We start from the raw sequence: 72089 nt of genomic DNA, 5'->3' as shown, positions 1-72089 counted from the left end.
GAGAGAGAGAGAGAGATCAAACACATAGCTACTGGTACATACCCTCAGCCCCAAGGGAGAACTACTCCCTCCTCATCATGGAGAGCACCGGGATGATGAAGATGGCCACCGGAGAAGGATTGCCCCCTCCGGCAGGGTGCCGGAACGGGTCTAGATTGGTTTTCGATGGTTACGGAGGCTTCTGGCGGTGGAACTCCCGATCTATTGTGCTCTCTGATGTTTTTAGGATATATGGAGATATATAGGAAGAAGAAGTATGTCAGGGGAGCCACGAGGGGCCCACGAGGGTGGAGGGCGCGCCCAGGGGGGTGGGCGCTCCCCCCTGCCTCATGGCTTCCTCGTTGCTTCCCTTACGTGGACTCCAAGTCTCTCGGGTTGCTTTCCTTCCAAAAATAAGTTTCGTGAAGTTTCAGGTCAATTGGACTCCGTTTGATTTTCCTTTCCTGCAATACTCTAAAACAAGGAAAAAACAGAAACTGGCACTGGGCTCTGGGTTAATAGGTTAGTCCCAAAAATAATATAAAATTGTATAATAAAGCCCATAAACATCCAAAGTTGATAATATAATAGCATGGAAAAATCAAAAATTATAGATACGTTGGAGACGTATCAAGCATCAAGTGTTGATAGTCAACAAGACCACCAGTTTCAAGAAAAAAGGGTAAAGGGAAGAAAAAGGGGAACTTCAAGAAGAACAGCAAACAAGTTGCTGCTCAGGAGAAGAAACCCAAGTCTGGACCTAAGCCTAAAACTGAATGCTTCTTCTGCAAACAGACTGGTCACTGGAAGCGGAACTGCCCCAAGTATTTGACGGATAAGAAGGATGGCAAGGTGAACAAAGGTATATGTGATATACATGTTATTGATGTGTACCTTACTAATGCTCGCAGTAGCACCTAGGTATTTGATACTGGTTCTATTGCTAATATTTGCAACTCGAAATAGGGGCTACGGATTAAGCGAAGATTGGCAAAGGACGAGGTGATGATGCACGTAGGAAATGGTTCCAAAGTCGATGTGATCGCGGTCGGCACGCTACGTCTACATCTGCCTTCGGGATTAGTATTAGACCTGAATAATTGTTATTTGGTACCAGCGTTGAGCATGAACATTATATCTGGATTTTGTTTGATGCGAGATGGTTATTCATTTAAAACAGATAATAATGGTTGTTCTACTTATATGAGTAATATCTTTTATGGACATGCACCCTTGAGGAGTGGTCTATTTATATTAAACCTCGATAGTAGTCATACACATATTCATAATATTGAAGCCAAAAGATGCAGAGTTGATAATGATAGTGCAACTTATTTATGGCATTGCCGTTTAGGTCATATTGGTGTAAAGCGCATGAAGAAGATGGACTTTTGGAATCACTTGATTATGAATCACTTGGTACTTGCGACCCATGCCTCATGGGCAAGATGACTAAAACGCTGTTCTCCGGAACTATGGAGCAAGCAACAGATTTGTTGGAAATCATACATACTGATGTATGTGGTCCAATGAATGTTGACGCTCGCGGCGGGTATCGTTATTTTCTCACCTTCACAGATGATTTAAGCAGATATGGGTATATCTACTTAATGAAACATAAGTGAAACATTTGGAAAGTTCAAAGAATTTCAGAGTGAAATCATCGTAACAAGAAAATAAAGTTTCTACGATCTGATCGTGGAGGAGAATATTTGAGTTACGAGTTTGGTCTTCATTTGAAACAATGCGGAATAGTTTCGCAACTCACGTCACCCGGAACACCACAGCATAATGGTGTGTCCAAACGTCGTGATCGTACTTTCCTAGATATGGTGCGATCTATGATGTCTCTTACTGATTTACCATTATCATTTTGGGGTTATGCTTTAGAGACGGCTGCATTCACATTAAATAGGGCACCATCTAAATCCGTTGAGACGACACCTTATGAACTATGGTTTGGCAAGAAACCAAAGTTGTCGTTTCTTAAAGTTTGGGGTCGCGATGCTTATGTGAAAAAGCTTCAACCTGGTAAGCTCGGACCCAAATCAGAGAAATATGTCTTCATAGGATACCCAAAGGAGACTGTTGGGTACACCTTTATCACAGATCCAAAGGAAAGACTTTTGTTGCTAAATTTGGATCCTTTCTAGAGAAGGAGTTTCTCTCGAAAGAAGTGAGTGCGAGGAAAGTAGAACCTGATGAGGTAACTGTACCTGCTCCCTTATTGGAAAGTAGTTCATCACAGAAACAGGTTCCTGTGACACCTACACCAATTAGTGAGGAAGTTAATGATGATGATCATGAAACTTCAGATCAAGTTACTACCGAACCTCGTAGGTCAACCAGAGTAATATCCGCACCAGAGTGGTACGGAAATCCTGTTCTGGAGATCATGTTACTAGACCATGACGAACCTACGAACTATGAGGAAGCGATGATGAGCCCAGATTCTGCAAAATGACTTGAGGCCATGAAATCTGAGATGGGATCCATGTATGCGAACAAAGTATGGACTTTGGTTGACTTGCCCAGTGATCGGCAAGCCATCAAAAATAAATAGATCTTCAAGAAGAAGACAAACATTGATGGTAATGTTACTGTCTACAAAGCTCGACTTGTTGCAAAAGGTTTTTGACAAGTTCAAGGAGTTGACTACGATGAGACCTTCTCACCCGTAGCGATGCTTAAGTCCGTTCGAATCATGTTAGCAATTACCGCATTTTATGATTATGAAATTTGGCAAATGGATGTAAAGACTGCATTCCTGAATGGGTTTCTGGAAGAAGAGTTGTATATGATGCAACCTGAAGGTTTTATCGATCCAAAGAGTGCTAACAAAGTGTGCAATCTCCAGCGATCCATTTATGGACTGGTGCAAGCCTCTCGGAGTTGGACTAAACGTTTTGATAGTGTGATCAAAGCATATGGTTTTATACAGACTTTTGGAGAAGCCTATATTTACAAGAAAGTGAGTGGGAGCTCTATAGTATTTTTAATATTACATGTGGATGACATATTGTTGATTGGAAATGATATAGAATTTCTGGATAGCATAAAAGGATACTTGAATAAGAGTTTTTCAATGGAAGACCTCGGTGAAGCTGCTTACATATTGGGCATCAAGATCTATAGAGATATATCAAGGCGCTTAATTGGACTTTCACAAAGCACATACCTTGACAACGTTTTGAAGAAGTTCAAAATGGATCAGGCAAAGAAAGGGTTATTGCCTGTGTTACAAGGTGTGAAGTTCAGTAAGACTCAATGCCCGACCACTACAGAAGATAGAGAGAAAATGAAAGATGTTCCCTATGCTTCAGCCATAGGCTCTATCATGTATGCAATGCTGTGTACTAGACCTGATGTGTGCCTTCCTATTAGTTTAGCAGGGAGGTACCAAAGTAATCCAGGAGTGGATCACTGGACAGCGGTCAAGAACATCCTCAAATACCTGAAAAGGACTAAGGATATGTTTCTCATTTATGGAGGTGACAAAGAGCTCTTCGTAAATGGTTACGTTGATGCAACCTTTGACACTGATCTGGACGATTCTACATCGCAAACCAGATACGTATTTATATTGATAGGTGGAGCTGTCAGTTGGAGCAGTTCTAAACAAAGCATCGTGGCGGGATCTACGTGTGAAGCAGAGTACATTGCTGCTTCGGAAGCAGCGAATGAAGGAGTCTGGATGAAGGAGTTCATATCCGATCTAGGTGTCATACCTAGTGCATCGGGTCCAATGAAAATCTTTTGTGACAATACTGGTGCAATTGCCTCAGCAAAGGAATCCAGATTTCACAAGAGAACCAAGCACATCAAGACACGCTTCAACTCCATCTGGGATCAAGTCCAGGTGGGAGACATAGATATTTGCAAGATACATACGGATCTGAATGCTGCAGACCCGTTGACTAAGCCTCTTCCATGAGCAAAACATGATCAGCACCAAGGCTCTGTTGGTGTTAGAATCATTACTGTGTAATCTAGATTATTGACTCTAGTGCAAGTGGGAGACTGAAGGAAATATGCCCTAGAGGCAATAATAAAGTTATTATTTATTTCCTTATATCATGATAAATGTTTATTATTCATGCTAGAATTGTATTAACCGGAAACATGATACATGAGACAAACAGAGTGTCACTAGTATGCCTTTACTTGACTAGCTCGTTGATCAAAGATGGTTATGTTTCCTAGCCATAGACATGAGTTGTCATTTGATTAACGGGATCACATCATTAGGAGAATGATTGACTTGACCCATTATGTTAGCTTAGCACTTGATCGTTTAGTACGTTGCTATTGCTTTCTTCATGACTTATACATGTTCCTTTGACTATGAGATTATGCAACTTCCGTTTACTAGAGGAACACTTTGTGTGCTACCAAACGTCACAACGTAACTGGGTGATTATAAAGGTGCTCTACAGGTGTCTCCGAAGGTACTTGTTGAGTTGGCATATTTCGAGATTAGGATTTGCCACTCCGATTGTCGGAGAGGTATCTCTGGGCCCACTCGGTAATACACATCACTATAAGCCTTGCAAGCATTGTAACTAATGAGTTAGTTGCGGGATGATGTATTACGGAACGAGTAAAGAGACTTGCCAGTAACGAGATTGAACTAGGTATTGAGATACCGATGATCGAATCTCGGGCAAGTAACATACCTATGACAAAGGGAACAACGTATGTTGTTATGCGGTTTGATCGATAAAGATCTTCGTAGAATATGTGGGAGCCAATATGAACATCCAGGTTCCTCTATTGGTTATTGATCGGAGACATGTCTCAGTCATATCTACATAGTTCTCGAACCCGTAGGGTCCGCACGCTTAAAGTTCGGTGACGATCGGTATTATGATTTTTTGTGTTTTGATCTACCGAAGGTAGTTCGGAATCCCAGATGTGATCACGGACATGACGAGGAGTCTCTAAATGATCGAGACGTAAAGATTGATATATTGGACGGCTATATTCGTGTTTCGGATGGTTTCGAAGAAAACCGGAGTGCCGGAGGGGTTACCGGAACCCCCCGGGGAAGTATTGGGCCTTAGTGGGCCTGAGGGGAGAGAGAGGGCAGCAGCCCAGGAGGTGTCGCGCCCCCTCCCATGAGGAGTCCGAATTGGACTAGGGGAGGGGGCGCGGCCCCTCTTTCCCTCTCCCTCTCCCTCTCTTTCCTTCCCCCTTCCCTTTTCCTAGTTGGACTAGGAAAGGATGAATCCTCTTCCTAGTAGGAAGAGGATTCCTCCTCTCCTTGGGGCGCACCAAGGCTGGCCGGCCTCCCCCCTTGCTCCTTTATATACGGGGGCGGGGGGCACCCAAAGACACACAAGTTGATTGTTCCAAGCCATGTGCGGTGCCCCCCTCCACCATAATCCACCTCGATCATATCATAGCGGTGCTTAGGCGAAGCCCTGCGTCGGTAGCATCATCATCACCGTCATCACGCCGTCGTGCTGACGAAACTCCCCTGTGAAGCTTTGCTGGATCGGAGCTCGCGGGACGTCATCAAGTTGAACGTGTGCATAACTCGGAGGTGACGTGCGTTCGGTACTTGGATCGGTTGGATTGTGAAGACGTACGACTACATCAACCGCGTTGTGCTAACGCTTCCGCATTCGGTCTACGAGGGTACGTGGACACACTCTCCGCTCTCGTTGCTATGCATCACCATGATCTTATGTGTGCGTAGGAATTTTTTTGAAATTATTACGTTTCCCAACATGTGTTGCCCGGATCAGGCTGCTTCGGTCGGACGATAATTGATCGTTAATGCTTATAGGGTGAGGATGTACCGGGGCTAGCTACAACCGTGCCGTGAGTGGCAGGATCTTATTGAAATGAGTCACGTGAGAGGAAGAGACATGTGCCCAGGCTGCCCTGTATACTTTTGGCACGGCAATAGACCTCGAGTGTGCCGTGGTACATGGAACAACGCCTAGATTTTGTCACCATATTACTATCTCTGGCAGCCCTGGCAGCCGAGATGCATGAGGGGCAAGCGTCTACGAGGGGACAGGCCCCGTGAATACAAGGGCGAATCTGGTCAGTGTGGAAAATGGACGGCCTGGATATGGTTCACATAGTGCACGTCCACCGTTAGGCATTTTCGTGGGCTCGGCATTTTCCTCTTTGAAAGCACTATATATATATATGTGAGTACATTGCTGCTCATGTTTTATCTGTGCATTATGCGCCAAGTTATACTATCTTTTAAATCATCATGAACACCATGATACGTGCTGATGAGCATCGCTAGCTGCTGAGTGCTGACAATGATACATCCCTCGTTGAGCAGGGCGCCCGGCTTGCATGAGACCTAAGAGAAGATCAACCTCGTCCGAGCCCCGTTGCGACAGGTGGAATTATGAGTGGAGATGACGCTACATGATGCGTTGTCGGACAACGCCGGGACTCATGTGGAGACCCTGACTCGGGAGAGAAGTCAATATTACAATCTCAAACTACCACCAAAGTCTAATCATCTAATTTGCAACTTTCAACTTTCAAAACTAGACAAGAAACAACCTGGGATTACAATCTCAACCTGAGTTTTCGCCAGCTAGCATTCCAGTCAGTGCCAACTCATCTGCCACATCATCTCTTTGACCGGTTTTTGGTCAAATTTTGGACAAAAAAGAGCTTCCACAAAAATTCTCAAAAATCTACACAACCCTTATATCGAACTTGGGATAGTTTAGTCAGGTTTTGCCAAGTAGAAAAAATTAGAGCAAAAATCTAGAAAATATTGAAAAAAAACTCGTATATTGAAATAATTGAATCTGGGGAAGTCTCAACAGGTTTTGACGAGTAGAAACAATAGAGCAAAAATTCAAATTAAGAGCCATTTTTTTGTCAAATTTTGGCAAAATAAAAATGTTTCGAGAAAAAATCTCAAAAATCAACACATACTTATATTCAACTGGAAAAGTTCCAAGAAGTATTTCCTAGTAGAAAAAACACTCCAAGGCTGTTGGAGCCTGGCTCCTGAGGGAACGATCAATTCAATTGGGAAAGTTTCAACAAATTTCAAAACACTCCGCCAGTTAAAGCCTAGCTATGAGAAAATGGCCAATTCATATGTTCCTCCTAGAGACCTGCAAGTCAGCGCCTTAAGCACCGGCAAGGAGAACCAGCGCCCACCGTCCCGTGTTTCTAGGTCGGCCCAACACAAGGCGCGACGTGGTCGCTCGCCCCATATACGCCTTGGTTTCTTTGTTCACTGAAAATCACAAAAAGTTGGGAAAAGTTCATGGATTTGAAAAAAGTTCACAAAATCAGAAAATTTCAAGAATTTCAAAAAAAGTTCATTATTTTGAAAAAAAGCTCACATTATTTTTGAAAAAGATCATGGACTTCAAGAAACTTTAGCGATTTTGAAAAACAAATCACGAATTTGAAATATTTTTTAAATTTTGAAAAAAGTAGATTTAAAAAAGAATCATGGAGTTTGGAAAAACGAAAAAAATTCACGGATTTTATAAAGATCACAAAAAATGAAAAAACAAGCAAAAAATGAAAAAAAATCACGGATTTTATAAAGATCACAAAAAATGAAAAAACAAGCAAAAACTGAAAACAAATCATGAATATGAAAAAAGTTCTTGATTTTTTTAAAATTTCTTGAAATTGGAAAATATCTCCTATTTGATGAAAAGGTTCATGAATTGGAAAATTATTTATATTTATAACAAATTTAAGAAGGGAAAAAGGAAAACGGTAGAAAAAGGGGGAATAATATGGGCCAGCCGCTACTACACCTAGTGTACAGAGGTGTGCGCCGGTTGGCAAAATAGCATATACAGACACTTATGGCACATAATAGGATCGGGGTTCCTCTTCAGCCAGGCCACGGGCTGCTTTAAAAACCGTGCGGGCCACAAAGGATACAGCCCATGCAACCAAACACACTCATTTTGCATCCCCAAGGTTATGGGCCATATTAACACGCCCAAACACGATATATGAGCAGCCAATTGCTTCCTGATGATCACACGTCGTATGCACACACAAGCCAGCGGATGCACACGGTGCCAATCGAATCTCGCCAGAATATCCGACGAACGGACAAATGGGACAGCACCACATGACCGCCGCCAGATGAGAGTGCATGGCAGATTGGTCGTACATTATAGGCACTAGTCGTCAACTCATGCGTCCGCACGGGCTAGTCTATTTAACCGAATAAGTGACCTTATATTAATATTCCTTGCATTTTATATGTGTTTGAAAAAATTGAAAAATAATTATATATATACAATTTTGAATAGTTGCAACCAATAAAATGCAACAATGCACATTGGTTACTGTATGATAGGAATGATAAAATTTGTGAAAAATGTTAATCAGATGATTTTGATATGTGTAAAGTTTTTCAATTATCATACACTGATACAGAATTGTATAGTTATAAATTAACTATTGGTTGGCAGATATGTACTTAGAATATTAATGAAGGGAAAACATAGTAGTGACACTAATAAGATATTATCATGTATGCCTCCTTTGAGTTGTGTTATAAAAATAACAAAAATGCATTCTGAAGTTCGAGAACAATGTACATGTAGAAGTGTACTGCTATTTGTTATTTTAAAAGAAAGTCATACGAAGGTATCATATTTTATGTAGTACTATTTGCTATTTTAGATCAGTACATTATTCTTTTTTATGTTACCTGCAAATGCAGATATTTTGTAGTCAAATGTTTGTATAGATGTTTACATGTAAGATAAAAAATTAGGATCTTCCTTTGGATGTTTGGGCTATGTGAAGCTTGGGAGCTTACGGTTTACACTCAATATGTTCATGCAGTTTCATTTAGAAATATAATGAAGGTGAAGTACCAAACGTACATGTAGAAAAAAATGATTATTTTACCACAAATATGTTGTCAGCATGTTTCCGCTATGTTAATATCAGCAAGCATCATATTTTGCTTACGCCTAGTTAGTGGCAGCCCGGTGCACGTAGCTCTTGCTTGCGCGGAGTCCGGGGAAGGGCCCGATCACTTTGGGTCTTTTGTGCCCAGCCTTTCCCTACATTTCTAGTTATATTTTAAAAATGGAAAAGTACTAATGAAGCCCATCCTATTTATACGAAAGATAGGTTATAAGAAAGAACACTACATGCTTTTTATAAAGCATGAATAATGTGAATGCTGAATCACATGGCAATTCAAATGAGTATCTTGCCGAGTACTCTTTAATGGAAAAAGAGAACGCAATGTCCATAACGTTCTCTGATATAGCAGCCACACAAAACAGCAATATATCACTTGTTTGGTCCAAATATAAGTGTAGAAAATGCCTTAAGCTCAGGTTTATAAATTAGGAAATTGCTAGTGTATGTGGATTTATATTCTTACTTCCATTTTGATCTTATATATATCTTTCATTAGAAGATAACATGCACAATTTACATGTATATATGTCCAGCCGTGGCCAGCTACAGTATATTTGTCTAAAATATGATATGATACTTGGAATGTTAGATATGTTCCACGTCTAACGATTTCACCTTTATTAACTTTTGTCACCAGATCATCCACTTCAATTAGTATCGTGGAATGAAACTAAGAAATGATATGATGGATAATGATACGTCCAATAAGATTCTATACATAAAAATTGTTCATAGCAATGAATGAATGCTTGTAGTGTGATATGTGAGACCCACTTTTCTCCATAAACTGCTACAGAAATAAAACTGTACATTGTTGATTATCATCTTCATTAGATTAGCATTAGAGTTTAACTAGTGTGTGTAATTTGGCACCTTCCCGTATCTGATTGGGAAAGTACTACTTAGCTTGCCTATTGAGGAGGGAGTGCCTGGATGATCTCATTGCTGAACAAAATGGTGTTGTTGTTGTTAGCTGTTACTGTTTGTCTCCCAAGGTGCATCAATCAGTCAAGGACTGAAAGTATGGCTTGACTCTGGGAACCAGATGTGTGTCTTCATGTACAAACAAATTGAGCTTGTCTTCATGTACAAACAAATTGAGCTTAGCTCCTGCAGGCCGCGCCATCTGACTCTCCATCATGTAAAGACGGAGAAATCAGTAAAGGGAGATGCATGAAGTAAAGATACTAGCTTTTTAGTCAACAATTAATCTACCATGGGATTTAATTTGATCAGATGCATCAGTACAACCATAGTAGTAATTTTGATTATCTGTTTTCCAAAATGACAATACTATTATATGTTACAACCATAAAAAAAATTGTCAAGAAAAAAACTCTGGAAAACTATATACTTGCACTCACGTTGGAGCTTCACTTTTTCTATACCTAATGCACCACCTCGCACATGTTCACACTGTATTTTCACAATTAAGATGTTATATTTTTAGTTCAGAACTGATCTCCCATAGGATTTTGATCATGCACATTACTACAACTCAAGTAGTTACTTCGGTATTTTGTTTTCCAAAAATTACAACAGTGATAATTCTGGGATACCATGCAGCTGAACTCACCTCTGAGCTCCATTTTTTCTACTTCTATTGCGTAACCACCCTCGTGCATATTCACATTGTGTACCCATAAGGCGTCACCAATAATTATCACTCCCTTACTTTTGGATATCTGCAACGTAGAGAGCAGCTTGATTATTTAATGTTCCTAAAGAATTCAATGGTCCATCTTAATTCATAATTAGAATCATGGATATGCATAGACAATGACCGTCTTCCACTCCTTTCAAGCACTGAAATAATGGTACTGCACACTATTAATATAATTCACAGCTAACAACTGGAATCAGATTCCTCAACAAAATAGGAAATCAAGAAAAATTGAAGCTCACATTCACAGATTGGGTAGAGAGCGAGATGAATATGTGTTGCTTCTACATACTGCAACCAAGTCTGTTGCCATGACATGCATCATTGATCGATTTGCACTATCAAGAAAAGTATGTGCACGTTTTAGCATCAGTAACGGCCTATATGTATCACCATGATCAGGGCCGGCCCTGAGGGGGGGCAGAGGGGGCGGCCGCCCTGGGCCCCCCAAATACAGGGGCCCCGTGCCAGGTATTCTGTATGCTACGTAGGTAGCCCATCCTCGCCTAAAAACGTATGTACCCCAGCCACGCAAATGCAGCTAACCAACGCAGGCAATCAGCGGTTTCTTTCTTTCCTTAATCAGCGATTTCTTTCTTTGAATCGTGCGTCTCTGGCTCTTTCCTACGATCTGTAGTTCAGGGCCCCGATCACGAGTTGCCGTCAGGCAGGCGCTGGACGATCTAACTCCATGGCCCTGACTGCGGCAATACGCCGATGAACTCCGCTACCCTGTCCTTGGGCCTTGAACACACACGCACATCATAGAGTGTCCCGCCAGATTCCAGTCAACACGGTGCCATTGCCGAGCCGAGCCGCCGAGCACTCGACAAGATTAGAAAATACGCCATTCATACCGAGGCTTGGTATCATTATGCCGTTGGATCAATTGTTACCTTGGTTGCGATTATGATCGCATTTGTTTTCGCATTGAAATATTTTACATAGTTTCAATGTATGGTTTAATTAATTAGATGCTCTGGAGAGCTATATGTTGTTAGATGAGAACTATGTATGCACTTTGGTTTTAATGTGATGATGAACTTCTATTAATTTGGACACTTAATTATATATAATGCACGCAGATGAACCGGCAATGGATGTACGGTGACAGACACACCCTCGAGTACATTAAGGGCGTGCATGAGTTTCTCGATGCGGCTGAGGCAAACAAGCAGAATGGTTTTATGTGTTGTCCATGCACTGAATGTGGGAATACGAGGTCTTACTCTAACCGGAAAATCCTTCACTCCCACCTGCTTTACAAGGGTTTCATGCCACACTGTAATGTTTGGACGAGGCACGGAGAAATAGGGGTTATGATGGAAGATGGCGAAGAAGAAGACTACGATGACAACTATGTGCCCCCTGAATACGGTGATGCTGCAACGGGGGGAGCTGATGAAGATCAAGAGGAACCAGATGATGTGCCCAATGATGCTGCAACGGGTGAAGCTGCTGAAGATCAAGAGGAACCAGACGATGTGCCCGATGATGATGATCTCCGCCGGGTCATTGTCGATGCAAGGACGCAATGCGAAAGTCAAAAGGAGAAGCTGAAGTTCGATCGCATGTTAGAGGATCACAAAAAAGGGTTATACCCCAATTGCGAAGATGGCAACACAAAGCTCGGTACCGTACTAGAATTGCTGCAGTGGAAGGAAGAGAATGTTGTGGCTGACAAAGGATTTGAGAAGCTACTGAAAATATTGAAGAAGAAGCTTCCAAAGGATAACGAATTGCCCGACAGTACATACGCAGCAAAGAAGGTCGTATGCCCTCTAGGATTGGAGGTGGAGAAGATACATGCATGCCCTAATGACTGCATCCTCTACCGCGGTGCATACAAGGATCTGAACGCATGCCCGGTATGCGATGCATTGCGGTATAAGATCAGACGAGATGACCCTGGTGATGTTGACGGCGAGCCCCCCAGGAAGAGGGTTCCTGCAAAGGTGATGTGGTATGCTCCTATAATACCACGGTTGAAATGTCTGTTCAAAAACGAAGAGCATGCCAAGTTGATGCGATGGCACAGTGAGAACCGAAAGAAAGATGGGAAGTTGAGAGCACCCGCTGACGGGTCGCAGTGGAGAAAAATCGAGAGAAAGTACTGGGATGAGTTTGCAAAGGACCCAAGGAATGTATGGTTTGCTTTAAGCGCGGATAGCATTAATCCTTTCGGGGAGCAGAGCAGCAATCACAGCACCTGGCCCGTGACTCTATGTATGTATAACCTTCCTCCTTGGATGTGCATGAAGCGGAAGTTCATTATGATGTCAGTTCTCATCCAAGGCCCTAAGCAACCCGGCAACGAAATTGATGTGTACCTAAGGCCATTAGTTGAAGAACTTTTACAGCTGTGGAATGAAAATGGTGTACGTACGTGGGATGAGCACATACAGGAGGAATTTAACCTTAAGGCATTGCTGTTCATGACCATCAATGATTCACCCGCTCTCAGTAACCTTTCAGGACAGACAAACAAAGGATACCACGCATGCACGCACTGTTTAGATGACACTGAAAGTATATACCTGGACAAATGCAGGAAGAATGTGTACCTGGGCCATCGTCGATTTCTTCCGACCAACCATCAATGTCGAAAGAAAGGCAAGCATTTCAAAGGCGAGGCAGATCACCGGAAGAAGCCCGCCATGCGCACCGGTGATCACGTGCTTGCTATGGTCAATGATTTACATTACGTAATCTTTGGAAAGGGTCCCGGTGGACTAGCTGTTTCGAATGACGCTGAGGGACACGCACCCATGTGGAAGAAGAAATCTATATTTTGGGACCTACCCTACTAGAAAGACCTAGAGGTCCGCTCCTTAATCGATGTGATGCACGTGACGAAGAACCTTTGCGTGAACCTGCTAGGCTTCTTGGGCGTGTATGGGAAGACAAAAGATACACCTGAGGCACGGGAGGACCTGCAACGTTTGCACGAAAAAGACGGTATGCCTCCGAAGCAGTATAAAGGTCCTGCCAGCTACGCTCTTACGAAAGAAGAGAAAGAAATCTTCTTTGAATGCCTGCTCAGTATGAAGGTCACGACTGGCTTCTCATCGAATATAAAGGGAATAATAAATATGCCAGAGAAAAAGTTTCAGAACCTAAAGTCTCATGACTGCCACGTGATTATGACGCAACTGCTTCCGGTTGCATTGAGGGGGCTTCTACCGGAAAACGTCCGATTAGCCATTGTGAAGCTATGTGCATTCCTCAATGCAATCTCTCAGAAGGTGATCGATCCAGAAATCGTACCAAGGCTAAGGAGTGATGTGGCGCAATGTCTTGTCAGTTTCGAGCTGGTGTTCCCACCATCCTTCTTCAATATCATGACGCGCGTCCTAGTTCATCTAGTCGACGAGATTGTCATCCTGGGGCCCGTATTTCTACACAATATGTTCCCCTTTGAGAGGTTCATGGGAGTCCTAAAGAAATATGTCCGTAACCGCGCTAGGCCAGAAGGAAGCATCTCCATGGGCCATCAAACAGAGGATGTTATCGGGTTTTGTGTTGACTTCATTTCTGGCCTTAAGAAGATAGGTCTCCCTAAATCGCGGTATGAGGGGAGACTGACTAGAAAAGGCACTCTTGGAAGAGACTCAATAATATGCAGGGACGGATATTCTTGGTCTCAAGCACACTACACAGTTCTACAGAACTCTACCTTGGTGACCCCGTATGTCGATGAACACAAGAACAGTCTGCGCTCCAAACACCCGGAGCAGTGCGACGACTGGATTACATGTGAACAATTCAGGACTTTTAGCAGTTGGTTGGAAACACGTCTCAGAGGTGACAACACTGTTTGTGATGAGTTGTACTTGTTGTCCAGGGGACCATCTTTGACTGTATTGACTTACAACGGATACGAGATAAATGGGAATACATTTTACACGATCGCCCAAGATCAAAAGAGCACCAACCAAAATAGCGGTGTCCGCTTTGATGCAGCAACCGAGAGCGGAAAGGACACATATTATGGTTACATAGTGGACATATGGGAACTTGACTACGGACCTGATTTTAAGGTCCCTTTGTTTAAGTGCAAATGGGTCAATCTGTTAGGCGGCGGGGTACAAGTAGACCCACAGTACGGAATGACAACAGTGGATCTGAAAAATCTTGGGTACACTGACGAACCGTTCGTCCTAGCCAATGATGTGGCACAGGTTATCTATGTGAAGGACATGTCTACCAAACCGAGAAAAAGAAAACATAAGTAAGCGAATACATCATACGATGAGCCAAAGCGTCACATAGTTCTTTCAGGAAAAAGGGACATCCTGGGAGTGGACGGCAAGACAGACATGTCTGAAGATTATGAAAATTTTCATGAAATTCCTCCCTTCAATGTCAAGGCTGACCCAAGCATCCTGATAAACAATGAAGATTATCCATGGTTACAGCGCAATAAGCAAATGACACAAGCGAAGAAAAAGTGAAGACTTTCTCCCGCAACTATTATGATGATACCATGCCAACTTTGTAACACACGAACATGCTACCATTGTCCATTTTGTACATGCACATGCTATGTGGGTGAAATTATGATACCATCCCAACTTTTAACTTTTTCAGAGTTTATTTGAAATGCTTTCATGTCTTATGGTTTAAGGTTTTATGTGTTGAGGCAAATGGATCAATATGTCAGGAGGCGGGGTACAGGTAGACCCACAGTACGGTATGACAACAGTGGATCTAAACAATCTTGGGTACACAGACGAACCATTCGTCCTAGCCAATGATGTGGCGCAGTTATTGTCCGAAACTTTGATACTTCGAAAGTGATTGTACATTTTGTACACGAAGTGCATCAAGTTTTTGTCGTAACCCTCTCTACTTTTTGGAACATGCTATGTGGGTGAAATGATGATACCATGCCAACTTTCAACCTTTTCAGAGTTCATTTTAAATGCTTTCCAATTTCAGGGTCATTTAGCTCAAAGAATGAATTAATAGCAAACAGAATGAACTACAAAACTTTTATGAAAATAAAAACAATCAATTAAAATATTATGTTATGATCAACTAAAATAAAACTATAATATTCTTCAATAGCAAAAAGAATATAATTTTTGTGACCTAAAATCAAACTATAAGTATTTAATTGTAAGTATAAATAAAAAATAAATAGCAAAAAAGAAAAAAAAATCTATTTTTATAGTAAAGTTATTCATAAACTAGTGATTCACACAAATTTTAAAAAATACAAATTTAAACTATTCAAAATTTTAAAACTAATGGCACTAACAGAAAGTTTATAATTTTTTTGACCTAAAATCAAAAAGAAATCACTAAAAGACTATAAGTATTTAGTTGTAAGTATAAATAAAAAATAAATAGAAAAAAATTCTATTTTTATAGTAAAGTTATTCATAAACTAGTGATTCACACAAATTTTTAAAAATTCAAATTTAAACTATTCAAAATTTAAAACTAATGGCACTAACAGAAAGTTTATAATTTTTGTGACCTAAAAGCAAAAAGAAATCACTAAAAAACTGTAAGTATTTAGTTTTAAGTAGAAATTAAAAAAAATAAAAAACCAAAAGAAATGTAGAAATAAAAAAGAAAAAACCAAAAAATGCCACCTACTGGGCCTCCACGGCCTGAATACGACTAGAAACCCTACATGGGCCAGGATTCAGGCCCGCAGAAGGCCCAATAGGCCCACAGGCAGTAGCAAGTTTAGGCCCGAAAGCCTGCATAAGAGAGAAGCTCGAATGGGGAGGCACACCGGCGCTTATAAACAACTGCTGGTGCCCTTCAGCTAGCGAGGTGGGACTAAACTTTCGGCCGCGCCAGCGCCAGCACAAGGCCATTGGTCGTGGTTGGAGGCACCAACCGGGACCATAGGGGGGGCATTGCTACCGGTTTGTGGCACCAACCGGGACGATTGCCCCCTATAGTCCCGGTTCGAGCCACCAACCGGGACCAAAGGCCTCTGCTTCCCGCCCTTTCAGCTGCTGAAAAGAGACCTTTGGTCCCGGTTGGTGGCTCCAACCGGGACCATAGGTAGGCATTTGTCCCGGTTCATGCCATGAACCGGGACCATTGCTCTGGGTATATAAGGTAGCACTTGTGAAAATTTCGCCAACCACTCCCATTCATCCCCGACGCCGCCAGGCCGTTCGTCGTCATCGTCGCCGCCCTGAGCCCGTCGTCGCCCGCTCCCCGTCGTCGTCGCCCCGCGCCGCCGTAGGCCTTCTCCCCGTCGTTGCGTGCGCCGTCGCCGGCCTCCTCCTCGTCGCTGCGTGCGCCATCTCCGGCCCCCTCCCCGTCGCCCCGCGCCGCGTCGCCGGCCTCCCCCGCGCCGTCGCCGGCCTCCTTCCCCATCCCCGGCCTCCTCCTCGTCGCGCCCCCAGTGAGCTCCCCCCTTCCCATCAATCCATGTCGCTCTGACCATCGCCGCCGCCGCCGCTGCTCTCTGTGTGTGATAAAAAATTTCATATGTGTATATGTATATGCTCATATGTATTTGGATTTTGCTATGTATGTATGTATATGCTCATATGTATGTATGTATGTATATGCTCTCTGTATATGGATTTGGCTATGTATATGCTCTCTGTATATGCTCATATGTATGTATGTTCATATAGCATTTTTTTCTATATATGAATTATTTTTTTGTTCATGGATATATGCTAAAGAAAACGAGGGGTGATAGATGATGATGAGGGGTCGAGAGGGGGACGAGAGGTTGAGAGGGGTCGAGGGGAGAAAAAAATGTTATCAGGGATGAGGGTCGTCGAGGGGTCGAGAGAGGGATGAGGGGTCGAGAGGGGTCGAAAGAAGAAGAGGAGAGGAAGAAGAGGAGAACAAATAAGAAGAAGAAGAAAAAAAGAAGAAAAATAAGAGGAGAAGAAGAAAGGAATAGTGGAGAAGAAGAGAAAATAGAATATATTCTATTTTCTCTTCTTCTCCACTATTCCTTTCTTCTTCTCCTCTTTTTTTTCTTCTTTTTTTCTTCGATCTTCTCCTCTAGCTATTCCTTTCTTCTTCTCCTCTTTCTTCTTCTTCTTCTTCTTCTTCTTCTTCTTCTTCTTCTTCTTCTTCTTCTTCTTAATTTTTATCGGGAACGAGGGTGTCGAGGATCGCCGAGGGGTCGAGGGTCGGGAACTAGGGTAGAGGGTCGAGGGATTGAGGGTCGAGGGTTCCAGGGTCATCTAGGGGTCGAGGGTTCCAGGGTCGTTGAGGGTTCGAGGGGTCGAGGATCGCCGAGGGGTCGAGAGAGGTTTCCTAGTGTCAAAGTATTGAAGAAATCCATGGCTTCATCATTAGCCGGAAGTAACCAGGGCATGACGAAGTCCTCCAAAGTTATTTTGGAATGGTGTCCCGGATAGGATAATTTGCCTTTTTGTATGAATTTCAGCAAAGGCCTTCCAAATAACGATATTTGGAAGGTTCTTGCTGAACTTTGTACCAAAAAGCGAATTATCCTATCTAGGACTCCGTTTCAAAATAACTTTGGAGAGCTTCTTACCATCATGCACCTGTTACTTTCGCCTAATGATGAAGACATGGTTTTGTTGAATCCTTTGACACTAGGCAACCTCCCGACCCCTCGGCCATCCTCTCGAACATGAGAGAAAGAAGAGGATCGCCGAGGGGTCGAGGGTTCCAGGGTCATCGAGGGTTCTAGGGGTCGAGGATCGCTGGGGGGTCGATAGAGAGATTTCCTAGTGTCAAAGTATTGAAGAAATACATGGCTTCATCATTAGCCGGAAGTAACTAGGGCATGACGAAGTCCTCCAAAGTTATTTTGGAATGGTGTCCTGGATAGGATAATTTGCCTTTTTGTATGAATTTCAGCAAAGGCCTTCCAAATAATGATATTTGGAAGGTTCTTGCTGAACTTTGTACCAAAAAGCGAATTACCTATCTAGGACTCCGTTCCAAAATAACTTTGGAGAGCTTCGTACCATCATGCACCTGTTACTTTCGCCTAATGATGAAGACATGGTTTTGTTGAATCCTTTGACACTAGGCAACCTCCCGACCCCTCGGCCATCCTCTCGAACATGAGAGGAAGAAGAGGATCGCCGAGGGGTTGAGGGTTCTAGGGTCGTCGAGGGTTCGAGGGGCCAAGGATCGCCGAGGGGTCGAGAGAGAGATTTCCTAGTGTCAAAGTAGTGAAGAATTCCATGGCTTCATCATTAGCCGGAAGTAACCAGGGCATGACGAAGTCCTCCAAAGTTATTTTGGAATGGTGTCCCGGATAGGATAATTTGCCTTTTTGTATGAATTTCAGCAAAGGCCTTCCAAATAACGATATTTGGAAGGTTCTTGCTGAACTTTGTACCAAAAAGCGAATTATCCTATCTAGGACTCCGTTCCAAAATAACTTTGGAGAGCTTCGTACCATCATGCACCTTTTACTTTCGCCTAATGATGAAGACATGGTTTTGTTGAATCCTTTGACACTAGGCAACCTCCCGACCCCTCGGCGATCCTCTCGAACATGAGAGGAAGAAGAAGATAAAAAAAGAAGAGGAAGAAGAAAAAAAAGAGGAGAAGAAAGAATAGAGGAGTTCTTCTCCTCTATTCTTTCTTCTCCTCTTTTTTTTCTTCTTCTTCCTCTTTTTTATCAGGAACGAGGGTCGTCGAGGGACATATAGATGTAGTGTCGTCGTTGTCGATATATACCCCCTCCCGATAGCTTCGACACATGGGGGGGGTCGATATTACCCCCTCCTTGAAGCGTTCTTGAGGCCAGCCCAAACCCTTGAAGCGTTGTCGAGGCCACCCCAAACCCTAGAGAAGCAGTGTCGAGGCCGCTAATTAATATATATATATGATTCCTTACTATGATTAGGTAGCTAGTTCTATGTTTGGCACTAATATATCCATCTGTCACGTTTGAATAATAATTGCCATGTTGTAAATATTTGTAGAAACTATGGACACCGCCCGAGACAAAGCAAAAGAAGCGTTGTTGAGGGACATAATCGCAGAAGGAAGTGATGCCGTCTCGTTGTTTCTCAACGACACCGATGGTCTGGAAGGAGAGGGTGAAGAAGCTGGCTACGGTGACCTAATGCCGGTGCAAGAAGAAGAACATGAGGACGGCTCCGGTGACCCAATGCCGGTGCAAGAAGGAGACCGTGATGACGGCTCCGGTGACCGAACCGAGTCCGGCCAGGTGTGTGTGTGTGTGTGTGTGTGTGTATATATATATATATATATATATATATATATAAGTTAAGCCTGTGCTGACTAGCTGATTGATGCATTCATTGTTTTGGTATGTACACATATTAATTAAGTCTTTGTTCTTTTTTCTAGCCCTCCAGATCGAGCACAACTTCGGTAAAGAGACGAGGCCCGAAGAAAAAGTTGAGCTCGGATGAAAAGTTTGAGATCATAGCAATCGCGCCCGACGGCCAATCGATTGAACCCATCCGAACAAAGAACGCATTTGTTGCTCAGTGCAGGGTTCTGGTTAGGGACAAGATCCCGATAAGCATCCAGCAATGGTTTAAGCCGGCTACAGAAGACCCTGAGGTGTTTTATGTCAATGATATGCAGAAAAATGATCTTCGGACTGAGCTGAAGTCAAATTTCACCCTACCGCCAGAGGATAATCCAGAGAACCCAGTTAAAGAGCAATGAATCAAGTCTTTTGCTCTTAAGAGGATGGCAGAACTATTCAGGAGGTGGAAGAAAGAGCTGAATAAGTTTGTCGAAAATAATGAGACACCAGAATTCAAGGGCAGATATGAGAAGATCAGAGATCACTGGCCCGCATTTGTGGCCCACAAGACATCGGAAAAGAGTAAGAAGATGTCAGCGACAAACAAGCAAAATGTTGCGAAGAAGAAGCTTCACCATCGCACGGGGTCAGGTGGCTACCTCGTAGCCCAGCCTAAGTGGGCCAAGACTGAGAATGATCTGGTTGATAAAGGGATCGAACCAGAGACAATTAGCTGGCCAGACCGTTGCCGGACTTGGTTCTTCGGGGCTGGAGGAACCTTGGACCCTGTAACAGGGAAGTGCATTTGGACGAACGATCAAATGGACATACTAGTCAGGAAGCTTAAGCAGTATATCAAAGCAGCGCAGCAAGGGAAGTTCTTTCCAGACAGAGAGAACGATGAGCTCACAATGGCCCTCGGGAATCCTGAGCACCCTGGATGGACACGAGGCACGCCAGGCTCCATTCCGTGGAAGGTTGGGTTTCCGGACGCAGGCGGTTACAAATCCCATGAGAGGAGGAAAAAAGTGCAGCAGACCTAAATGCAGGCGCTGCAAGCAAGGGTAGATGCGATAGAGGAACAAGAAGCAAATCGCGGCAAACATACTGCCGAAGCTTCCCCCGAAGCTACCCCGCCATCTCAGCGCAGAAGCAGCGTGGCTTCCACCGTGGATGCTATCCCGTGGATGCTATCACGAAGTCTCAAAATTGCCACCTTATGACACAATGGATGAATTTGAAGGTCAAGGCGGTTGTTGGCTTTGTTTATCCTACTGAACCCGGCGCAACTTTTCACTGCCGGCCGATTCCAGAAGGATATGCTAGGGTGATGGTGGATGAAATAACAGAGGGATTTGAGGACCTCCAGCTTGACCACCCTACCAGTGAAGGGGAGACTCGGCTGGGGTCTTCTCTGAAGACTCCATGCCTATGGCGGAAGGAGCTCATCAGCCTTCCGAACTAGACGCCTCTGCCTCCTCCTCCTCCTCCGGCGAGTCAGGGCACTCCGCCTCCTCCACCGCCTCCTCCTCCGGCGAGTGACGATCAGGGCCCTCGGCCGGCTCCTTCTCTGGCACGTGGCGGCACTCTGCCTGCGCCGGCGCGCCCGAGCAGCCAGCCTCCTCCTTCTCCGCCTTGTCAGCAAGGGCGGAAGAGACCCGCCGCCGCTCCAGCAGCTGCTCCGGCGCGTCGTAGTCCTTCTCCTCCGCCTCGTAAGCAAGTAAAGAAGACAACCGCTTTGTCTGCTCGGCCAGCGTCTAGCAGTACAACCAGAGGCAGGAGGACATACAGATTCGGTCCTTCTCTAAAGAGTCCACAGAAGTTACCATACGAGAGGACCCCGAAGGAGAACGCGAAGATCGCGCGAATCGAAGTGGATGACTGGTTTCAAGGGTTGAAAGCAAAGAGACATCCACCTCCAGAGGAGAAGGTAGATCCAGTGAAAGTGAAGCGCACTCTGGCTGCCCTGGCAAAACCACCCAAGTCTCCGCCGAAAGGCAACTATGAGCGCATTATTGCAAAGACATGGGCCGAAGCGGAGCGGTCGGGAAGTACAGTCAGTGATCAAAGGCTGAAAGAACAACGAGCAGCTGGGAAATAAATTTCCCAGCTCGACGAACAAGCGAAGCAATCGTGCCCCCCGCTCAAGGTGCCTAGCGACATTGTCGATCCGAGGATGGTGCCCGGTTATGGCAATGTTGACGATTACCTGCCCGACGATGTACATTATGATCCCATGGAGGTGCAAATACACAGATACGAGTACGGGAAGCCTCTCGTCAAAGATGAAAAATCTTTAACAATGATGATGCGAAGATTACATGATTGGTACTTGAAAATCTGCAGAGAGTCTGGGGGGAGGAGTACTTTGTATGCGAGAGTTAAACCGGAGCATGACCTCGTTGGAATTGAACTGTTGCCTATTCCATTTGAGGAGTTCTATCAGTTTTTCAATCAATTGGCCCTCGATAAAACAACGATCACCTGCTACTGTCTGTAAGTACTACTACTTCTGTCATTAAGTCTCTCTATATAGCTCATCTCTTTCATTGTATGTATTTATAATTATCCTCACTATATTATGCAGATTGAAGATTGCCGAATTGAAGAAAAGACAAATCGGTGATATTGGGTTCGTTAACACATATCTCATAGATGCAACTGAGGTTGAACATCGTCCCGAAGATACCGAGGCCAACTTGCTACGATCATTCAAAAAAAATGAAAACAAAGATATAATACTCTTTCCTTACAACTTCAAGTGAGTGTTCCTGTCTTGTGCATATTCGGTTTCCCTTATATATTAGTCCAGGTTATAGTAATGTAATTGATGAGTTATGCATGCGTGTGCAGTTTCCACTATATTCTCCTAGAGATTAGGCTTGAGCAGGGAGTAGTAACCATCTTGGACTCTAAACGAAAAGATCCCCAGGAGTATGCGGACATGACTGAAATCCTCAAGAAGTAAGTTAAATCGATCATTATCCACCATATCAGCAACTTTGTTCATTTCCTGATATCAAGTAATTGTTTTCTTTGTCCGGCAGGGTTTGGAGAAAATTCACCAAAAAAGTTCCGGGACTGCCGAAGGAGCTAGAATTTAGACACCCGAAAGTAAGTACTATAGTAGCATGTTCCGCGCATCTCCTAGTGATTCAAGCGCTAGTTTCATCAATACCATTTAGCATTCTTGCTTATCAGTTTGATTGACCTCTATTTCTTGTAAAGTGGTTGTGGCAGGAACAAGGGAATGATTTCTGTGGATACTACGCCTGCGAGTCCATCCGCCACACGACCTGTGAGCGGGGCGGGTACTCTGACGAACAATATGAAGTACGTAAATAACAACATTCACAATTGTATTTTATTACCATCATTTGTGTTGAGTTTCATTCATTCATATATATATGTATTGACCCCCTTCTTCAAATTAGATGTTTCGGAAGCGGGATGAACTCCTAGCACCAGCTCGCATGCGAGCAATTCAAGAGGAATTGGCGGCATTCTTTCTTGACCACGTGATCGCTGAAGACGGAGAATACTATGTGGAGCATGAGTCCATATGATTATATTTGTAAGAGATAATTATTGTATATATGTAGTCGGTAGTGTCGGATAGATATACGAGAACTTGTTGTTTGACCAATCTCTCGGAGAACGAGAGGTGGTCGATATCACTTCTCTCTGTATGCATATATGTTCATGACGATCTTCTGTTTCCTTCGTTTGCTTACTAGCTAGCTAGCGTGTCTAGTCCTTTCTATACGTATGTATAGTACGTAGCGTCGACCCAGCACGGACATAAGAGAGGACACTTCTCTCTATTAATTATAGCTAGCTAACACAATATATGAAACACCTAAATTAACCCCCCAAAACCCCCAAAACCCCCAACCCCCCCCCCTTCAAAAAAAAAACCCCCAGCCACAGAAATGCTGGCGCGTGGATGCCTATTGGTCCCGGTTGGTGCCACCAACCGGGACCAAAGGGTCTCCTGCCTGGGCTCCACGCACAGGCCACGTGGAGGCCCATCAGTCCCGGTTCTAGATTGAACTGGGACTAAAGGGACAGGGCATTAGTACCGACACTTTAGTCCCGGTTCAGGAACCGGGACTAAAGGCCCTTACGAACCGGGACAACAGGCCCTTTAGTGAGTAGTTCATCACAGAAACAGGTTCCTGTGACACCTACACCAATTAGTGAGGAAGTTAATGATGATGATCATGAAACTTCAGATCAAGTTACTACCGAACCTCGTAGGTCAACCAGAGTAAGATCCGCACCAGAGTGGTACGGAAATCCTGTTCTGGAGGTCATGTTACTAGACCATGACGAACCTACGAATTATGAGGAAGCGATGATGAGCCCAGATTCTGCAAAATGACTTGAGGCCATGAAATCTGAGATGGGATCCATGTATGAGAACAAAGTATGGACTTTGGTTGACTTGCCCAGTGATCGGCAAGCCATCAAAAATAAATAGATCTTCAAGAAGAAGACAAACATTGATGGTAATGTTACTGTCTACAAAGCTCGACTTGTTGCAAAAGGTTTTTGACAAGTTCAAGGAGTTGACTACGATGAGACCTTCTCACCCGTAGTGATGCTTAAGTCCATTCGAATCATGTTAGCAATTGTCGCATTTTATGATTATGAAATTTGGCAAATGGATGTAAAGACTGCATTCCTGAATGGGTTTCTCGAAGAAGAGTTGTATATGATGCAACCTGAAGGTTTTATCGATCCAAAGAGTGCTAACAAAGTGTGCAATCTCCAGTGATCCATTTATGGACTGGTGCAAGCCTCTCGGAGTTGGACTAAACATTTTGATAGTGTGATCAAAGAATATGGTTTTATACAGACTTTTGGAGAAGCCTATATTTACAAGAAAGTGAGTGGGAGCTCTATAGTATTTTTAATATTATATGTGGATGACATATTGTTGATTGGAAATGATATAGAATTTCTGGATAGCATAAAACGATACTTGAATAAGAGTTTTTCAATGAAAGACCTCGGTGAAGCTGCTTACATATTGGGCATCAAGATCTATAGAGATAGATCAAGGCGCTTAATTGGACTTTCACAAAGCACATACCTTGACAACGTTTTGAAGAAGTTCAAAATGGATCAGGCAAAGAAAGGGTTATTGCCTGTGTTACAAGGTGTGAAGTTCAGTAAGACTCAATGCCCGACCACTACAGAAGATAGAGAGAAAATGAAAGATGTTCCCTATGCTTCAGCCATAGGCTCTATCATGTATGCAATGCTGTGTACTAGACCTGATGTGTGCCTTCCTATTAGTTTAGCAGGGAGGTACCAAAGTAATCCAGGAGTGGATCACTGGACAGCGGTCAAGAACATCTTGAAATACCTGAAAGGACTAAGGATATGTTTCTCGTTTATGGAGGTGACAAAGAGCTCTTCGTAAATGGTTACGTTGATGCAACCTTTGGCACTGATCCGGACGATTCTAAATCGCAAACCAGATACGTATTTATATTGATAGGTGGAGCTGTCAGTTGGAGCAGTTCTAAACAAAGCGTCGTGGCGGGATCTACGTGTGAAGCGGAGTACATTGCTGCTTCGAAAGCAGCGAATGAAGGAGTCTGGATGAAGGAGTTCATATCCGATCTAGGTGTCATACCTAGTGCATCGGGTCCAATGAAAATCTTTTATGACAATACTGGTGCAATTGCCTCAGCAAAGGAATCCAGATTTCACAAGACAACCAAGCACATTAAGAGACGCTTCAATTCCATCCGGGATCAAGTCCAGGTGGGAGACATAGATATTTGCAAGATACATACGGATGTGAATGTTGCGGACCCGTTGACTAAGCCTCTTCCATGAGCAAAACATGATCAACACCAAGGCTCTATTGGTGTTAGAATCATTACTGTGTAATCTAGATTATTGACTCTAGTGCAAGTGGGAGACTGAAGGAAATATGCCCTAGAGGCAATAATAAAGTTATTATTTATTTCCTTATATCATGATAAATGTTTATTATTCATGCTAGAATTGTATTAACCGGAAACATGATACATGTGTGAATACATAGACAAACAGAGTGTCACAAGTATGCCTTTACTTGACTTGCTCGTTGATCAAAGATGGTTATGTTTCCTAGCCATAGACATGAGTTGTCATTTGATTAACGGGATCACATCATTAGGAGAATGATTGACTTGACCCATTACGTTAGCTTAGCACTTGATCGTTTAGTACGTTGCTATTGCTTTCTTCATGACTTATACATGTTCCTTTGACTATGAGATTATGCAACTCCCGTTTACCGGAGGAACACTTTGTGTGCTATCAAACGTCACAATGTAACTGGGTGATTATAAAGGTGCTCTACAGGTGTCTCCGAAGGTACTTGTTGAGTTGGCATATTTCAAGATTAGGATTTGCCACTCCGATTGTCAGAGAGGTATCTCTGGGCCCACTCGGTAATACACATCACTATAAGCCTTGCAAGCATTGTAACTAATGAGTTAGTTGCGGGATGATGTATTACGGAACGAGTAAAGAGACTTGCCAGTAACGAGATTGAACTTGGTATTGAGATACCGATGATCGAATCTCGGGCAAGTAACATACCTATGACAAAGGGAACAACGTATGCTGTTATGCGGTTTGACCGATAAAGATCTTCGTAGAATATGTGGGAGCCAATATGAACATCCAGGTTCCTCTATTGGTTATTGATCGGAGACGTGTCTCGGTCATATCTACATAGTTCTCGAACCCGTAGGGTCCGCACGCTTAAAGTTCGGTGACGGTCGGTATTATGATTTTTTGTGTTTTGATCTACCGAAGGTAGTTCGGAGTCCCAGATGTGATCACGGACATGACGAGGAGTCTCTAAATGATCGAGACGTAAAGATTGATATATTGGACGGCTATATTCGTGTTTCGGATGGTTTCGAAGAAACCGGAGTGCCGGAGGGGTCACCGGAACCCCCCGGGGAAGTATTGGGCCTTAGTGGGCCTGAGGGGAGAGAGAGGGCAGCAGCCCGGGAGGTGGCGCGCCCCCTCCCATGAGGAGTCCGAATTGGACTAGGGGAGGGGGCGCGGCCCCTCTTTCCCTCTCCTTCTCCCTCTCTTTCCTTCCCCCTTCCCTCTTCCTAGTTGGACTAGGAAAGGATGAATCCTCTTCCTAGTAGGAAGAGGATTCCTCCACTCCTTGGGGCGCACCAAGGCTGGCCGGCCTCCCCCCTTGCTCCTTTATATACGGGGGCGGGGGCACCCAAAGACACACAAGTTGATTGTTCCAAGCCATGTGCGGTGCCCCCCTCCACCATAATCCACCTCGATCATATCGTAGCGGTGCTTAGGCGAAGCCCTGCGTCAGTAGCATCATCATCACCGTCATCACGCCGTCGTGCTGACGAAACTCCCCTGTGAAGATTTGCTGGATCGGAGCTCGCGGGACGTCATCAAGTTGAACGTGTGCATAACTCGGAGGTGACGTGCGTTCGGTACTTGGATCGGTTGGATCTTGAAGACGTACGACTACATCAACCGCATTGTGCTAACGCTTCCGCATTCGGTCTACGAGGGTACGTGGACACACTCTCCCCTCTCATTGCTATGCATCATCATGATCTTATGTGTGCGTAGGAATTTTTTTAAAATTATTACATTCCCCGACATGTGTTGCCCGGATCAGGCTGCTTCGGTCGGACAACAATTGATCATTAATGTTTATAGCATGAGGATGTACCGGGGCTAGCTACAACCGTGCCGTGAGTGGCGGGATCTTATTGAAATGGGTCACGTGAGGGACACAGCTCCTCTGACGTACGGCGCACTCGCTGACGTGTGGACCCGGACCCACGCGTCAGTGGCCCAACGTCAGGTGACCGTACGTCAGGGGATCCGGCTCCTCACGTGAGAGGAAGAGACATGTGCCCAGGCTGCCCTGTATACTTTTGGCACGGCAATAGACCTCGAGTGTGCCGCGGTACATGGAACAACGCCTAGATTTTGTCACCATATTACTATCTCTGGCAGCTGAGATACATGAGGGGCAAGCGTCTACGAGGGGACAGGTCCCGTGAATACAAGGGCGAATCTGGTCAGTGTGGAAAACGGACGGCCTGGATATGGTTCACATAGTGCACGTCCACCGTTAGGCATTTTCGTGGGCTTCACGGCATTTTCCTCTTTGAAAGCACTATATATATATATATATATATATATATATATATATATATATATATATATATATATATATATATATATATATATATGTGAGTACATTGCTGCTCATGTTTTATTTGTGCATTATGCGCCAAGTTATACTATCTTTTAAATCATCATGAACACCATGATACGTGCTGATGAGCATCGCTAGCTGCTGAGTGCTGACAATGATACATCCCTTGTTGAGCAGGGCGCCCGGCTTGTATGAGACCTAAGAGAAGATCAACCTCGTCCGAGCCCCGTTGCGACAGGTGGAATTATGAGTGGAGATGACGCTACATGATGCGCTGTCGGACAACGCCGGGACTCATGTGGAGACCCTGACTCGGGAGAGAAGTCAATATTACAATCTCAAACTACCACCAAAGTCTAAAACGCAACTCTGAACTACGAAATCATCTAATTTGCAACTTTCAACTTTCAAAACTAGACAAGAAACAACCTGGGATTACAATCTCAACCTGAGTTTTCGCCAGCTAGCATTCCAGTCAGTGCCAACTCATCTGCCACATCATCTCTCTGACCGGGTTTTGGTCAAATTTTGGACAAAAAAGAGCTTCCACAAAAATTCTCAAAAATCTACACAACCCTTATATCCAACTTGGGATAGTTTAGTCAGGTTTTGCCAAGTAGAAAAAATTAGAGCGAAAATCTAGAAAATATTGAAAAAAAAACTCGTATATTGAAATAATTGAATCTGGGGAAGTCTCAACAAGTTTTGACGAGTAGAAACAATAGAGCAAAAATTCAAATTAAGAGCCATTTTTTTGTCAAATTTTGGCAAAATAAAAATGTTTCGAGAAAAAATCTCAAAAATCAACACATACTTATATTCAACTGGAAAAGTTCCAAGAAGTATTTCCTAGTAGAAAAAACACTCCAAGGCTGTTGGAGCCTGGCTCCTGAGGGAACGGTCAATTCAATTGGGAAAGTTTCAACAAATTTCAAAACACTCCGCTAGTTAAAGCCTAGCTATGAGAAAATGGCCAATTCATATGTTCCTCCTAGAGACCTGCAAGTCAGCGCCTTAAGCACCGGCAAGGAGAACCAGCGCCCACCGTCCCGTGTTTCTGGGTCGGCCCAACACAAGGCACGACGTGGTCGCTCGCCCCATATACGCCTTGGTTTCTTTGTTCACTGAAAATCACAAAAAGTTGGGAAAAGTTCATGGATTTGAAAAAGTTCACAAAATCAGAAAATTTCAAGAATTTCAAAAAAAGTTCATTATTTTGAAAAAAAGCTCACATTATTTTTGAAAAAGATCATGGACTTCAAGAAACTTTAGCGATTTTGAAAAACAAATCACGAATTTGAAATATTTTTTAAATTTTGAAAAAAATAGATTTAAAAAAGAATCATGGAGTTTGGAAAAATGAAAAAAATTCACGGATTTTATAAAGATCACAAAAAATGAAAAAACAAGCAAAAACTGAAAACAAATCATGAATTTGAAAAAAGTTCTTGATTTTTTTAAAATTTCTTGAAATTGGAAAATATCTCCTATTTGATGAAAAGGTTCATGAATTGGAAAATTATTTATATTTATAACAAATTTAAGAAGGGAAAAAGGAAAACGGTAGAAAAAGGGGGAATAATATGGGCCGGCCGCTACTACAGCTAGTGTACAGAGGTGTGCGCCGGTTGGCAAAATAGCATATACAGACACTTATGGCACATAATAGGATCGGGGTTCCTCTTCAGCCAGGCCGCGGGCTGCTTTAAAAACCGTGCGGGCCACAAAGGATACAGCCCATGCAACCAAACACACTCATTTTGCATCCCCAAGGTTATGGGCCATATTAACACGCCCAAATACGTTAGATGAGCAGCCAATTGCTTCCTGATGATCACACGTCGTATGCACACACAAGCCAGCGGATGCACACGGTGCCAATCGAATCTCGCCAGAATATCCGACGAACGGACAAATGGGACAGCACCACATGACCGCGGCCAGATGAGAGTGCATGGCAGATTGGTCGTACATTATAGGCACTAGTCGTCAACTCATGCGTCCGCACGGGCTAGTCTATTTAACCGAATAAGTGACCTTATATTAATATTTCTTGCATTTTATATGTGTTTGAAAAAATTGAAAAATAATTATATATATACAATTTTGAATAGTTGCAACCAATAAAATGCAACAATGCACATTGGTTACTGTATGATAGGAATGATAAAATTTGTGAAAAATGTTAATCAGATGATTTTGATATGTGTAAAGTTTTTCAATTATCATACACTGATACAGAATTGTATAGTTATAAATTAACTATTGGTTGGCAGATCTGTACTTAGAATATTAATGAAGGGAAAACATAGTAGTGACACTAATAAGATATTATCATGTATGCCTCCTTTGAGTTGTGTTATAAAAATAACAAAAATGCATTCTGAAGTTCGAGAAAAATGTACATGTAGAAGTGTACTGCTATTTGTTATTTTAAAAGAAAGTCATACGAAGGTATCATATTTTATGTAGTACTATTTGCTATTTTAGATCAGTACATTATTCTTTTTTATGTTACCTGCAAATGCAGATATTTTGTAGTCAAATGTTTGTATAGATGTTTACATGTAAGATAAAAAATTAGGATCTTCCTTTGAATGTTTGGGCTATGTGAAGCTTGGGAGCTTACGGTTTACACTCAATATGTTCATGCAGTTTCATTTAGAAATATAATGAAGGTGAAGTACCAAACGTACATGTAGAAAAAATGATTATTTTACCACAAATATGTTGTCAGCATGTTTCCGCTATGTTAATATCAGCAAGCATCATATTTTGCTTACGCCTAGTTAGTGGCAGCCCGGTGCACGTAGCTCTTGCTTGCGCGGAGTCCGGGGAAGGGCCCGATCACTTTGGGTCTTTTGTGCCCAGCCTTTCCCTACATTTTTAGTTATATTTTAAAAATGGAAAAGTACTAATGAAGCCCATCCTATTTATACGAAAGATAGGTTATAAGAAAGAACACTACATGCTTTTTATAAAGCATGAATAATGTGAATGCTGAATCACATGGCAATTCAAATGAGTATCTTGCCGAGTACTCTTTAATGGAAAAAGAGAACGCAATGTCCATAACGTTCTCTGATATAGCAGCCACACAAAACAGCAATATATCACTTGTTTGGTCCAAATATAAGTGTAGAAAATGCCTTAAGCTCAGGTTTATAAATTAGGAAATTGCTAGTGTATGTGGATTTATATTCTTACTTCCATTCTGATCTTATATATATCTTTCATTAGAAGATAACATGCACAATTTACATGTATATATGTCCAGCCGTGGCCAGCTACAGTATATTTGTCTAAAATATGATATGATACTTGGAATGTTAGATATGTTCCACGTCTAACGATTTCACCTTTATTAACTTTTGTCACCAGATCATCCACTTCAATTAGTATCGTGGAATGAAACTAAGAAATGATATGATGGATAATGATACGTCCAATAAGATTCTATACATAAAAATTGTTCATAGCAATGAATGAATGCTTGTAGTGTGATATGTGAGACCCACTTTTCTCCATAAACTGCTACAGAAATAAAACTGTACATTGTTGGTTATCATCTTCATTAGATTAGCATTAGAGTTTAACTAGTGTGTGTAATTTGGCACCTTCCCGTATCTGATTGGGAAAGTACTACTTAGCTTGCCTATTGAGGAGGGAGTGCCTGGATGATCTCATTGCTGAACAAAATGGTGTTGTTGTTGTTAGCTGTTACTGTTTGTCTCCCAAGGTGCATCAATCAGTCAAGGACTGAAAGTATGGCTTGACTCTGGGAACCAGATGTGTGTCTTCATGTACAAACAAATTGAGCTTGTCTTCATGTACAAACAAATTGAGCTTAGCTCCTGCAGGCCGCGCCATCTGACTCTCCATCATGTAAAGACGGAGAAATCAGTAAAGGGAGATGCATGAAGTAAAGATACTACCTTTTTAGTCAACAATTAATCTACCATGGGATTTAATTTGATCAGATGCATCAGTACAACCATAATAGTAATTTTGATTATCTGTTTTCCAAAATAACAATACTATTATATGTTACAACCATAAAAAAAATTGTCAAGAAAAAAACTCTGGAAAACTATATACTTGCACTAACGTTGGAGCTTCACCTTTTCTATACCTAATGCACCACCTCGCACATGTTCACACTGTATTGTCACAATTAAGATGTTATATTTTTAGTTCAGAACTGATCTCCCATAGGATTTTGATCATGCACATTACTACAACTCAAGTAGTTACTTCGGTGTTTTGTTTTCCAAAAATTACAACAGTGATAATTCTGGGATACCATACAGCTGAACTCACCTCTGAGCTCCATTTTTTTCTACTTCTATTGCGTAACCACCCTCGTGCATATTCACATTGTGTACCCATAAGGCGTCACCAATAATTATCACTCCCTTACTTTTGGATATCTGCAACGTAGAGAGCAGCTTGATTATTTAATGTTCCTAAAGAATTCAATGGTCCATCTTAATTCATAATTAGAATCATGGATATGCATAGACAATGACCGTCTTCCACTCCTTTCAAGCACTGAAATAATGGTACTGCACACTATTAATATAATTCACAGCTAACAACTGGAATCAGATTCCTCAACAAAATAGGAAATCAAGAAAAATTGAAGCTCACATTCACAGATTGGGTAGAGAGCGAGATGAATATGTGTTGCTTCTACATACTGCAACCAAGTCTGTTGCCATGACATGCATCATTAATCGATTTGCACTATCAAGAAAAGTATGTGCACGTTTTAGCATCAGTAACGGCCTATATGTATCACCATGATCAGGGCCGGCCCTGAGGGGGGGCAGAGGGGGCGGCCGCCCTGGGCCCCCCAAATACAGGGGCCCCGCGCCAGGTATTCTGTATGCTACGTAGGTAGCCCATCCTCGCCTAAAAACGTATGTACCCCAGCCACGCAAATGCAGCTAACCAACGCAGGCAATCAGCGGTTTCTTTCTTTCCTTAATCAGCGATTTCTTTCTTTGAATCGTGCGTCTCTGGCTCTTTCCTACGATCTGTAGTTCAGGGCCCCGATCGCGAGTTGCCGTCAGGCAGGCGCTGGACGATCTAATTCCATGGCCCTGACTGCGGCAATATGCCGATGAACTCCGCTACCCTGTCCTTGGGCCTTGAACACACACGCACATCATAGAGTGTCCCGCCAGATTCCAGTCAACACGGTGCCATTGCCGAGCCGAGCCGCCGAGCACTCGACAAGCGTTCGCCTACATGGCGACACCGATCTGTATGATTCAAGGTGTGCCATACAATCAATCCCTATTTCCTATACGTATATTGCTAATTTACGTAATTTACATGATGCATAGCATGCATCGTTCAATCTTCAATGCAATTTTTTTCCTAACAATTTGTGCTATATATTACTGTCGTTTATAATGTATGATATCTAGTACTCCCTTCTTAAATAAATACGAACTGAAATGAGTGAATAAATACATTAAAATGTATGCTACTTCCTAATAAGAAAAGAGTTAGAATATTTTATATTTGTTTATGGAGGGAGTAGATTGAAAAAAAGGAAGAGAAAATGATGAGTTGGGGATACTTGTTGTGGAGGAAAAGAAACCAACTAAGAAAACTTCTAAATTGAAGCGGAAGAAAATTTTGGCATCAACATCGACGATAAAAATGTAAGAGGCCCTAAGAACATAGTTAATTCGTTAATGACAATGACATTTATTGGAAACATCTTGTATACGATACTGATTTGTCATGATGTTTGTATTAAGGGCCCCAAAGTTGTAGACTCGCCCCGGGCCCCTGAAATCTCAGGACCGGCCCTGACCATGATTGAACCAATAAGTGTGATGAATCAAATGTACAGGAGATCCATTTGAATTCAAATCTGTAAGTAAACTTATTGTTCCTTTAATGTTTGTGGATCTAATGAGCTTGATAAATCCACAATAAATAATTGACTCCACGAATTCAGATATGTAGAAGAACTTATTATGCCTTCTTTGTTTTTACCTTTGGCTTGTCGAGGCCGTCCTGTGCCACCGGTGATCAATTGAATCTGCTGCCTCATGCACATCTACCTACCAGATTAAATCAACCACCGGTGATCGGTTGAATGTGCTGCCTCATGCACATCTACGTACCCAGATTAAATCAATCACCATCACATGTACTATGTACGTGCGTCCATGGAAGGAACCAACCAATCTGCTTACCTATTGTATGTGTTTGTTACCCTCGGCCAAAAGCACCTGCAGCAAAGAGTTGCTCCATCTAAGTTTGCCGGAAAATAATTGGCAGTTTGGACCTGCATCACCAAGAGACGGAAGCGATCAAGGAGCAACAGTGGAGGCAACCTGAACCCTAGCTTTGTGGATAAATATTAGGGGCAGAGGACGTTGTTGCACGTAAAAGAGGATCGGGAGGTGTAGATGGGCATAAATATTTTTAGACAAAAGATAGATGGGATCTTGGGCGTGCCTGTTTCTTTTTAGGATCGGCAGGTGAGGATAGATGTATTTTTTTTGGTCGGGAGATGAGGATAGGCGTGGATTTTTTTTATTATTTTTTTGCGACAGAAGATAGATGCTATCTTGTGCGTGACCACTTGTTTTTAGGATTGGGGGGTGGGGATAGACGTGTTTTTTTTATCGGAAGATGAGGATAGACGTGATAGTTTTCTTTTTCCAGACGGAAGATAGATCCTGTGCGTGACCGCTTTTTTTTAGGATCGGGAGGTTGGCATGTATGAGTTTTTTTTTTCAGCCGGAGGATTAGATGGGATCTCGGGTGTTACCGCATGAGGAAAAGTTTTTTTTATTCTATGAATATACGAATAGATTAAGATAAACGTTTTTCTTTCTTCCTTTTTTGTGGGAGTTTTCCTTTCTACTTTTTCAACTGATAAAGTGATCGTGGAGTATAATAAAATATGAGTTTTCTTCTAAGAAAGGATTCAGGGCGTTTCGTGCGGGTTTTTTCCGTCAAGATTTCATGGGTTAATCTACACCGTAATAATTTGGCCCCACCAGATTAACAGCTCCTAATTACTGATTAATGTGGGAATTTTTTGGGAGTCTGTAATTACTGATTAACAGCTCCTAATGGAGTAGTTAGTAGTCTCCGTCGGTCGATTTTCGTCCCACCTCTGCTGGTTTTTTTTCGTCCTAAAAAAATCTACGAAATTTAACCTACGAAATTTAACGAGGGACAACTATGACTAGCGAACAAAAAATCGGACGACGCCCTAGCCTCCCTCGCACGAAAAAAAACCTCCTCTCGATCCACCCCTGGCGCTGCCCCCATCTCTCCCTCCGCCGCCGCCGCTGTCCCTACTTTTCTCCCGCTCAGCCACCTCCACCGCTCCCACCCTTCTCCTCATTGTCGGATCCGCTTGCTCGTCAAGGTGAGGCGGCGAAGCTCCACGTCCGCGAAGCGCACATGCTCGTCAAGGAAGCGGCTCCCGGATTTGAGATCGCGCAGCCGTGACGGAAGGGGCTCGAGGTGGCCGCCGAAGACCAAGCCGTTCACGCAAGCCCTGGACACAATCCTCCCGACGCATGCACTCCTCGCGTCCTCGCGCTGCTGTTCTCTTCTTCTCTCCAATCTCCTCGCCCTGCCCGACGCCGCCGACTCCTCAGCTCCCCGGGCACTGGCCGACGCTCGCGAGTCATTGGTGCCCTGCTGTTGCCGTCACATCCGAGGCGCATAGGGGCCAGAACTTAGTGATCTGCTGCCTCTGTCAGACTCATCGATTGTGCCATGGTCGAGGGCCCCGAATCATGGGACGACGGCGCGGACCGCCGCAAGGGCTTGGCGGCGTAACCCCAGGGCGTGGCGGCGTTGCGGCCAGCGAGCAGCCCCTGAAGTGTGTACCCCCTGACCCGTAGGACGACGGCACCGAGGCAATCGCATAACCCAATGGCAGGGCGTGGCGGCGTTGCGGCCAGTGAGGAGCGGCGGCGTGCCCTGAATCGAGAGGAACATGTATGTTCACTTTCTGTTCACTTTGTGTTTGCTTTCTGCAGTCTCAAAGCAGAGCAATGGGCACTGCAAATTTTATCCGAGAATGTGCAACAAAAGCACGTTGAGAAGTATTAGAGTAGTCCTTATGGTATACGACTTCTAGTCCAAGTCAGTTTTGTACCCCTACCCCAAGTCGGTTTGTACCCTCTTATATACTCTTGTATGCCACACCAAATCAATCAATAAGCAACAGTTTTATTCAGCTTTCATGGTATCAGATACCGGTCCCAGAGTCTAGGGTATGGCTCCGCCTATGCCGCCGCCGCCGCCCGGCTACTTCAAGCGCCGGGCCGCGCTCATCGCCAAGGCTGCCAACGCCGCGGCCGCTTCTCTCTCGGCCCTCACCATAGCTCCACAAAACTACCCTACACCCATCCTCGCCGCACCAATATCTCTTGCTGACACAATCTTCGATGTCAGCCCCTACATCCCCATAGTTCTTGATCTCGCCGCCCACAACTACTACCATTGGAGACATCTCTTCGATCTCCACCTCGGCCGCTGCAACCTGCGCTCGCATGTCGCCGCCAACTGTCTTCCCACCCCGACGATCCGCAATGGTTGAAAGATGATCTCGCGATCGTCAAGTGGTTCTACACCCGCATCATCACCGAAATCTTTAACATGCTCGATCACGACGGCACCACCGCTGCCAACATCTGGCACTTCCTCCGTCAGCTCTTCCAAAGGAACACCGACGCTCTGAAAAACGCTCTCCACACCGAGCTTCGCAATATGGTGCAAGGAGACGCCCCGGTGAACCTGTTCAGCCAGCGCGTTAAGACCATTAGTGATGAGCTCCGCGAACTCGGCGATACAGTCAACGTCTCACAGCTAATCAACATCGTCGTTGTCGGCCTCAGCGAAGACTTTCACAAGCAAGCCTCGTTCATACCGATGATACGGCCTCCTCCTACCTTCGCTGAAGTTCGTTCCCTGCTACAACTCGCGGCGGAAACACAAGCTCGCAAGGACTCTCACCCCAAGGTCTTTCATGTTGCGGCTCGTCCTCCTCTGTCGTCTACACCAGCGTCGCCTTCCATGCCGTCTCCTGCCGCTGGGTCGTCCGCATCGTCATCTGCTCAACCGCCCCCAGGCTGGCGCCCTAGTCCGAACTACCGCGGCAAAAACCCTATCTACAAGCCGTCGTTGACTCGTTCGGTTCCGCCTACGACATCACCAGCACCGAGTCCTGCACCACCCACCAGTGCTCCATCTGCGGTTGCATGGCGGCCTCCTCATGATCCTTGGACGGGGCTCGTACAGGCATGGCCCATGCCCTGGTCCGCTCCGTCCGCCCTCGGTGCTCCGCCGGCATACTCAGGTGTCTGGCAACCCGGCCTTCGGCCGCTTACTGGTGCTCCCGGGGTTCTCAACCCCTGACAGCCGGCCAATGCCTATCACGCTGCCCCGACGTATGCTCCGTATGGTCATTGCACCACCGACAGCGGCGCCTACAACACACCTCAGCCGGCCCTGCTCCCGACGCCACCCTCACCACAGCCGGTCAATGCCTCTCACGCCGTCCCGACGTATGCTCCTTATGCTCACTACTCCACTGACGGCGGCGCCTACTACACTCCCCAGCCGGCCCTACTGCCTTCACCATCATATCCGCCGGCACTACTCCTGACGCCACCCTCACCTGCGACGCCGAGCTGGGATCAAGCCGCTTTTCTCCAGGCCATGAATAACTTTGCCGCACAAGGAAACTCAGGTACGGATTGGATCTTTAATTCAGGGGCCTCTAGTCATATGTCTGCATCTAGTAATTGGTTATCATCTTGCACTAAATCTCATTTCCCTCCCATTACCCTTGGAGATGGATCATCTATTCCTATATATTGTGTTGGTCAGGCTCAACTTCCCTCTTCCACTAAACCTCTTTTACTTCGCGATGTTCTAGTTGCACCCTCCCTCATTAAAAATCTTATTTCTGTTTGCCAATTTACTTGCGACAATCTAGTTTCGGCTAAATTCGCCCCTTTTGGTTTATCTATGAAGGATTACCTGACCAAGGCAGAGATCGCTCGCTTCAATAGCTCCGGTGATCTTTATTCTCTTAATGGAGTTCCTGCCGCCACTCCTCCAACATCCATGATGGCCTCCGTCGATCTCTGGCATCGTCGCTTGGGCCATCCCAACCCTATCGTCTTAGCTTCTATGCTTAGTGAATTTACCATACCATGTAATAGGGACTCTCATAATTCTGTGTTTTGCGAGTCATGTCAATTAGGCAAACATGTGCGTCTTCCCTTTAGTTCCTCTAGCTCTTGTAGCACTTATCCCTTTGAATTAATACATTGTGATTTATGGACCTCTCCCATTGCAAGTGTTTCGGTTTTTAAATACTACCTTGTTATCCTAGATGATTTCACCCACTTTGTTTGGACTTTTCCTCTACGCAACAAATCTGAGGTCCATTCTCTCTTTCTTAATTTTCAACGCTATATGTCTGTTCACTTCTTCCTCCCAATTCGCTTTATCCAATGTGACAATGGTCGCGAGTTTGATAACATTAAAAATCATACTTTCTTCTTACAACATGGCATCTTGCTAAGGTTCTCATGTCCCTACACATCCCCTCAAAATGGTAAAGCCGAACGTTCTCTTCGCACCCTCAATGATATCGTTCGCACTCTCCTCATTCAATCATCTCTGCCTCCCAAGTTTTGGGCTGAAGCCCTACACATGGCCACCTTCCTTCTAAATATTCGCCCTTCTAAAACTAAACCCAACACTACTCCCTATTATTCCCTCTTTCTTTCCCATCCCGACTACTCCGCGGTTCGTGTTTTCGGCTGTCTCTGTTTTCCCAATGCCTATGCCACTTCTGCAAATAAATTGTCACCACGCTCTATCCCATGTGCCTTTCTTGGCTTCTCTGACGAGCACAAAGGCTATCGCTGTCTCGACCTTCACACCAGACATGTTCATGTCTCTCGTCATGTCACGTTTGCTGAGCACATTTTTCCTTTCTCACAACGCACTACTACACCATCAAACACCCCTAGCTCCGCAAACACCCCCTCTCCCTGTCCTTTCCAACTATATACTCCCCTACCTGCTGAACACAACACACCACCACCACCATTAACACCCGCCATAGCCCATACCAACCCTACCCTCACCCCACCCGAGACGTCCCCAACACCTCCGACCCCTGCTCCCTCCCCACCACCCCCGGCCCCTACTCCCACTCCATCACCCAGCCCTGCTCCTTCGTCCGACTCTTCCGATGCGCCGGACTAACCCGTACCCACCATACCCCCTCGTGCTATTCCTACAGCAGCCCCAATTAATGATCATCGCATGCGTACTAGGGCCAAATCAGGATTTCATCAACCCCAAAACCGCCTAAACCTTCATACCTTCGTATCTCTCACTTCCCTCCCAAAGAATTACAAAACTGCTCTACTTGATCCCAACTGGGCCGCTGCCATGCAAGAATAATATAATGCTTTACTTCAAAACAACACCTGGCAACTTGTTCCTCGTCCTCCCAATACAAATATTGTTTCTGGCAAATGGATTTTTCGCCAAAAGTTCCACTCCGATGGGAGCCTCTCATGATATAAAGCCAGGTGGGTTTGTCGTGGCTTTTCTCAGCAACAAGGAATTGATTATGAAGAAACCTTTTCTCCTGTTGTTAAACCTAGCACCATTCGCACCGTTCTTAGTGTTGTTGTCTCCTTTTCCTGGCCTATTCACCAACTTGATGTTAAAAATGCTTTCCTCCATGGTTCCCTTCAAGAAACTGTCTACTGCCAGCAACCTCTGGGTTTTGAAAATCCATCCTTTCCAACTCATGTATGTCTTCTTCAGAAATCTCTCTACGGTCTTAAACAGGCCCCACGAGCTTGGTTACAATGCTTCTCTTCCTTCATCCAAACAATAGGCTTCACTCCATCTCTCTCCGACACCTCTCTTTTTGTGTATCATCAAACTTCTGACACTGCCTATTTACTTCTTTATGTAGATGATATCACTCTTACCGCATCCTCTCAAAAGTTCTTAGATCGTATTGTCTCTCTTCTTAGGTCTGAATTTTCTATGACTGACCTAGGACTCCTTCAGCATTTCTTAGGCATTGCTGTCGTTCGAGATTCCTCCAGCCTTTTTCTTTCCCAACGCTAGTATATTCTTCTTCTTAACCGTGCTGGTATGCTTGACTGTCAATCATCTCGCACTCCTGTCGATACTAGTTTTAAACTTTCGGCTACCAGTGAACCCTTTTCCGATCGTACTCTCTATCGTAGCCTAACAGGTGCTCTCCAATATCTCACCATTACTCGTCCTGAAATCTCTTTTGCTGTTCAACAAGAATGTCTCTATATGCATGATCCCCGGGTTCCTCACTATAATCATGTTAAACGCATTCTTCGGTATCTAAAAGGAACTCTCAATCATCGTCTCCACCTCAATAATTCTTCTCCAAACCCGTTTACCACATACTCTGATGCAGACTGGGCTGGTTGTCCTAACACTCGAAGGTCCACTTCCGTTTTTTGTGTTTTTCTTGGTAACAATTTGATTTCTTGGTCTTCGAAAAGACAGGTTACAGTCTCACGTTCGTTGGCCGAGGCTGAGTATCGTGCTGTGGCACATGCCGTTGCAGATACAATATGGATTCGACAGTTACTCTCCGAGCTACACAGGCCTATTGAGCAGGCCACTATTGTCTATTGTGACAACATATCAGCAGTCTACATGACCGGCAATCCAGTTCAACACCGACGCACAAAGCATATTGAGATTGATATTCATTTTCTTCGTGAAAAGGTTGCTCTTGGTCAGGTTCAGGTGCTTCATGTTCCCTCTACGGCTCAGTTTGCTGACATTTTCACCAAGGCACTGCCTACTAAGCCGTTTCAAGATATATGTTTCAGTCTCACCGTCGTCGAGCCTGCCGTTGATACTGCGGGGGGATGTTAGAGTAGTCCTTATGGTATACGACTTCTAGTCCAAGTCAGTTTTGTACCCCTACCCCAAGTCGGTTTGTACCCTCTTATATACTCTTGTATGCCGCACCAAATCAATCAATAAGCAACAGTTTTATTCAGCTTTCAAGAAGTTCCTGTGAACCCTAATTTATTTCTTGAGAAAGCAAATTTATTTATCCTTGCTCTGTTTTTTGTGTACTATAAGATTGTTCGTTTGTACCCAGCATGTGTACGTGATGTGCCCTGCCGCTGTGTGTGCTTCCTGCTAATGTGTGTGTGTGCTTCCTGCTAATGTACGTTTGACCATGCGTTCCTGGCTTCCCCGGCGATGCCAACATGGCAGGGCAGGACCCAGTGGCCATCTTCGGCGCCTTCATGGACTTCGTCAGCGCCGACCTCTGCTTCATCATCTACGGCCATGACCCCTTTGCCGTCGGCATCATCTGGTACCTTGGAATGCAAATTAAATATGTTCATGGAGTGGGGTGTAATTGTGATTTGTTCAATGGCTGTCATTCGCGTTCAGCAGGGGCTGCAAGTTCTATTGCTATAAGCCTGACTTGTAGCGGCAACAACAGATTCAGATGTGGTAAGCTCATTCATTCATTCATTCTCTCGGGAGAAGAGGACCAAATTGATTCAAATTTTGTGTTCTGATCTTCATGTTGCGAGGTTTGCGATCGCATGTATGGTCGGGACTGCGTGGGTCCGGCGACCAATTGCTTGCATCTCTTGCTGTATGGTGATGATGACCGGCTCCTGTTAAATCCAATACGACTGCACTTCTTCGCTTCAGGTGGCCGTGAAGCTCTGACTCCATCCTCACGACACTCAAACCTATCTTGATGATTGCATCAAATTGCAACTCTATTATCTTTTCATACCATGATATGTGTGCATGTCTCTTCGGTTCTCAAACAAGAAATACTTTTCTTTTAGTTTGCTTTGTAGGTAACATGCAGTGTACAGTTGGTAGCAGATTACGATGCAAGTTTGTTTGTTTTCACTCCAAGCATGACTTTTATGATACATGATGCTACTCTGGGGCTGCTCCTCACTACCAGTCACAGCAAGATGGGGCCCCTGGTGGTCCTCTGAAATTTGATTCCCTCAATCGTCAAGGATCGTTTTGCTTTGAAGTCTGATGTACATTTTTTTAATCTCATGTAGGAAGAAGGTATCCCCCTTATGCGAAGATTTCTAGCTTGCCTATGTGTTGTAATGTTAATAAGTGCATTCGGCCAAACAATTTGTGGACCAAATGAACTTGTTGCGGATATAGAAGAACAAGGCGGCACACAAGGAGCTGCCTGAATTGCAGTGGCAGCGGTGTTGTAATATGTGAGAGTTTTGCATCAACTTGGTCTCTTTTCTATGCATAAGTCTGATGCATTGGCCCTTGATTATCAGGAATCAAGCTTGTGAAGAACAATTTCGTTACTTTAATGACACACACTTGCAGTAAGTCATTCAAAGATATATTCAGTACATGCTAGGTTGCCAAGCTCAGAGCCACCTGTTGTCTCCATAAATTCGCTGAAAGCAAAAACCATTTGCCCATAGTCATGTGAAACCTTCTAGAATTCTTTTTAGTATTTTGTATTGCTTGTGCATTTCTTTTTTTATCACTTCTAATAACCTCATTATTCATTTTTCCTATCGTCATGTCAGTCCTTGCTCTAATTTTTTTGTTAATATGTTGTGCTTCTTGTGCATTTCCATTTTTATCACTTCTAATAATCTCATTGACTGTTTACATCTCATCGTGTTTACCAAGAACACGAGTGATAATTTGTTTTACAAGAATACAATAGTGACAAATTTATTTTATTTTATTTTCTGACATAGTTCTCAATTAGGCTTACAAATATTTTACATTGGGAGTAGTTCTGTCATCAAGGTTATGTGTAATGTATTCCTTAGAATGGTGTGTCAGCCATTTCTATGTAGGTGGCATGTGTGATGGCATGTGTTTCAACCATATCGATTTAGGTGGCATGTGTGCTGGCACAAGAAAAGGAAGGCCCTGAACTGAAAGGAGCAACATATATTAATGAATTGCCTTGAATTGAGAGAGAGAGAGAGAGAGAGAGAGAGAGAGAGAGAGTTCAATTCTGGTCACTTGATTTCCTGCCCCAACTCCTCTAATAATCATTGATGCGTGTTTGTTCGCTCTAATCCACTGAATGAAACCATCTGTCTGGTTTAAACATAATCAACCATCTGTCTGGTTTAAATATTTATGAGTAATTTAATTTGTTTATGCCTATAAACCGATTATAATCTAAACTATGCCAGTACAACAAGTGTGCATTGTAATATGTACTCCCTACGTTCCTAAATATAAGTCTTTTTAGAGATTCCAATGCAGACTACATACTGAGCAAAATGAGTGAATCTATACTCTAAAATATGTCTATATACATCCGTATGTAGTTCTTATCGAGATCTCTTAAAAGACTTATATTTAGGAACAGAGGGAGTACAGTTTAGTAAACTCATTGCTGTACAATGCCCACCTACTTGGAAATTGAACTTTGCCTCCTTTCCAAAATACATTAATATTCATGGAGTTTCCTGGGAGTGACAACTTTACGGTGCTTCTTTGCCAGGCTTACAGTATTTCAGGCCTCTATTCCAGCACACACATTCCAGTTGCCATTGGTGAGCAAATGAGATATGAAGTTACTAGTGATTTTCATTATACGTGGTAAAAATAATGCAAATCATGCTTTATGGAGTGTTGAAATACTGACTATTGATCGGAGAAAATTTATTGGTGACAACTACCCAAGGTGCGTGTAAGCATCTGAAGTTATAGTTTAGATTATCATATTGGCTACTCTTTTAGAAGTAAAAACAATAGCATTATTTCACTTCTACTTTAGATTTTTGGGCATCCTTGTACTATTATCATCTGAGATTTGCATAATTATTTTGAGAATAGGGAGAACTGCAACAATGGTTGCCAACTACCATAGTCAATATATACACCTCTGAAATTGCAGGAATAATAAACATGACCACCATCAGACATGTCTGTTTTAGTTTCTCTAATCTCCAACAAATCTTAAGACCATAAATGGGAGGCAAATTCACCTTCATATGAGTACGCACATGCCCACATTCACCTTTATAAGAACAATCAGCTTCTAAATAAGGCCCCCCATGTGGGGCATCATCAATACATGCCTCCATGAACGATGGATATACTAAATATATTTCACTTTGGTATTTTGGTACGTCTAAAAGTAGTGCCTTTTTCTAGCATATGAAAATTTATAGGACAGGTTTTGATAATCCATGTACAAAAAGGCAACCTTTTTAACAAAATGAGAGATTATGCTTATACTTCAGTATGCATCATGTACATATATAATGTTACAGATAATTCCATTGCGTGTGAATGAATAGAACATTGAGAATAGCGCCAGAAATTCCTTTTGCTGATATCACAAATTTTGTGCCATGGTCCATAAAGAGAACAAGTGCTGGTGTGTGTTCCGATCCAGTAAATTTTCTTCATGTGCCACACAAGTGGAGACGACTCTGCTTTTTTACCATGATCTTGAGAGGTACAGCTTTATCTATGTTCTATATGTTCATAGACATGCTAAACCCAATAAAGATGCAACTAATATAACATCTTATATTGTCTTTCAGTTATGAGCTTTATGACAATAATGACTCTCAAGTTCAGCAAGAGCTCGTACAAAAGATATGGAAAGTGTTTGAGACTATACTAGAAGAGGTAATTACTTCTCTCAGTTCGTAGTGCCTTCTTTTGCTAATACCTCTTGGGTTTTGATTTCTTGTAACATTTATATGCACACAGACTGGAAAATTAAGGGAATAAACCAAGGAAGGTATTTCTATATCTAAGTCCACTGTAATCATTTTGGATTGAAATTCACGTTTGGCAAAAGGTCTTGATATATGCCTTGGTCACAGGTCTAAATGTTATAAGCATGGCTCCCCACATCCAATTTTTCAGGCCATGGAGCTTCTATGGTTGGTTCATATGTGGTTATCGAAGCAGGATAAGTTCTTGAGAAGGACTCTAATTGCTATGGACCACAAGATTTCAGATGTCGCTCCCTATTGCGTATTGCTGTTGACATTGGACTTGCTATCCAGTAAGAGGGACATTGGGATCATTGTTCATCTAGAGAAGTCAGTGCCAAATCTACGTCAGAATATTGGGATGTTAATGATTGGAGGTGATGTTTTTCTCTCCCATACCTAAATTATCTTTAGTATAAGTCCGTATAAAGAAAACTGCAGTGTTCCAACTATTGAACCACAGTTGTTAAATTAATTAATTTTAGCTATGTTATAGTTTGAGCTGAGTGCTTCTTACCATTTTTACTTCTACTAGATTCATTTGTCACCGAGTTTTTAGAGAAGACATCACTTTTCTGTCTGAGAGTCGATTTTTTGTGCGTTAGATGGATTGACAAGTACCAAATATTAATGCCAAGCAGAACTAAAACCTGTCCATGGATTACCTTCAGTCCCGCATTCCAATCAACAACATTGGGCCGAGCGAGCACGCGGGTGGTGCAAGAGGCAATGGGCAGCCGGTGAAGACTGAGTGGTGAGCGGCGGTGGCGAGGTCGAGCGGTTGGCACCAGCGGCGAGTAGGCAATTACCGTGACGGGCGAGCGGACGGGGCGAGTAGGTGTCACGATTGCATCACAATTGGAATAAAGTAAACAATGCATACGTGTGGCCATTGACTGATTTTGTATGTTGTGTGCTTGTGTTAAGAGCCAGCCAAATCAATCAGCCAAGGGCCATTATGTACGTGAGTGTATTAGCAATGGGTATATCCGAAGATTATTTCTCAAGTCGGCATGTGGGTAGAGACTAAAAAGACGATGCCATGGTAGCATGGCAGACCTGGCAAGTGCCACGAACATCATGATATTCTTCTTTTTCTTAATTCCTTGATTTGAAAAATAATTTGCAATGTGTGTGTAGGAACATAGCAGTCGGGCAAACGCCACTTTGGCATTTGATCTATCAAGGGAAATAATTTCTTTACTTTAGAAATTGTGGGTTCGGATTGGTGAATTATGGTTGGCTGATCGAAATAATTTTTCTATTTAAAAAATATAGCAAATAGCATTTCATTAGAGATTGGTCTGTTGAGTTATGGCTGGCTCATCGGAATAATTTTTCTATTTAAAAAATGTAGCAAATAGCATTTTCATTAGAGATGGCTTTGCAGCAAATTACAAATCGCTCAAACCAAGCCATCACCGCCTCATCGCTCTTGCTGGGAGCGACAACAACCGCCGGTCTCTTCTTCGCCTTCTTAGCCGGCATCTCCCCCATACGGATGCCCCGCGTCACGAACCACTCCGCCACCGCCTGGGACTCGACCTCCGGAAAGTTTAGGTCCGTCTTCGGCCGTCCGGCACGCCACACCGCCACGTCGTAGGCACGACCTCATCGGCAGTGGGCTACGTGCCGAGCCACGAACGCTGCTCGGCGTCGGAGAACTCCAGTCCGAAGTTCCCGGAGGGCTTCGCCCTCATGCCGAAGAAACCGGACTTGCCCTTCGGCGTCTTCTTCGGCGCCATCGGGGAGCGGGCGACGGCCGAGCGGGGAGCGGGGCGGCGACATGCGGAGTGGGGCGGAGGCGGACGGAGCGGGGCGACGGTGTGCGGCGCGGGACGGAGGCAGACGGAGCGGGCGGCGGACGGAGCAGCGCCAGAGAGGAGGCGGACGGAGCGGGGTCAGGCGAAGGATGGACCAGAGGCGGAGATGGCCGGAGAGGAGGCGGGCAGGGTCGGGGCAGGCGAAGGCGAACGCGATGGGGCAGCGCGGTGGCAGGCGGTGGCCAAGGCGGGGTGGAATCAGTGGCGGGTCTGGATCTACGATAGAGCGAGGCATTAGAAAGTTAACATGTAACTCTTGTAAATTATTTCAGGAGTCCGTGGCAATGCACGGGCACTCTACTAGTATAGAATAGATAGATAGATAGATAGATATATAGAGGTATAAATAGATAGATAGATAGATAGATATACAAGTGCCTCCAATGTCCGGTGACGGTAACCCACAGGCTAGACGAGAGTGGTCACAACGAGATATCTCTACTTCTAATGGAGCAGTTGGTAGTCTCCGCTGGTCAATTTTCGTCCCACCATTTTTTTCCGGTTTTTTCGTAGGTTAACCTTCGTAGATTTTTTTTTCGCACCACCCCTCCCGCAAAAACTAGTACAACGCCCCCACCTCTCGATCCCGATGCGACCTCTCTCTTTCCCCCATCTCCCGTGCCGCCGTCGCCCTCATCTCCCGCTCCGCTGCCGCCCCTGCTGCTCCGCCGGCCCGACCTCTTTATCGGGCACGGCTGCAGGAGCATCTCCACCTCTCCACTCCCTCACGCAACAGCACTCCAACCCCCCACCCCCACGCTCGGCTACCGCTAGGGTTTCTTACCCTCGCTGCCCCGCCATGATAGCTTGAGAGTGCAGTCGGCGGCGGCGGCGAAGGCGGCTCCTCAGAGCAGGGACGCGTCTCCCGTCGAAATCCAAGTCCGTTCGTGTGAGCTTCTCCTCCCCTCGATCCGATCTTCACCTTCGCTCATGGTGGCCGTCAGCTGCCCTCCCGCTGGCGGCCAGCTTGACCTGCACGGCACTCGGTTGCCCGCATGGCCCACCTCCTCCCCATCGCGGCACTCTGCACGGCACTTGTTGGCCGCCGTTGGGCTTGCTTGCGGCGCACAGATCGGGTCGCGCGCGATGGCTACATCATCGCCGGATCTGTCCTTTCGTCCGACAGCTACCCCAACCCCAGCGCCTTCCTCCACCGCCCGCTTCCCCCACTCCCGCTTGACTCCACGGGCCGGTGGCGACGCTCTGCCCGGAGATCCGCGGATCTGCGTCTGCCAGCCGCATTTGGCCCTCCGTCCACTGTGCTCTGCCGGCCCTGGCTCGCGCCGGGGTGGCCCTTGGCTCGTCACCAGGCTCCTGTGTGGCTTGCTCTCGCACGCCTAGATGCACCATTGTCGGGTTCCCTGTTGCCCCTCTGATATGATAAATGCATCCACCCCTCGCATCCATTGGCTTGGGTACCTGATGGATTTGGTCTGGTCCGCCTACAGAGATGTTGGTTCCGTTGTTTGCACATGTATCCTGATGCCGGTTTCTCACCATGGCTGTCAAGTACCGCCTCGTGAAGGAGTGGAGAAGACAACGTGCTCTGGTTCTCCTCCAGGTCAGCCGACAACTTGTCGATTTGTTGCTCTTCCCTTACAAGGCATGACATCCCCTTCCTGTGTGCTCATGCAAACATACAGTTCTTGATGTTGAAAGTTGTCTACGATTTGCCTATTTCTCTTCGGAAATTGATTATATTAGTTCAATTACGTAAATATCTTCCTTGACAAGATTAGATTAATTTCCCCACTCTGTGATTTGGATTGATTTCTTGAATTTAGCCAAACACCTTTGCTTGTGCTCCTAATTTCCCATCACTCTTTTTGTCACAGCATGGTCAAAACAATGGTGCCTTCACCCTTGCTCGTGCCTCAACCCACATGGTCATCTTTGAGACGTGGTATTCAGTCACATGACAGAGTTCTCTTTGTAAGTGATTAGATGATTTGGAACTCGCTCACTTGATGCATGTTCTGGAAGCTGCATCCACCACTCATTCTTGATGTCACTCGTGTGGGACTCTGTCATTTACTGATTTGAGTATATGTTGTGGGTTGATGTGTTGCAGATCCTTGAGGTCAGGTGCGGCAACTAGCGACATGTGCTGGAGCTTCTGGCGGCGACATCACCTGCATCGACCTCTCCCTCGTCGCCTTCGAGAGTGTGTGCGGCTCCATCAAGCTTGTTATGACGCACTTTGAATTTCTGAGCAAGTCGCAGCCTTTTCAGATTCATCAACACAGGTTACATCAGTAGTCAATATGGTTCAGATGCATAATAGTACGTACTTCATTTCCTTTTTGTTGTTTACGGTGTCCTACAACATGGATCATATATATCGGTTATCTTTCAGGTTCAGTTTGCTGTGGCGAATTCTTCTTGAATTTGTTGCAGCAAACTTGTGGTCATGTATGGTTTTTAGTTTTGTAAGCCTGCATAGTTTAGAAGTTAGAAAGCTCGTTCATGTATTGTTCTAAACTGAAAGTTTAAGTGGCTTTTCCACCCATGGTATTGTGGTGGTCATAATAGCACACCTCGCAATTATTGATGGCCAGATCTACAAGCCCTGAGCGATGTGTTTTTTAGCCCCCTCTGTTTCTCCTGGGCATCAATCTATGCACAACAAGCTCTTCAGTGCTTGATGACAAATAAAGGTTGCATCTTAGATAGTTGCTTGATTTGAATGAGCCATTTTGCTGTCAGCTAAAAGTCAGATGTAAGATTATGTTTCTTGGCACATGAGTTATTTTTCAGTCAACGCGTGGCGAGTCCACTTCGAACTGATATATGCACTTTTTATTTGAAACTGAACCACCATGGTTTAATTTTATTTTCATTTGGACAAGTTACCCCAAGTATCATCAGTTCATGATGACTGGTTTGGTGTAGTGAATTGATCCTGGTGCTGATTTAAGAGTTTTTTATGACACTGCCTTGTAAGGGAGTAAGGTCTGGTATCTATATGGCTATTATTTTATCTCTTACAGATTGCCATATATGACATGCTAATTGTTTTTAGCTCTTGATATAGTTAAACTTTTTTTTCCGAAACGAAGGCAAAAGATTTGCCTCATCCATTAAGTGGGAGGAGAATAGAGTTAAACTTTGGATGCACCAGTGCCTGATGCATATGTTTGTTTACTTGGTTTGAACTCTGAATGATATGTTGTTATCCTGATTGCATGCCTGATGAGTTGGTTCTGCTGGTATTTTGAGGAGGCAAGCTGTGGTTTTACTCCTGGCCCTGAGAAGGGTGAACTAGGCCATAGCGAGGGCGCCTTCAGGAACATCGAGTCAGGGTGCCTCACTTTCTATTTCAATCTGCGAGGTAATGAAGGCAAAAAAAAGTTTCTACTCGCCCTGTTCTTGCAACTAAACAGAGAAAAACTGTGTGGTTACTGAAGCATTATGGTTTGTAGTTACCGAAGCATTGCATTTGTTGAGAAAGTGTTCCTTATACCATGTAAGTAGGGACAATTACTATTTAACTAGGTACAATTAATATTTAACAAGCCACAATTGATCAAGCAGTCAATGCTTAAATATGCCCGTACTCTGTCGTATCCAGGATGGAGCTTTGCTAGCTTTTGAGTTGGATTCTCTTTCGACTACACCTAAATATGACAAACCAACAGTAAATGAGCTCATTTTAAAAAACTGCAGTTTAAAGGAAATTATTACAATATACTTGCTAGACCTTCTCATTACACTCTTTCACTTTTTTGGCCTAACACTATCCTGTATAGACCTAATAACAGAAGACATGGGAAATGCTTTCGTAACATAATGTCTTTTTGTTAGATGCTCTGTTTATTTAGTGTCGTTGATCCAAAAACTTGAAAGTGTAGAAATGTAAATGCATGGGACTATAGAACCAAGTATTTCTCGATTTGGTGATGCTTTATTCAGAGTTCTTGTGCATCAGATTGGAGTGTTACCACAAACCTGTTATTTATTTCACTTCATGTGAGTTAATGCCAAGGCCTTTTTTGTGTCCCCTCTAATCATTGCATTTCTATCTTGATCATTGTATTAACGAAAAGCAAAATATTTCTCATGTTTTGCTCAGTGTGTCTACTTCTCTTCTTTATTATATTAACTATTTTTGGATGATATTTCACAAGAATGACATTGTTAGATTTAGATTCGTTAGGTTTCAACGCATTTGAATATGACAGTTATATGCCTATGCCTCTGTGCAAGTTTTACCCAATGGTACATCAGTGTTTCACTATGAACGACTTCACTGATTGTTAGGAATATTTCTTATTTCACACTGAAGTGTTTATCAGTATGTTGGAAGAACATCATAGCCAATCAGAGAATGCAGGTGCTAGATGTGCTATAATTACTCATATGTCGGCTGTTGATATATGAGCTTTGATGAACCTAGCTTCAGGAAAGTCGTTCTATGCATTCCAATCCAAAAATAACTTCAGAAAACTGATTTTCATTTCTGAACATTATTCCGTTATCGTGGATATTTCCACTCTGTTTCATGTGTGATTAACATTTTTAGTTTGCTATTTCATTACTAACTCCACATAGACAGATAGACTGGTAGATAGTCACTCAGAGTGTTTGATCCTCCTAATCACATCATATCCGTCTCTACCTGTGGCTTTAGACAAAAACGTCCATGCTCAATACAGCTGGTTCCCCCAAGTTCAGCAGTGACCATATGATACACCAGTACGCAAAAGATATATGGGATATCATCCCCGTCATCATGCTTTGAATAATTTAAGCAGTTTACAGAAACCTTGAGTCTGTGAGGCGCAATCAGTCACAGATTTGCCTCGACTCCTCATTGGGAAGGTGTTGCTGCCCCAGCTTTGTGTAGGAACATGCAAGTTCTGACATGGGCCTGAGAGCCGAGAGCATGTAGTTTCGTCACTCACTCGCTGATGGTTATATTAAATCAAACCAATTTGTGTCAAGCATCTCTATGAACAGGGAACATTTTTTTTGGTAGAAATTCCAGATTAACTTGATAAGAGAGCAACATCAGGATTTTATGTTTGGAACTATTGAAATTATTTTGCCTTCTCTACTGATGGCGCAAAGAACATGAAGAATACGAGATATAATAGATAGAGCAATGAATCTTATCACCAAAAGATTACAGAGGACAGTTAATTATCCCACATTTTGGCATGGTGATGTTACCGGACGGTGTTCTTCCATGCTAACTATAATGCACCCACATTTTGTGGCGACAGAGCTAGGACATACTATAAATCTATGATAGATGCAGAAACGTGTTCTTCTATAAGCATGTGCTTGTAACATGGGCATACTAATAATTCCATCATGCTCCCTTCTCTCTCGCTCTTCTTATGAAATCCCATTATATGAATAATAACATGAAAAGAATGGGCGTTTTCCAGAGCTTGGCCTAATTTAATATGTTCTTATGGTACTACAAAAATGGTAATATGTTACTACAATGTATTTTCCAGAAATCTCATTGTTCATTTACTGAATAATACTAATTGCTATCATTTTATTTTTCAGGATACCTCTAATTATTTTTAATGTGATATGTTTCATTGCAGGGTGATACGTATGAAGGAAAAGAGCCAGAGCGGCGCTTGGATAAAAGTCAGTGCTGGAATTTGTTTGGCATATGCGGAAATCTTGGTAAAGGTAAGTTCAGTCTTTCACTCGCTCACCATGTTTTTTTGGTCTGCATTATTTTTCTAATCTACTTTTCAGGAGTGGCTATAGTCAATGCTTTCATGTACATGATTGGTATGAACTTCTCATCATAGCTTGGACATATCTCTTTTCACACGCGATCTTATTTACTTGAAAAATAAGTTATATACTCTGGGTAATAATTTGACGGTAGGCCATTTCAATAATTCTATTTGTTTCAGGCATTGGTAGATTGTGTTACAACTGAAGAGTTTCTTGTGCTAATACTTGCAGATCTCGACACACCCTGAACAATGAGCACATGTTACCAGCCACATTCCACACATGATGTGTTCTTTTCAAAACAAAGATACCCTGATACATGACAAAGTTGTAGCGTTAATCTCAAAATTATGCTTCTGTAGTATGTAGTGTAGTATACACTATAAACCTAAGAGTGGGTAGCTTCAGCTTGCTTCTGTATTATGCTTCTCATTGATAACCTAGCCCATGCTTGATTATAATACACATTATTCCTGTTGAAAGCTATATTAAATCCTAACTTTTGACTCCTCTGATAATGAAGTGAAGGTGCATAACCGCATCTTCCATTGACTCAAAAAAACGTTTAAATATTATGATTTTTTTAATGTTCTGAATGTATTTTTCTCAGGATAAGGACGCACACGGCGGTGAGGTTAGTAGGGGCGTAACAAACGAGAAGGGCGAGCGTGGCAATGGCCATTCATGTGTCAGATGAAAATTGTACACCCACATGTGTGACGAGGCTGGACTTGACATATGCATCAACGAGCATGGTGATGAGGTGAGAGTTGGAAGCGTGGATGTACTTGACAAGGAGTAAGTAGATGTGAGCAAGCATGGTGGGCAATGTCGACGATGTTCACGCGAATGAGAAGACCAAAGAGGAAGGTGATGCATGCCTGTGCATATTTGTGGCGGAATGGACAGTTTGAGGGGAATTAGCCTGTGTCTTTGGACAGGTTGTCGACAGATAAAAGTTTTATAGTTTGGCTTGAGGAGTAACATAGACAGGCATGCTGGTGCTATAAGGCTATATCTCTCTTCGTGGACAAGAGCATACAATGCTTCAAGTTTCATGGAAGTTTTTAAATTCCATTATGAGGCTCAATCTGAAATAAAATGGTGTCTTGCTTTACCAAACTCTTGATGCGTCCGTGTTTCAACTTGTTATGTTGTCCTTACCCTAACTTTTTCATTCTTAGTTGTAAGATACTACATATATCTAATGATCCTCTGAGAAAGTAATGATCCTATGGGAAAGGAACCCACAAATTATGTGGTTAGTGCTTGTAGGGTAATGTGGATTTAAGACAACAACATATCACTTCTTCCTGGTTAAAATGGAACATACGGACAACATTCCCAATAAGTAGTGTTATTTAGAAACCAAATTTGTTTGTTTGCTTAAGTGAATCTGTTTAATGTATACTGCCGGTGTGGTCAGAGCTGGTTGCACCATTGATAGTGGTGATAAGTTTGGATAAGAGAGGGGGAGATAGTGGATAGAGGAGGAACAACAGGAAAAGAGATTTAACGGGTAAACAAATAATGACACCGTCTCATGTGCACCAGAATTATCTCTACTATTAATGGGGAGTTGGTAGTCTGATATCCATGGTTTGATTTTACCTCATCATTCCTGCTTGTTCAAACATGTTTGATGTACTTACACATTAACAAGAGTGTATGAAACTCTTTACAAAGAAATTTGTATCCAGTCTCCTATAGTAATAAATGTACTGCATGCTGGCGGAGTTGAGAATTGTTGTTAAAATTTTGTAAGTGGTAGCAGTACAATGGTTTGCAACATTTTCATTGTGCCTTTAAATGACCTATAACATTCCTGCCTAATTATTTTTGTTTTGGTCCTCTGCTTTTTTACTCTTTACTTACTGATGAAGATAGCATATGTTCCTGCTTTTAAATGTAATTATCTGTGCTTGCTTTTAAATGTAGTTATCTGTGCCTCCAGTTGGTAGAGATTAAAGTATTTTAGACCTTAAGCATTCTAAATCCTATATCCTTTGCTATTATTTATGAGCCAGATAGAAGGGAAAGCAGAGGGAGCACAATGCCAAGCAAATGTGGCGGGAAAGGTAGGGGATAGCGTCGCTCAAGCAGGGAAGGGCAGGGAGACGGCCCGTGCATAGGGGCGGCACTGCTACTACACTACTGTTGATATTCGTGCCGCTGCTGCTACACTATTGTTAATGTTCATGTCGCTGCTACTGATACATAGAGAAGGGAGTGTGTGTGAGAGAGATCCCAATGGGAGAGAGATGTTTGACAAAAAAAAGTGTGAGAGAGAGATATGAGATTCTTTACTCTATGGTATTGTCGCTGCCACTATTCGAGGGAGTTCGGACTATCCACATGGATGAATTTTAGGAAGCCTGCCGGGCGCCCCATTTGATATCTGTGTTTGATTTATTTATATGCATTGTAGCGGGTGAAAAGGTACACATTATTAGCATGTTTGTATCTGGCCAGATAAAAGAATACGAAAAAACATAGACCCATCAAAATATCGTCACATCGTACATCATGTTAATACTTATCTCCAACAACTTATGGTTAGTCTTGTCTCGTTATCCATGCATATAATTATGGATTGTTTTTATTTAATTCATTGTATAATGATTTATTAATATTTATATCTAATTGTGACTCCGACTTGTATGATATTTACAACAGTTATTCCTTCCGATTAACATTCTGGGCTACCATTGGATAATAGCAGTCGCCAATGCGAAAAACGTGAGATTCAAGTATTTGACTCACTTGGTTCTTGGGTCAAACATAATGACCTTGCTACTACGGTAACCATCTATTGTTTTTTCTCATCTTAACATATATTTTGTTTGACCTTAATCCCTAATATTTCTCATATATAAAATAGTTATTAGAGCATAGTCCGGAGTTTAACAAAGATCATAAGTGGCCCGATCTCAATGTTACAAAATGGACGGTCGTAGAGCAGTTTTATGAGGCAATACAAACTGATGGGTAAGAACTTGTTACAATGGTTTGGTTATTTGATTCGTCTGGATGATATTCGAAAGCATTATCTTATAATATTATAGCGTATCATGTGGACTATTTATGCTAAATTATATGGAATATTGGACATCAGATGCACTATCAGACCTGGAACCAGTTCATCCAGGTATTTCATTTTTATACATTATCTCATTATTTTATCTCAAAATATATATATATATATATATATATATATATATATATATATATATATATATATATTGTAGGAAGATATGAAACACTTTCGACGAAAATTAGTTGTCATTTAGCTGAATAAGCTAAAAGGAGGTCCCATGTACCATCAACCAGACGATGAAGAAACTTTAGCTAATGATGATCTCGAGATCCTCGAGAATCCATCTGACGTAGTCAAAGACAAACGTCTTGCCCTAATCACTATCATACTCACGGACCAACGTGAATTACTTGCCGGCCTCTACAACTACATCATGTCGATCGATGATGCCGGGTGTTTGGAGTAAGTTTCATGTATCAATATTTAATGTGCGCATGTACATTATTATTCTTCTTACCATCCAATTTTTAGGAAGTAATGGGTCCGGAGCTCTGCACCTCATTCAATGGGCTTAAGTCTTAAGAAACTTCAGTGCATACTTAACATGGAGCAGCCTATAGACAATGATTGCTTCAACACCGCCGTGTGTATACTGGCATGTGACGAGGGAGTATTGTTCAAAGACCCTCCTATACACTACATGGATCTAAGATTTTGTGTAAGTTATCGCAACTCTTCATTCTATGTAGCATTAGTATCAACATGTTGAAAGGATATTTCTTTTTTTACTCAGTCCATGATGCTAGAGTCAACACGAGGTCGGAAGTTTTGCGAGAAGGAAATTATCCAGACGTTGACACCATTATTTGATAGCTGGCCTGGGATAGACAACGACATCTCATCATGCAACATAATAAGTAAAGTATTTTGTCTATTGTTATCATGGCTTATTGTTTTTTTTGCGGGGGATCATAGTTTATTATTGTTTCTAACAGCTCCACTTGTAGATTTATCTTCCCTATGCATCTATCGGCCGATACATCTTATACGTCATCGACAAAGAGGCACGTCGTCTATATATTATGGACCCTATTCAAACATCACAATCGTTAGAGGATAAAATTTTAAGTCATGCACTGAAATTTAGAAGTTTTGCAAGGGATTTCAAAGAAGCACATGAAATAAAGCGGCCTGGTTGGAATTCTGATATATCTAAATGACAACTTTTATTTTCGTTTGGTATTTCAACGAGTATAGACGGGTAACGAATTCATAATAAAAACATTTATTTTTATTATCACTATATTCTTTATATTATTAATTTAAAAAATTACAGGAATGTGTCTGGCTATTTCGTTTTTCATTTTATGCTCCGGTGGAACGGTAAAGAATTGGTCAAGCCGGTTTGCAGGGTGAGTATCGTCCGTTACATGTTTTAGGACCTTCAACGTAAAAATTTTATACTAACTACATATATTGTTTGTGCAGGATGGGTATGAGTTGAGGAAACAATTTTTATTATACTTGCTAAAACATCGTGCGAATGAAGCTAAAGAAAAACTTTTCTGATATTGTGAAAGAATTTTTTAAGCACATCATCTAGATATTGATAATTTTGTAATAGATGTTATAGTCGAACATCGCTCAGTTTGTTACATGGACATGTCGTTAATATTTCTTTTTGTTATCAATTTATATTGCAAAAATGGACTTCAATTATTCAATAATTGTGTTTGGGTTATATTTGTTTGTACGTGTGAAATTTAACATGTAATTCTTGTAAACTATTTCAAGAGCCCGTGGCAATGCACGGGCACTCTACTAGTATTCTATAAATTACCAACCAAAAATTGACAAAACTACCCATATAATCAACGTTGAGATGATTTAATATCACATGGTCTTAGAAGTAGTAAGGTTTACCCTAAAACCAGTGATGCTACACCTATGTAACTATGTAAGCAATTTTACGTGATTGACGTAATGATTTGCGTGACATTTTTTCTGTTGGATGAAATTAGAGGAGGGGGCCCCACACACTTGAATTCAAGGGGTGGAGAGGTTTGTAGGTTTACCTAGTTGTAGCATTTTCGAAATCAAGAAGAAGAAAAAACATGTGGTCTATTCAACATTGTGACAGAGAGAGAAATAAGGTCACGCATGAACTACTTTGGATTTTCTACTCGGAACTTCTGGTCAGAATGCACACGTGAGGCGGTAATTCCTTTTATTGTAACCGATCCCACGATCGTCATGAATGAATAAAGGATGAGATGAGTGTCAAAAAAGGTGTAGCATTTTCGACCCTAAAACCCATCAAGCAATGGACTCAGAGCAATTCTAGCAGATCCCGCACCCCCCAACTCACAAAATAACCGCTAAAATGCGGGTAGCCCGACCCGCAAAATAACCGCTAAAATACAAGTAGGGGAGGAAAAACCTGCCTGATTAGACACCGCATCCTGCTCAGGTCCGCAAAAATTTTTGAGGGGCGCAGCAAAATCCCGACCCCAACCCGGGAATACGCGGATTTCCCTCTCGCGGCTATGGTGCCCTGCATCACATAGAAGCAGTTGGCGGGAAGGACATTTCAGCTCACGCGCCTTTCCCCACCTTCTTCCGCCGCAGACCGCCCTTGCTTCCGCCCGTCCGCCGCTGGCGATTCCGACCAAATATGCGGGCGGAATCACGCCGCGGGGCCGTCCCCCCACCCTCCCGCGCCGATACGCTGCATCGACCCCCCTCCTCGGTTCCGACGAGAAGAGCTGCCCCTCGTCGCTGCTGCCGCCGGGGATCGACCACCATCGAGCCCGCCCCTCATCGCCACTCGGGTGTTGGGGAACGTAGCAGAATTTTAAAATTTTCTATGCATCACCAAGATCAATCTATGGAGTCATCTAGCAACGAGGGAAAGGGGAGTGCATCTACATACCCTTGTAGATCACGAGCGTAAGCGTTCAAGAGAACGTGGTTGATGGAGTCGTACTCGTCGTGAGCCAAATCACCGATGACCAAGTGCCGAACGGACGGCACCTCCGCGTTCAACACACGTACGGTTGGGAAGACGTCTCCTCCTTGATCCAGCAAGGGGAAGGAGAGGTTGATGGAGATCCAGCAGCATGACGGCGTGGTGGTGGAAGCAGCGGTGATCTCGACAGGGCTGCCAAGCTCCAACAAGAGAGAGAGGTGTTACGAGGGGAGAGGGAGGCGCCAAGGACTTGGGTACGGCTGCCCTCCCTCCCCCCCACTATATATAGGGCCCCTAGGGGGGCGCCGGCCCTAGGAGATGGGATCTCCAAGGGGGGGGGCTGCCAAGGGGGACTTGCCCCCCAAGCCAAGTGGGGCGCCCCCATCCCTAGGGTTTCCAACCCTTGGCGCAGGGGGAGGGCCATGGGGGGCGCACCAGCCCACCAAGGGCTGGTTACCCTCCCACTTCAGCCCATGGGGCCCTCCGGGATAGGTGGCCCCACCCGGTGGACCCCCGGGACCCTTCCGGTGGTCCCAGTACAATACCGATTACCCCCGAAACTTTCCCGATGGCCGAAACTGGACTTCCTATATACAAATCTTCACCTCCGGACCATTCTGGAACTCCTCGTGACGTCCGGAATCTCATCCAGGACTTCAAACAACTTTCGGGTTACCGCATACTAATATCTCTACAACCCTAGCGTCACCGAACCTTAAGTGTGTAGACCCTACGGGTTCGGGAGACACGCAGACATGACCGAGACGACTCCCCGCTCAATAACCAACAGCGGGATCTGGATACCCATGTTGGCTCCCACATGTTCCACGATGATATCATCGGATGAACCACGATGTCGAGGATTCAATCAATCCCGTATTCAATTCCCTTTGTCAATCGGTACGTTACTTGCCCGAGATTTGATCGTCAGTATCCCAACACCTCGTTCAATCTCATTACCGGCAAGCCACTTTACTCGTACCGTAATGCATGATCCCGTGACCAAACACTTGGTCACATTGAGCTTATTATGATGATGCATTACCGAGTGGGCCCAGAGATACCTCTCCATCATACGGAGTGACAAATCCCAGTATCGATCCATGTCAACCCAACAGATACTTTCAGGGATACCTGTAGTATACCTTTATAGACACCCAGTTACGTTGTGACGTTTGGTACACCCAAAGCACTCCTACGGCATCTGGGAGTTACACGATCTCATGGTCTAAGGAAATGATACTTGACATTGGAAAAGCTCTAGCAACTGAACTACACGATCTTGTGCCATGCTTAGGATTGGTTCTTGTCCATCACATCATTCTCCTAATGATGTGATCCCGTTATCAATGACATCCAATGTCCATAGTCAGGAAACCATGACTATCTATTGATCAATGAGCTAGTTAACTAGAGGCTCACTAGGGACATGTTGTGGTCTATGTATTCACACATGTATTACGATTTCCGGATAACACAATTATAGCATGAACAATAGACAATTACCATGAACAAGGAAATATAATAATAACCATTTTATTATTGCCTCTAGGGCATATTTCCAACAGTCTCCCACTTGCACTAGAGTCAATAATCTAGTTACATTGTGATGAATCGAACACCCATAGAGTTCTGGTGTTGATCATGTTTTGCTCACGGAAGAGGTTTAGTCAACGGATCTGCGACATTCAGATCCATATGTACTTTGCAAATATCTATGTCTCCATCTTGAACATTTTCACGAATGGAGTTGAAGCAACGCTTGATGTGCCTGGTCTTCTTGTGAAACCTGGGCTCCTTGGCAAGGGTAATAGCTCCAGTGTTGTCACAGAAGAGAGTGATCGGCCCCGATGCATTGGGTATGACTCCTAGGTCGGTGATGAACTCCTTCATCCAGATTGCTTCATGCGCTGCCTCCGAGGCTGCCATGTACTCCGCTTCACATGTAGATCCCGCCACGACGCTTTGCTTGCAACCGCACCAGCTAACTGTCCCACCATTCAAAATATACATGTATCCGGTTTGTGACTTACAGTCATCCAGATCTGTGTCGAAGCTAGCGTCGACATAACCCTTTACGACGAGCTCCTCGTCACCTCCATATACGAGAAACATATCCTTAGTCCTTTTCAGGTACTTCAGGATGTTCTTGACCGCTGTCCAGTGTTCCATGTCGGGATTACTTTGGTACCTACCTACCAAACTCACGGCAAGGTTTACATCAGGTCTGGTACACAGCATGGCATACATGATAGACCCTATGGCTGAGGCATAGGGGACGACACTCATCTTTTCTCTATCTTCTGCCGTGGTCGGACATTGAGCTGAGCTCAATTTCATACCTTGCAACACAGGCAAGAACCCCTTCTTGGACTGATCCATATGGAACTTCTTCAATATCTTATCAAGGTATGTGCTTTGTGAAAGACCTATGAGGCGTCTCGATCTATCTCTATAGATCTTGATGCCTAATATGTAAGCAGCTTCTTCAAGGTCCTTCATCGAAAAACACTTATTCAAGTAGGTCTAAATACTGTCCAAAAGTTCTATATCATTTCCCATCAAAATTATGTCATCCACATATAATATGAGAAATGCTACAGAGCTCCCACTCACTTTCTTGTAAACGCAGGCTTCTCCATAAGTCTGCATAAACCCAAACACTTTGATTATTTCATCAAAGCAAATGTTCCAACTCCGAGATGCTTGCACCAGCCCATAGATGGAGCGCTGGAGCTTGCATACCTTGTTAGCATTCTTAGGATCGACAAAACCTTCCGGCTGCATCATATACAATTCTTCCTTAAGAAAGCCGTTAAGGAATGCCGTTTTGACGTCCATTTGCCATATCTCATAATCATAGTATGCGGCAATTGCTAACATGATTCGGACGGACTTCAGCTTCACTATAGGTGAGAAGGTCTCATCGTAGTCAACCCCTTGAACTTGTCGATAACCCTTAGCGACAAGTCGAGCCTTATAGATGGTAACATTACCATCCGCGTCCGTCTTCTTCTTAAAGATCCATTTATTCTCTATCGCTCGCCGATCATCGAGAAAGTCTGTCAAAGTCCATACTTTGTTTTCATACATGGATCCTATCTCTGATTGCATGGCTTCAAGCCATTTGTTTGAATCTAGGCCCGCCATTGCTTCTTCATAGTTCAAAGGTTCACCGTTGTCTAACAACATGATTTCCAGGACAGGGTTGCCGTACCATTCTGGTGTGGAATGTGTCCTTGTGGACCTTCGAAGTTCAGTAGCAACTTGATCCGAAGTACCTTGATCATCATCATTAACTTCCTCTCTAGTCGGTGCAGGCACCACAGGAACATCTTCCTGAGCTGCGCTACTTTCCGGTTCAAGAGGCAGTACTTCATCGAGTTCTACTTTCCTCCCACTTACTTCTCTCGAGAGAAACTCTTTCTCCAGAAAGGACCCGTTCTTGGCAACAACGATCTTGCCTTCGGATCTGAGGTAGAAGGTATACCCAATGGTTTCCTTAGGGTATCCTATGAAGACGCATTTTTCCGACTTGGGTTCGAGCTTTTCAGGTTGAAGTTTCTTGACATAAGCATCGCATCCCCAAACTTTTAGAAACGACAGCTTAGGTTTCTTCCCAAACCATAATTCATACGGTGTCGTCTCAACGGATTTAGACGGTGCCCTATTTAAAGTGAATGTAGCTGTCTCTAGAGCGTATCCCCAAAATGATAACGGTAAATCAGTGAGTGACATCATAGATCGCACCATATCCAATAGAGTGCGATTACGATGTTCGGACACACCGTTACGCTGAGGCGTTCCAGGCGGCGTGAGTTGTGAAACGATTCCACAGTTCCTTAAGTGCGTACCAAATTCGTGACTTAAATATTCTCCCCCATGATCTGATCGTAAGAATTTTATGTTTTGATCACGTTGATTCTCTACCTCATTCTGAAATTCCTTGAACTTTTCAAAGGTTTCAGACTTGTGTTTCATCAAATAGACATACCCATATCTACTTAAGTCATCAGTGAGAGTGAGAACATAACGATAGCCACCGCGAGCCTCAACGCTCATTAGACCGCACACATCAGTATGTATAATTTCCAATAAGTTGGTTGCTCACTCCATTGTTTCGGAGAACGGAGTCTTGGTCATTTTACCCATGAGGCATGGTTCGCACGTGTCAAATGATTCGAAATCAAAAGACTCCAAAAGTCCATCTGTATGGAGCTTCTTCATGCGGTTGACACTGATGTGACCAAGGCAGCAGTGCCACAGATATGTGGGACTATCATTATCAATCTTACATCTTTTGGTATTCACACTATGAATATGTGTAACATCACGTTTGAGATTCATTAAGAATAAGCCATTGACCAGCGGGGCATGACCATAAAACATATCTCTCATATAAATAGAATAACCATTATTCTCGGATTTAAATGAGTAGCCATCTCGTATTAAACGAGATCCAGATACAATGTTCATGCTCAAAGCTGGCACTAAATAACAATTATTAAGGTTTAAAACTAATCCCGTAGGTAAATGTAGAGGTAGCGTGCCGACGGCGATCACATCGACCTTGGAACCATTCCCGACGCGCATCGTCACCTCGTCCTTCGCCAGTCTCCGCTTATTCCGCAGCTCCTGTTTTGAGTTACAAATATGAGCAACCGCACCGGTATCAAATACCCAGGAGCTACTACGAGTACTGGTAAGGTACACATCAATTACATGTATATCACATATACCTTTAGTGTTGTTGGCCTTCTTGTCCGCTAAGTATTTGGGGCAGTTCCGCTTCCAGTGTCCCTTTCCCTTGCAATAAAAGCACTCAGTCTCAGGTTTGGGTCCATTCTTTGGATTCTTCCTGGCAACTGATTTACCGGGTGCGGCAACTCCCTTGCCGTCCTTCTTGAAGTTCTTCTTACCCTTGCCTTTCTTGAAACTAGTGGTTTTATTGACCATCAACACTTGATGTTCCTTTTTGATTTCCACCTCCGCTGATTTCAGCATCGAAAATACTTCAGGAATAGTTTTCACCATCCCCTGCATATTGTAGTTCATCACAAAGCTCTTGTAGCTAGGTGGGAGCGACTGAAGGATTCTGTCAATGACCGCCTTGTCCGGGAGGTTAATGTCCAGCTAGGACAAGCGGTTGTGCAACCCAGACATTTTGAGTATGTGCTCACTGACAGAACTATTTTCCTCCATCTTACAACGATAGAACTTGTCGGAGACTTCATATCTCTCGACCCGGGCATGAGCTTGGAAAACCATTTTCAGCTCTTTGAACATGTCATATGCTCCGTGTTGCTCAAAACGCTTTTGGAGCCCCGGTTCTAAGCTATAAAGCATGCCGCACTAAACGAGGGAGTAATCATCAGCACGTGACTGCCAATCGTTCATAACGTCTTGGTTCTCTGGGATGGGTGCCTTACCTAGCGGTGCTTCTAGGACATATGCTTTCTTGGCAGCTATGAGGATGATCCTCAGGTTCCGGACCCAGTCCGCATAGTTGCTGTCACCATCTTTCAGCTTGGTTTTCTCTAGGAACGCGTTGAAGTTGAGGTTGACATGAGCGTTGGCCATTTGATCTACAAGACATTTTTGCAAAGATTTTTAGACTAAGTTCATGATAATTAAGTTCATCTAATCAAATTATTTAATGAACTCCCACTCAGATTAGACATCCCTCTAGTCATCTAAGTGATACATGATCCGACTCAACTAGACCGTGTCCGATCACCACGTGAGACGGACTAGTCATCATCGGTGAACATCTCCATGTTGATCGTATCTTCCATACGACTCATGTTCGACCTTTCGGTCTCTTGTGTTCCGAGGCCATGTCTGTACATCTAGGCTCGTCATGTCAACCTAAGTGTTTTGCATGTGTAAATCTGGCTTACACCCGTTGTATGTGAATGTTAGAATCTATCACACCCGATCATCACGTGGTGCTTCGAGACAACGAACTTTTGCAATGGCGCACAGTTAGGGGGAACACTTTCTTGAAATTATTGTGAGGGATCATCTTATTTACTACCGTCGTTCTAAGCAAATAAGAAGCAAAAACATGATAAACATCACATGCAATCAAATAGTGACATGATATGGCCAATATCATTTGCTCCTTTTGATCTCCATCTTTGGGGCGCCATGATCATCATCGTCACCGGCATGACACCATGATCTCCATCATCATGATCTCCATCATCGTGTCTTCATGAAGTTGTCTCATCATCTATTACTTCTACTACTATGGCTAACGGTTTAGCAATAAAGTAAAGTAATTACATGACGTTTATGTTGACATGCATGTCATAAATAAATTAAGACAACTCCTATGGCTCCTGCCGGTTGTCATACTCATCGACATGCAAGTCGTGATTCCTATTACAAGAACATGATCAATCTCATACACCACATATATCATTCATCACATCCTTTTGGCCATATCACATCACATGGCACATGCTGCAAAAACAAGTTAGACGTCCTCTAATTGTTGTTGCAAGTTTTTACGTGGCTGCTATAGGTTTCTAGCAAGAACGTTTCTTACCTACGCCAAAACCACAACGTGATATGCCAATTTCTATTTACCCTTCATAAGGACCATTTTCATCGAATACGATCCGACTAAAGTGGGAGAGACAGACACCCGCTAGCCACCTCACTACTAGGAAAAGGCCTACTAATGGCGCACCTAATTTGGCCATTAATGGCGCATTAGTGGTGCGCCATTAGTAGCATGCCATTAGTGTATTTTACTAATGGCGCACCACTGGTGCGCCATTAGTATCTGGTATACTAACGGCGCACCCCAGATGCGCCATTAGTATATACAATAGTGCGCCATTAGTATGCCTCCCAGGGGGCCATGTATACCCAGGTGCTTTGGCATACTAATGGCGCACGACAGCAAGATGCGCCATTAGTAACTTCGGCATACTAATGGCGCACTGTTTAATGATGCGCCATTAGTATCCTTTGGCATACTAATGGCGCACTATGATGTGATGCGCCATTAGTATGAATATTAGGTTTTTTTATTTTTTAATTTTCTGTTTTTTGCACAGGTTACAAAATGTATAATTGGACAAAATATAGACAGCACACATCAACAACAGATTCATCGAATACAATAGAAGATTAGTCTCTGAATACAATTCATCATATTAGTCTCCGAATTGAAAAGACCGAACAAAGATAGAACATTATATTACAAGTCTCGAGACCGCGAGTTTGTCTTCACATTACAAGTCGACATTGATCATCTAAACTACCATCACATAGAAGAGAGCTGCGTTCATCACGATGAGCATCATCACGATGAAACTCGTCTTCATCCGGTTCCTCCAACGATCCCTCCCATCTCCCGCTAGATAGCGGGCGTATCTAGATTTGGCCTCGGCCCTAGTGGCGTACCCTTTGTAACTGTTACCGATGAATCGGTGAACCTGTCTCCGACACTCCTCCCAATCGTCATAGACTCCGGGAACCTTACCCTTGTACACGACATACCACGGCATCGCTATGCAGTAGCCAAACGAAACGTTAGTACCAATTCACAGACAATACATAAGCAATATATAAGTATGCAACAGAACGATCAGAAGAGAAAAGCAAGACATTAATAGCATCGATTACATCTTAAGTTGAACGACTCTCGAAATCAAAGAGACATACTACAAGTTCATTAAAGTTTAATTACAACATGAGCCAATCGATATTTCAGAACTAGACACAGCATCACTGCTTTCGACTCGACTCAAGGGACCAGAGCGTGGATGAAGCCGCCGTCTATCGTGCGAGTCATGAAAGAATGGGCGTTGTCAGCCTGCATTTGTAGGATTGTGTCGATGTCACTGTTGGACGGTTGATTTCTGAGGTAGAACTGCCCCGCGGTACGAAGGACATCTTGATGGATGATTTCCGCAAACTCCGACTGGATGCGAAAGAATTCTTGTCTGATGTCCGCGTCCTGGATTGCCGACACGCTCGCGGCCCAATCTTTGAGTCTACTCGGTAGCAGAAGTTGATGATGGTCCCGTACGATCGCCCGCATGTGATGGATGGCGTAGTAGGCACCCTTCTGACCGCCAGGCGGCTGCTTGACGCAGCAGAACGTCGTATTGTGGGAGAACACGTGCTTGCCGTACTTACGAATAGGCCTGGTGAAGGTGCCTCCAGATTTGACGTAGCCGGGGAGAACATCATCAAGAACCTTCTTGACATTTGTGTAGTCTACGTTCGACTGACGGTCCGGGTCGAAATACGTGGCCATGGAATATTTGGGGCTTAGGAGGATGAGCGTGCAACGTGTGTCACTGCAGAAAACACGGAATGTTAAAATAAAAACGATCAAAATCTAAGAATTCATATGTTACGGGGCAGTTGAGGGGAGGACTTACTCGGGAAAGTAAGGCACGAGGAAGTTATCCTTATCTTGGTTTGCCAGAATGACGCCTTCGAGGTAAGAACTCACGACTTGTCGGTCCCCAACGCTGCCTAAGATCTTGGCACGCATGTAGAAGGGGTCGACTATCACGATGTCCGGGGTCTTGTCGCGAATGATCCGCATCTCCATACTCAGCGAAAATAGCCGAACGAAGGTGTAGTGCAGCGGATGAAGGTTCAACATAGCATGGATGTCATCAAACCGCAGGACGATCGTACCCCCGATGGAGTTATCCACAAAGCCCTTGCCCTCTGGCACCTTGGCCGCGAAAACCGGGTATGCCACATCCTTCTCTCCGAGACGCCGCTTCTCCAAAGAAAGAACACTGTCATGCAGACTCCGCATAGCACCGGTTGCAGCATCGAGCATATTTCTCGGTAGCATCGGCCTACCCGCCACATGCACCCTCCTCGAGATATCCTCAGGTGAAGGTGGCCCATCCTGAGCACGGATCGTACTCGGTGCCGGCTGGCCCGCACCCGTGTTAGTCTTTCTTTTGCGTGCCTTCTTCTTCTCCTGTAATGGGACCAAGTTCTGCTCACAGACCGCCTTCTTGAGTGTGTTGGGGCTGATCATATTTCGCACCTCGCCTATCTGAGGCTCGGTGAAGTCGGTAGCTGGAGGCGTCTCCTGAGAGCTGAACTGCAGACGACACCTGTTGCAACTTGGCTTCTCCGCGGTACCAGCTAGATCGCGCACGTCTTTTGTTGGCTTGGGTTCTTGAGAAGGAGGCCCCATGAAGTCGCCACCGTACCCATGATCGGCAAAGTACTGATCGACGTTGGCAAATGTATCATCGTCGTCGTCGTTCTAATCCTGTGCCATATGCATGTTTGGATCCAGTGGCATAGGGATGTCCGGCACCGTTGCGGCGGTCTTGCCATGGGGCCGACTTGGCGCCGACACGACTGGCGGTGTTGTCTTTGGGGTGGTGTCCCCCGCCCCCAAACGAATCTGGCTCTTCACCCAAAGCAGGGGCCAGCTCAGGCAGGCGCTGAGGGTCATCACATCATCATCGTCGGCCCCGACGGGTCGAATCGGAGGTAACAACTCGTCGCAGCCTGGCAGCACCCAAACCAGTTGAACCCTAAACAAGTTGGGTGGCATCTGGGTACCGTGGAACAAGGGGTTGCCCGGTTGAACGATTTTGCCCTTGGCGACATCGACCAACTCGTTGTTCACGAAGTGCAGGAGAGTGCACGGAACGTCGGCGGCGCCCTGCGAAAACATGTAGGCGTCAGGGATGCCCAGTCAAAGGCAAGGAGATGAAGTCCTCGGCCGAGAGAGGCTTAATTAGTTACCGTGATGATGGTGTCGAGCTCGGCTAATGTCGAGGCACCACCAACGGCGGGCGTGCAGTTGACGGAGGGGCCGCTTGCTGCAGAGGTGCTGGCCGACGTACACCCGGGTGCATTAAGCTCCCGTGCCGGCGTCGGAGACACCAATGCGGTCTCCGCCAGAGACACCAATGGCCCCGCCATCGCGTTCTGCGAGTTGCTGGCTATGAAGCTAGGAATCGGGGGTGACCCCTGTTGGCCGCCCGCAATCCACGCACTAATCCCCTGGATCAAGGTAGGCACAATGGCGGTGATCGTCGCTCCGAGTTGTTGTTGCACTTGCTCTTGGACAATCTCCGGAATCCGCGCCACCTGTGCCCTGAGTTCTTGAACTTCGTGCGCCTGGCTTTCTGAGCTGGTCTTTTTCTCCTTTCGCCCACCAGTGTTATAGTATGACGACCATTTTGTCGACAAGCCTTTGCCAGCCACACGACTAGCTGACGTCGGCTTACTGAGCTTATCCTTGTTCTTCATTACATTCAACGCCCTATTTAGAGTGGTGTCCCAAGGGTTGCTCTTAGTCGACCCCGCGCTACTGCTTTCAGTCACCTGCGGAAGGAATGTGAACCATTTAGAAATTTGGCTTCATTAATTAGAATGCAACCATATGGAGCTAATTACGCGGGGGTGTATTCCTTACCAGAACAAGCTCAAGCGCCCTGGTCTTCGGATCCGTGGTAAGCTCCTTTGTTTTCGGGTCCTTCTTGTACCGGGCCCTGACAAAGTTCCTGGTCTGCTTGTCACCGTATTTATTCAAGAGGGGCGGTAGGCCTTGCTCGGCATGGTCCGCCTCCTCCTTGTCCCATATAGGCTCCGCCACTCTGTAACCGCCGGGACCAAGCGTGTGTTCCCCTAAGTTCAGCTCCCGCATTTCTTTCCCCCACTTACTTGATTCAGAGCTTGCGGTGCTCGAGCAATTGATCTTGAAGTCGTTGTAGTCATCTTCGGTGATCGAAGGATTTTTCTCCTTGATCTTCTCATAACTCTCACCTTTCTCGATCATTCTCTTCACATTGCTTTTCCAAGTAGATAGGGCCGTGCTCATCTTCGTGAGGGCAGCATTGTTCACTTTATTCCCTTTGAGGCTTGTGTTTTCAAATTCAGCGGGGAACTTGTATCATTCGTGCAGCTTCGTGAAGAGGAGGTTGCGCAAATTCCCTCGGTCAGGATGCCTGAGGTTCTCGGTGTTGATCAAGACGGTGCTCCGGAGAATGCACCCGAGCCGAAGTGAGTACCCCTTGACTATTCGTTCGGGCGCCGTTGGATTCCCGTTGGAGTCCACTTCAGTAACTTCCTCCTTGAGGGTGCGGAGCACGGTCGGGCGCCGGTCCTTCCGTTGCCTCTTCGGTTGGTTGCCATCTGTGCGTGCGCCGCCATCATCAGTGGTGGCATCCTCGGCGGCACCATCAGTGGTGGCATCAGTGGGGTCATCCTCGGCGGTACCATCAGTGGTCTCAGGATCGGTGGGGAAGGCGGCGTCCTCATACAAGTGAGGTTGTTCCTCCATCTCCTGGGATAGCTCCCAGAATTTCTTGCCGCCCGAACCCCCAGCCTCATCGTTGTTGGCCATGTTTCTCTATAAATAGGAACACAGTTTGGTCAAAAAGTTGGTTATTGTCAAGGAACAAGATCATGGTCCAATCATTTAGGGTTTGTCGACACCGAGGCATCCTAAAAGCCAAGCTTTTATCATTGAGGGTTTTTCGACACCGAGGCACCCTAAAAGCCTAAGCTTTCATCATTTCGGTTTTTATCGACACCGAGGCACCCTAAAAGCTATGCATTAGTCACAAGTACGCCGGGGCACTTGATCCTACTTAATTAACTACTAAGATACCCCGGCCCATGCATTAGTCACAAGTACCCCATATTTCCTATTTTTAGCAAAGTCATGCTAAAATTCACGGAAAATTTCAGCATGACCTTTGCTGAAAATAGGACATATGGAGTACCCGAATTTGCCGGAACGGAAGTTAATCGACATTCCAGCAAACTCAAGGGCCTCTCGGGTGGACAAGGTAAAAAAGGACACGATGGTCGGAGACATGACCTTTGCCTAACAGTTCTGAACTCCTGCCAAAACTGAACACAACATATATATACCAAGCATCTTGCCAGCTAGTAGACCAGCTAGTAGACCATCATTTGTCAGGCCAAATTGAGGCCAAACAGAAAACCAATGTGGGCATGGCACAAAGTCCATGACCCAGAACAGGAGACATACCAAGCACTAAATGAGGACAGAAACAGACATTTAGAACAATTAGTTATTAGCTAAAATGTCTTGCTTGAATGCATCACAATTTATTCAGTACTCCAAGGAGTACTATTTCTCACAATCCCAAGGAGAATAACTGGCAACAGAAAAAAAACACTTATGGTAGTATGTTGATGTCCAACCCATGCACAGAAGTTAAAGGCACCCATTTAACTACGAAACAGCATTTTTTTGGAGCAACACTCTTAACACTGGAGAATGAAAACTGAACTCAGTCATTACTCATTAATACAACTTTTTTGGTAGCAAAGTAGATTGACAGCTCTTGCATAAGAGAACAGGAAAGTAGTGATTGTATAATAAATCATATAACTTACAGGAGGGGTTATCGGATATTCTGGCTTTATAATAACTTGTATGCCCACTGCAGCGAAACAATGAATTACGTTAGTAACCATGAACTGTTCTCAATAACAGTACAGAAGGGCACAATATTGGGCAGTTTGTTAGTCTGGCATGGTAGCAACAGTAAAATATATACAAGCAGGCACTCCCTTCTCTGTATACCAATTCAAAGTCCAAACAATGTCTCACAATATTTTTCAATTTTCAGCATGACCCCCTTCTTCGCGAGGAAGCATGCTCTGACAAGCTAAGTTAAGTTACACATGTAATGGCCAAATTGGGGGAAATTACTAGCTAAACAAGTTTAAGCGCACACACATGCTGGCTACAAGAGAAATGATAGGGTTAAAAGACCAAAAAACAAACTCGTGTAAAACTGCCTCAGTTTCAGGTCTAGATTGTTCAATTCCACTTTCCACTCACGAAACCACTCTCAGTTCGATCGAACAAAAGATCAATAGTGGCCAAAACTGAAGAAAAAACTAAATAAAAGCATGACTTGCATACAGAGCACATACCAAGCAGCAGCCTAAAATAGCAAGCATCAAATTAGTAGTAGTATCAAACTCGAAAAAGTACATCCATCGATTTCTAAGAATCAGTAGCATTACCAAATTATCAACTAGCACTAAGCAGCAAGCAGCAAGCAGCAAAAGGGCACTGATTTAGTACCATTGACAGTTCACAGCAGCAAAAATCTGAGACGTACTAACACGAGCTATCAATCACAGTAGCAAAACAAATCCATTTGTCCATCTATTCAATATGCAACAGCAACATCCACCCATCCGGCTAACAAACAGAGGGGTGGGGAACAGGGAGATGAGAGGCACCTGTTCTCGAAGGAGATGTGGGCGGTTGGTCGAAGCAGGGGCGACGGGAGGGCTGGGGGCTTGTCGAAGCAGAGCAGCAACGACGGGGGGGAGGGCCGGCGGGAGGCAGCCAGGCAGGGCCTAGCGCTGGTGATGCTGAGAGGAAGGGGCCGGCCATGCTGACCGGGCCGGCGAGGCAGGATCGCCCTGGCGGCAGTGCGGATCCTCCCTCGAAGGCTCGAACCCTAGCCGCTGTGGGAGGGAGGAGCGGGGTGGCAAAGGAGACGACTGTGGGGGCGTGGGGACTGCGGAGCGGGAGGAGGAGCCCGACGAGGTGGACGGGGCGGCGTCCGGGCCGCCGGCGACGAGGGGGAGGAAGGGGAGAGGGAGGCGGCGGGGGCGCGGTGGAGGGAGGGAGAGGGAACTGGTGAGGGGGAGAGGGAAGGGGGGATCGGGCGAAGGGGGAGAGGGAAGGGGGGATCGGGCACAATACTAATGGCGCACCACCCCTCGGTGCGCCATAAGTACAT

At 44.1% G+C, this 72089-nt stretch overlaps 2 long non-coding RNA genes across 2 annotated transcripts; one reads left to right on the top strand and one right to left on the bottom strand.

Moving 5' to 3' along the window:
* Positions 1 to 31262: 31262 nt before the first annotated feature.
* Positions 31263 to 34440, bottom strand: LOC123154649 (uncharacterized). Its single transcript, XR_006476966.1, has 3 exons — positions 34206 to 34440; positions 34003 to 34125; positions 31263 to 32417 (listed from the first exon to the last, which is right to left on the bottom strand). It is a non-coding gene; the product is annotated as an uncharacterized lncRNA (long non-coding RNA).
* Positions 34441 to 47206: 12766 nt separating this feature from the next.
* On the top strand, positions 47207 to 53600 carry LOC123149135 (uncharacterized). Its single transcript, XR_006474407.1, has 5 exons — positions 47207 to 48185; positions 48460 to 48556; positions 48696 to 49955; positions 52186 to 52276; positions 52941 to 53600. It is a non-coding gene; the product is annotated as an uncharacterized lncRNA (long non-coding RNA).
* The last annotated feature ends 18489 nt before the right edge of the window (positions 53601 to 72089 follow it).

Source organism: Triticum aestivum, chromosome 7A (assembly GCF_018294505.1).
Source record: "Triticum aestivum cultivar Chinese Spring chromosome 7A, IWGSC CS RefSeq v2.1, whole genome shotgun sequence".
Taxonomy (NCBI): domain Eukaryota; kingdom Viridiplantae; phylum Streptophyta; class Magnoliopsida; order Poales; family Poaceae; genus Triticum; species Triticum aestivum.
This window is presented reverse-complemented; position numbering and strand designations above follow the sequence as displayed.